Source organism: Natator depressus, chromosome 1, assembly GCF_965152275.1.
Source record: "Natator depressus isolate rNatDep1 chromosome 1, rNatDep2.hap1, whole genome shotgun sequence".
NCBI lineage: Eukaryota > Metazoa > Chordata > Testudines > Cheloniidae > Natator > Natator depressus.
The window spans coordinates 141,304,969-141,377,057 of NC_134234.1; the positions used below are offsets into that span (position 1 = coordinate 141,304,969).

At 41.1% G+C, this 72,089-nt stretch overlaps 1 protein-coding gene across 2 annotated transcripts; it reads left to right on the plus strand.

Annotated features, from left to right (window-relative positions):
• The first annotated feature begins 17,514 nt into the window (after positions 1-17,514).
• On the plus strand, positions 17,515-44,240 carry ZFX (zinc finger protein X-linked). Of its 2 annotated transcripts, XM_074968297.1 has the most exons (8): positions 17,515-17,580; positions 23,051-23,139; positions 23,670-24,236; positions 36,112-36,261; positions 36,474-36,614; positions 36,711-36,845; positions 40,471-40,611; positions 42,598-44,240. In XM_074968297.1, the coding sequence occupies exons 2-8, from the start codon at positions 23,079-23,081 to the stop codon at positions 43,782-43,784; spliced, it is 2,382 nt and encodes a 793-aa protein (XP_074824398.1). In that variant the 5' UTR covers positions 17,515-17,580; positions 23,051-23,078; the 3' UTR covers positions 43,785-44,240. The 2 variants fall into 2 exon arrangements, with proteins under 2 accessions (XP_074824398.1, XP_074824399.1); XM_074968298.1 differs by lacking the exon at positions 17,515-17,580 and having other exon boundaries at positions 22,918-23,139.
• Positions 44,241-72,089: the final 27,849 nt, after the last annotated feature.

Consider the following 72,089-nt stretch of genomic DNA (forward strand, 5'->3'; position numbering starts at 1 on the left):
GGGAGGTGGGTTAACTACGCCAACAGGATAGCTCTCTCCCGTTGGCATAAGAGCATCTTCACTTAAGCGCTACAGCGGTGCAGCTGCACCTATGCACCATTTTACGGGTAGACTTGCCTTCAGGAAACTTGCGTTCCTTTCCAGGCTCTGAAGGGGAGTGTTCTCCAGTTGGCACAGACTTTTCTGCCCATTCTCCCCAAGCTTGACCCCTTCTGTTCCATTCCCTCAAACCTGTTCCTGTCTCAGTCCTTTCTGTTCCCCACCCTGGCTCCTCCTCCCAGTCTAATTTTACTCACCTAGAAGACCCCATCTCCACTCCACAGACTTCTGACCATAGTCCCAGTCTCATTTCCCAGCAAGTCCGAGTCTTACCCCTCCAGATTTCCCACCCCAGTCCCAGTTTCCCACATAACTCCCAGGGCCAGTCTCCTTGCTCAGCCAGTTCCTATTCCTCCCCTCCCAGCTTCTCATCTGATCTCTCTCCCACACCCTGCCGTCCAGTCAACCACAGCCCATCTCCACTGGCTCCCACTTCCAATCTGCCTCCCAAGGCTTTTCGTCCAATCTCGGTGTGCCCTCCCCCACGCATCCCATGCTCCTTGTCCTAGTCTCTTTGCCCAGCTAGTGCCAGTTCCCACCTACACCCTGGATCTTCATCTCCTGGTCCTCCCTCTGCCCCACTCATTCTCAGTCCCAGTCTCTCCCAACCCTAACTCCCAGTCCCAGTTTCACTTTTCTCCACTGCAAGCCTCTAGTGCCAGCCTCCCACCCCAGACTCCTTGTTCCAATCTACTCCCCACCATCCCTCCCTCAAGTCTGGCACTTGTCCCCTTTCCATTTCAATCAGGCAGCTTGCTCCTCCACTCTGCCTGGGCCCAGCAGGGACATCACAAAGAGCACAGGAGAGAGAGTCTCCCTGCTCTGAGTTCAGGTGCCAGCATTAGGAGCTGAAAGGGTCACAGAAGCCTAGAGCTGCAATTGCAGGGAAAGTCCTGCTCAGTCCTCTGCTGTTCCAGGCTGGAGCATGCTGTATGGATGGAACCTTCAGAGATTTTAGCTACTAAAAACTAACCATTCTTACAGAGCCTGAGCAAACTACAATTTCTCAAAAGTCTTGTAATTTGGCCAAATTTGGGTGGAGTTCCATGGGAATGGTAAAGGTGTATCTCTGACACAATGGCCCCCCTGCCAAATTTTAAGTCCTCACTCTAAAGCATGGGGGCACTTGAGCTTTTCAAAGAAAAGGTTGCCAGTGTGTTTAAACGTTGGCAAAACAATTTATTTCCCCCAGGCTCATTCTCTGAAACATCTGAACCATTTTGGTTGAAATTTTCTAGAAAAGTTCAGTCTAAGGCAGACATCCAATATGGGAAATTTTAGCCCCAGCAGTTAAAATTTGGTAAAAATTATAAGCAACTGAAAAACAGAGTCTTATAATGGGAAGTGTCTGGCAACCTTAAATAGGTGGTGACTACCAACCATGCCAATAATAATTTTATACACAGAGAACAAGTGGCTTGTGCAAAGTCACAGAGGAAGCTTGTGACAGAGATTTATGTGACACTATGCCCCCATATTCTTCATAAAGATATTGTTATGATATGATTATGGCATAACTATGATGTATTTTATACAAGATAGGTCATGTGAGGTATCACTGAAAAGGTTATGATTTACTGAATATGATTATCCTACTTGAATGCATGTATCATTTTGGTATCTGAAATTAGGAAAATTGTCTATGCATCTATTACAAGTGTGTTTACCCTGGGGGAACACCCACTCGACAGAATGCAATCAGTCTAGATGGCTGGCTGGGAAGGACCATTAGGGAAAACAGTAGGACTTTGATGATGCTAATCTCCCACCAGAGAGTTGTGATGTTTAGATGTTGCTTGTAATTGTTAGAATTGGGAGCACTGGCTGTTAGGAGTCTGAAAGGGCAGGAAGGAGGGGGGAGGAGTTGAGAGCTGGGAGAAAGCTACAGAGGGTGCAGCAGCAGTTTGGTAAAGACGTTTCCACTTTGAAAATAAAGTCCTGTTGAAGCTTGTTAGTACCTTGCCTGGTTGATACAACATTTTGGCAATGAGGATGGATCTTCTGCCTCTGAACCCACCTCCAGCCTTTCTGCAAAGCCCAGGTGAGCCTCCAATTGCTTTTACTGCCTGGATCCATATGTTTGAGACTTATCTGCTTGCAATCAGTGCTACAGAGATTTCTGAAGTAAGAAAGCGTGCTCTGCTAATCCACTGCCTTGGAGCAGAAGGGTAGCGTATATTTTACACTTTTCCCCTTGCAGATGATAAATATGAGACTGCACTCACTGCATTAAATAATTTTTTTGTGCCAAAAGTGAATGTAGTAGCTAATCACTACAGATTTTGCCAGCGTAAGCAGAAACCAGGGGAAACTATAATACAGTATATTGCTTCCCTGAGGAGTCTGATTGTAATTTGTGACTTTGAGACTATGGCAGATGAGATGATTAGAGACCAGCTCATTGAGAAAACAAACATGCTTCATGTAAGAGAACGCTTACTTCTAGAACCACAACTTACACTAGAAAAAACAATAACCATTGCTACTCAGATTGAGTCAGCTACAGCTGAAGCCAAAATAATGAGCATGGATACAGGAGGCACAGTCCAGGCTGTGACTCCTTTGCAGAAAAGTTCACTACCACTGCAGACACACAATTGCAAGAGAAAAAGTAATGAAAAACCACTGAATCAGCAAATTCAAAATACAGTAAAAGCATGTTTTCACTGTGGATCCCCACAACACCTTGCAAGCTACACAGGATGTCCGGCAAAAGTAGCTCAGTGCAATCATTGCAAAAAGATTGGGCATTTTGCTAAAGTATGTTGCAGTAGCCAGTTCAATCAACAGGTGCATGCAGTTATAATACCAGATGTTACTGTGCTGAGCGTGGACAAAATCACTACTGCACATATTCCAGAACAGATAAAGTGTGCTGTAAACGTTTCCGCCATACCCTCAGGCAAACCACACTCTATTCAGTTAATGTTGGACACTGGCTCAGCAGTATCTATACTACCTGATTCCATCTATCTGCATTACTTTAAAGATGTGCCTCTTACTGAACCCAAACTTCACTTGGTGTGCTATTTGAAAAACCATATTCCAGTACATGGCTGACTGCCAGCAATAGTTACTTTTGGTGATTGCTGTGTAACTGCAGAGTTCTACATTGTCCACAAAGGCACTCCTATCCTTGGCAGAGATTTATTGACTGCTTTAAATCTCAGGGTAGTTAGTGGACGAATTGATCTTCCTCAGCAGAGCACTCTTGCGGTACACACGCTGGTTTCAGCTGGGACCCAACATCAAGTTGAGGAAAAACTTGGCTGTGCTTATGGGTTTCTGCATAAAGTTAAAATGCGGAATAATGTGATGCCTGTATGACAGAAGTTATGGCACTTACCATTTTCAATCAGGGAAGCTGTTTCAGAGGAACTGAGAAAACGTGTTCAAAAGGACATTATTGAAGAGATCGACTCCTCGGAATGGGTTTCACCTAAAGTAGTGATACAGAAGAAGGGTGGAGGCATCTGCCTTTGGGTGGACTTAAGGGAGCCAAATAAAGCTATTGTAATTGACAGCCATCCTCTTCCTCACAAAGAAGAAGTATTTGCAGAACTCCGTGGAGCAAAGATGTTTTCTACTCTTGATTTGCAGAGCGCATACCACCGGGTTATGTTGCATGAAGATAGCAGAGACCTCACAGCATTTATTACACATGAGGGACTATTTCGTTTTAAGTGTATTCCATACGGTCTTGCATCTGCCCCAAGTGCCTTCCAAAAAATGATGTAATTGATTCTGAAGAATCAACATGGAGTTCAGTGCTATCTGGATATTATCATGTTTGGAAATACTTCTGAGGAGCATGACAATAACGTGCAGTCTGTACTAAACTGCATCAGCAAAGCAGGCCTCTAGCTCAATAGGTCCAAATGCAAATTTAGACAAACTGAACTCACCTTTCTGCGGCATACAATTTCACAGGCTGGACTAAAACCTGATCCAGATCATATCCTGGCAATTTCAAATGCTCCTCCTCCAACAGATTTGCAAACCTTACGTTCCTTCTTGGGTCTTACCTCCTGGTATGCAAAATTCATTCCCAATTATGCTTCTGTCATTAAACCGTTACGAGAATTACTACAAAACTGTGAAAGACTTGATTGTACATAGTCCAGTACTTGCACTATTCAGTCCTGCATTGCCCACAATTGTAACTACTGATGCTTCTGATTATGGCCTTGGGGCTGTCCTCACACAACTTCATGAGGACAACACAGAGAGGACTGTTGCATTTGCTTCAAGGACACTAAGTAATGCTGAGAGAAAATATTCTGCAGTCAAAAAAGAAGCACTTGCTTGTGTCTGGGCTACTGAAAAATGGAGAACTTACCTGTGGGGCCGCACGTTCAAGTTGCGCACAGACCACAGCCCTTTGACGACGTTGCTCACCACGAAAGGACTGGGAAGAGCAGGATACCGTATTGCTCGATGGTCTGCAAGACGACTACTCTCTTTCAATTATGAACTGGAATATAAGCCTGGAAACCAAAATGTGGTCGCTGATTGCCTTTCTCGCCTGCCTTTGCCTTTGTCTTCACCAGATGGTCCACCGGAGGATGACGATGTAGTGGTTGCGCTAATTACAAGCACTCTCACTGAAGTTACAAGAGAACAATTTCAAGCTGCTTGTTCAGCGTGTCCAATTCAACAAAAACTACGGGAGTTTCTGACAAAGAGATGGCCCAGTAACCCTAAAAACCTTGACCCAGTTTTGCTGCCTTATTTTAGAGTTCGGGAGGAACTTTCTTTGTTTGATGGTTGTGTGCTACGAGATACACACCGGCTCCTTCTGCCAGAATAATTACAGTCAAAACTCATACACCTGGAACACGATACTCATCAAGGAATTGTCCGAACCAAACAACAACTATGGGATCTGTATTGGTGGCCAGGGATGGACTCTCAAAATGAAGTACTCAGAAAATCCTGTGTCACTTGCCAAATGCATGATAAGACAGCAGTGACACGTACCCCTCCATTACAGCCTGATCCTCTTCCTGAATCTGCATGGGAAAAAGTGGCAATTGACATTGTAGGACCCTTTTGATACTGCTCCAATTGACTGCCATTATGCCATTACTTTAATCGACTATTTCAGTAAATGGCCTGAGGTAGTGTTTACATCGCAAATCTCTTCTGCTACAGTAATTAAGTTCCTCTCTTCAATTTTTAGCAGGGAAGATAACCTCAAAGAACTGGTTTCAGATAATTGACTACCATTTACTTCCCTGGAGTTTGAAACTTTTCTAGCAGAGAGGAACATTTTACACAGAAGGTCATCCCTATATTACCCTCAAGCCAATGGGGAAATCGAACGGTTTAACAGAAGTTTGAAAGAGAGTTTGGAAACGGCTAAACTGGAAGGGCGATTGTGGATACCATTCACTACTGATTTCTTGGAAGCACACCGGGCTACACAACATGCCACAACACAAAGATTACCCGCAGAGTTACTGCATGGGAAACAGATGAATACTAAACTGAACATTGCTAGATTGTTAAAGGCACGACCTGATGCCCCAAACAAGGATGATGTGAGGAAAAACAGTTGAACAGAACCAAGCAAAGTCTCAGGCTTTCACAAACAGGCAGCGGGGTGCTAAGGAATCAAAGTTTGAGTGTGGTTCCTTCGTTAGAATACAAAAAGCTGGAATTTTACGCAAAGGGGACCGTAAATTCACAGCTCTTCTTAAATTCATAGAGAAGAAGGGACCTTACACCTATCGACTTTCTGATGGGCGGGTATGGAATGCTTCTTATCTTGCACCTGCCTATGCACCAAGAGGAGATTATGCCAACACCCAGTCTGCATTGGATGACTTCACTGTAGTACCAACACAACAAGACATTGCACTGGAACCGGGGCTTGAGATATGGCCTGTCTAGTCCAGACGGGTGGTCATCTGGGTCTGAGACTGTTATGTGGTATCCACAGTGTTTTCAGTGTAATATTTCTGCCAACAGTATAGTGTCTTGTTTCATATTTGTTCCTGTGGTTAGAACAATAATGTTTGTTTTAATTGGGAGAGTTTCTTAAAAGAGGAGGGAATGTGGTGTTTAGATGTTGCTTGTAATGATTTGAACTGGGAGCACTGGCTTTTGGGAGTCTGACAGGACAGGAAACAGGAAGGAGGGGGGAGGAGTTGAGAGGCTGGGAGAAAGCTACAGAGGGTGCAGCAGTAGCTTGGTAAAGAGGTTTCCACTTTGAAAATAAAGTCCTGTTGAAGCTTGTTAGTACCTTGCCTGATTGATACAACAAGAGCCTTCCTGGTAAGCCTTCCTGAGGACATTACAAACAGCCTCTGTCTCATGGCTGCTATGGCCTTACAGAGGCATGTGACCAAGTCACTTGGTACTGGACTCCATCATAATACTAGTGTTTTTCCATTGATCTGGTGTGAGAATCAAACAGTTGGACACAAAGTTCCTGCCATATGCTAAAGCTATTTGAGGCAGGGGAGTGACATCATTGTGGTTCGTTCTTCACTGACTCTGCACCCAAGATGACTGTTGTAAACACTGAAGAAACAAAGCATGAACTGGGGGAGAAGGGCTGAACCCAGGCTAGAGAGTTTGTGAAAGGAGTACCTGGAGTTTTAAGCTGCAAGCAAGTGTAGCTTGCCCTCAAGAATCTCTGCAAACTGCTTTAAGACAACATTTACGGTGATGATTACCTACTTATAACCAATTTCTTTAGTATATTAAACTTAGATTGCATTTTGTTTTATTTGCTAGGTAATCTGCTTTGGATCTGTTTGCTATTCCTTATAATCACTTAAAATCTATCTTTTGTCTTTAATAAACTTGTTTTGTTTTGTCTAAGACCAGTGTGTGGAAAACATTATTGGGAGGGCAGGGGAAAAGCTGTTGCATATCTTCCTCCACATTGAGGGAGGGGGCGAATTTAATGAACTTACACTGTACAGTTCCCTGTGTAGCACAAGACAGTATAATTTTGGGTTTGCCCTCCAAAGGGGCGGGGTGCACTTGAGTAACTGGGCAGTTCCTTAGCTGAGCCTTCCCATGCAGAGCTGATCTCAGCATCTGTGTGTGTAGCTGCAGCTGGGTGTGTCCCTACCAGTATGTGTGCTAGTAAAGTGCAGTCTGAAGCCTGGGAAAGGGCTTGGCAGACTGGCCTCAGCAGTACAGTGTAAAAGGAGTTGAGGCTGGTCGGTCAGGTGGACTCAGTGGTACCCCACTTTCCAAGTGGCACCCCGAGGGGGAGAAAACCTGTCACAACTTGAATAGTAAAAAAAACCGATAAGTACTTGTGGCACCTTAAAGACTAACAAATTTATTTGGGCATAAGCTTTTGTGGGCTAAAACCCACTTAATTGGATGCATGCAGTGGAATATACAGTAGGAAGATATATATATACACACAGAATACATGAAAAAATGGGTGTTGTCATACCAACTCTAACGAGACTAATCAATTAAGGTGGGCTACTATCAGCAGGAGAAAAAAAACATCCACTCCCAGTCTTTATTCAAGCCTAATTTAATGGTGTCCAGTTTGCAAATTAATTCAAATTCTGCAGTTTCTCACTGGAGTCTGTTTTTGAAGTTTTTTTTATTGGAGAATTGCCACTTTTAGGTCTGAAACTGAGTGACCAGGGAGACTGAAGTATTCTCCGACTGGTTTTTGAATGTTATAATTCTTGACGTCTGATTTGTGTCCATTTATTCTTTTGTGTAGAGATTGTCCTGTTTGGCCAATGTACATGGCAGAGGGGTATTGCTGGCACATGATGGCATATATCACATTGGTAGATGTTCAGGTGAACGAGCCTTTTATGGTGTGGCTGATGTGATTAGGTCCTATGATGGTGTCCCCTGAATAGATATGTGGACAGAGTTGGCAATGAGCTTTGTTGCAAGGATAGTTTGTTGTGTGGTGTGTGGTTGCTGGTGAGTACTTCCTTCAGGTTGGGGGGCTGTCTGTAAGTGAGGACTGGCCTGTCTCCCAACTTGAATAGTGTTTGTTTATATCTGACAGTGTGCTTGGTACTTTACAGTACACAACAATAAAGACCACAGTGAAGGACAGTGTCTTTGATCCCCTCTGAAATTAAAGCCACGTACCTGTCTTAAAGATTGTATAACTAAAAAATATACTTCTGATGGGGATTATTTTTGATATCTCATGATTTTATACACCATCTATCACCATAGTATTTAAGCAGATATGGCCCAGATCCACAAAGGCATTTAGGCGTCTAATTCTGATTGATTTTAATGGGAGTTAGATGCCTAAATACCTTGAGGATCTGTGCCAAGGTCTTTTTGCAGGGAACTCTGCGTGGGCACCATCTACTCCAGCTATCTCATGTAAGCAATCTGCAGAACATTGTGACAGGCTATTAAAAGGTGCAGTAGTATCAGGTAGTATTAGCACTGAGATGGGGCCTCCATCCATTGCCACTGCTGTATTTTCAGCCTCAACATTTCAAAAATCCTGAGTCAGGCCTAAAGAAGTAATGAGATTGGCTTAAAATCATAAGAATGACTAACAATAATGAAAATTGTGTTATCTTATGGTTTCTGAGCCTTTAGGGTTCATGCATTCAAGTTTTTCTGTACAACCATGAGGATTAGCAATTTACTTATACAAAAGGAAAGCTTAGATTCTCAAGTAATCACTGGATTCCAGGAGCTGGAACATTAAGAAAAACAACAAATATCAGGAGGCACGCAATAAAATTGCAAGAGTGGCAATGCAGCATTATTATTTTTTATTTCTGACTGTGATAAGGAAATTGGACAGTTTTTATTTTGACTACCTAAACTTTCTATATGAGGAAAGATCTCTATTCTATTTCTTCCAAAGGACCTAAAACCTTGTCAGGTCTTTTTTAAATATTCCAGTTATTAAAATCTCGTAAAGTCTCTAGCACTTACCTGGAATAATCTGTTACACAGTGAAAGTCCTGTAACCATAAGTACTTATTTAATATAGGGCTGTCAATTAATCGCAGCTAACTCATGCGATTAACTCAAAAAATTTAATCGTGATTAAAAAAAATTAATTGTGATTAATCGCACTTATAAAAATACAATACCATTTGAAATATATTAAAAATTTTTGGATGTTTTTCTACATTTTCAATATTGATTTCTATTACAACACAGAATACAAAGTGCACAGTGCTCACTTTATATTATTATTTTTTATTACAAATATATTTACTGTAAAAATGATAAACAAAAGAAATAGTATTTTTTTTAAATTCACCTCATACAAGTACTGAAGTGCAATCTCTTTATCGTGAAAGTGTAATTTACAAATGCATTTTTTTTTGGTTACATAACTGCGCTCAAAAACAAAACTGTAAAACTTTAGATCCTACAAGTCCACTCAGTCCTACTTCTTATTCTGCCAATCACTAAGACAAACAAGTTTGTTTACATAGGCTGCAGATACTGCTGCCTGCTTCTTATTTACAATGTCACATGAATGTGAGAACAGGCGTTCGCATGGCACTTTTGTAGCCGGCGTTGCAAGGTATTTACATGCCAGATATGTTAAACATTTGTATGTCCCTTCATGCTTCAGCTGCCTTTCCAGAGGACATGCTTCCATGCTGATGATGATTGTTAAAAAAATAATGCATCAATTAAATTTGTGACTGTACTACTTGAGGGGGGAATTGTATGTCTCCGGCTCTGTTTTACCCCCATTCTTCGTATAATTCATGTTATAGCAGTCTCGGATGATGACCCAGCACATGTTCATTTTACGAACACTTTCACAGCAGATTTGACAAAACGCAAAGAAGGTACTGATGTGAGCTACAGCACTTGACCCAAGGTTTAAGAATCTGAAGTGCCGTCCAAAATCTGAGAGGGATGAGGTGTGGAGCATGCTTTCAGAAGTCTTAAAAGAGCAAAACTCTGATGCAGAAACTATAGAACCCAAACCACTAAAAAAGAATATCAACCTTCTGCTGGTGGCATCTGACTCAGATGTTGAAAATGAATGTGCATCAGTCCGCACTGCTTTGGATCGTTATCGAGCAGAACCCATCATCAGCATGGAAGTATGTCTTCTGGAATGGTGGTTGAAGCATGAAGGGATATATGAATCTTTAGTGCATCTGGCAAATAAATATCTTGCAACGCCAGCTACAACAGTGCCATGTGTACACTTGTTCTCACTTTCAGGTGACACTGTAAACAAGAAGCAGGCAGCATTATCTGCTGCAAATTGTAACCAACCTTGTTTGTCTGAGTTATTGGCTGACCAAGAAGTAGGACCGAGTGGACTTGTAGGCTCTAAAGTTTTATATTGTTTTATTTTTGAATGCAGTTTTTTTGTACATAATTCTACATTTGTAAGTTCAACTTTCATGATAAAGAGATTGCACTACAGTACGTGTATGAGGTGAATTGAAAAATAATGTTTTTTGTGTTTTACAGTGCAAATATTTGTAATAAAAAATAAATATAAAGTGAGCACTGTACACTTTGTATTCTGTGTTGTAACTGAAATTAATATATTTGGATGTAGAAAGCATCCAAAAAGATTTAAATAAATGGTATGCTATTGTTAACAGTGCGATTAATCACGATTAATTTTTTTAATCGCTTGACAGCCCTAATTTAATACACAGTGAAAATCATTCTACTATTACAAAGTACAGTTACTTCATATTCATTGTAGCTGTCGCGTGTGTGTGTGTGTGTGTGTGCATGCGTGTGTGTATTTGGCATTTGAGGGGAAGAGGAGTTTTAGGGAGAGCCAGCCTTCAATTATTTGCCTGGAGTTTTTTAAGTATATTAGGAACAAAAGCAATCCTAGGAATGGTATAGGTTCATTACTAAATGGCAATGGAAACATTGTGAATAATGATGCAGAAAAAGGAGTAGTGTTCAATAAATATTTGTTCTGTATTTTGGAAAGAAGCAAGCTGAGGTACTCGTATCACATGAGGATGATGAAGAACTTGCCAGTCCATTAGTACCTGAGGCTTTTGCTGGCATAGCTATGTCAGTGTGAACCCTGGTTGACAGAGCTGTGCTGGCAAAAGCCCCTAGTGTAGATGCAATTACACCAGCCAAATTGTCCTTTTGTCAGTGTAGCTTATTTCGCTCTGGGGAGGCTGGAATACACTGTAACAGCAAAAGTGCAGTTTTGCTGGTATAAACTACATCCTCACCAGGAGCACTTTGCTAGTAAAGTATACTGATGTAGTTATACCAGCAAAATGCTCCTAGCGTGGACCTAGCACAAGAGGACATTAAACAACATCAGCTAAGGACAACTATTTTAAAATCAGCAGGCCTAAGTAACTTGCATCCAAGAGTCCTAAAAGGATGCCATAAACGATTTCCATGGCAAGTGATAATGTGGACATCACTTGGAATGAGAAAAAGAGGGCTATCTAGAGAAGCATAGCAATACAGAAAGAAGTAAAATACATCAACATGACACTCGGAAGCCTGAACAGACCAACCCAAGACTGAAATAAATGGCAGAAACTCGTGGATGCCCTGTGCACTTGAGGATGCAGGAGGATGAAGAAAGAAAAAGAATCCTAAAAGAGATAGCTGAAGAGATCTTGGCCCCCTGGGATTGTTAATTTTTAATAAATCTTGGAATACTGGGGAAATTTCAGACTATTAGAAGAATGCTAACGTGCCAATATTCAAAAAGGGCAAGTAATGTGACCTGGGTAACTGTAGGCAATGTTAGCTGACATCAATCCCAGACCAAATTATGGAAAAGCTGATACAACATTCAATTTATAAAGAATTAAAGGATAGGAATAAAATTAATGCCAGTCAACATGGTGTTATTGAAATAAGTCTTGCATTCATTGATGAGATTACAAGTTTGGTTGATAAAGGTAACTCCGTAGATATAATATACTTAATCTTTCTGACTAAAAAATTATCAGTATACAGTATCAATAAATCAGGTCAAATGGATTAAGAACGGGCTGACAGATCTCAAAAAACAGTTGTCAATGTAGAATCATTATTGAATGGGGGTATTTCTAGTGGGGTTCTGCAGGGATTGGTAATAGGCTTGATGCTATTCAACATTTTCATCAGTGATTAGGAAGTAAATATAAAATCATGGCTGACAAAATTTGTGGATTACACAAATACTAATGGAGTGGTGAATGAGAAAGGGCAGTCATACTGAGTAATCTGGATCACTTGGTAGACTACATTTTAATACAACCAAACACAGGCGCAAACTTCCTCTCTACCCACGGGGTGCTCGACCCCTGCCCCCCAGACCTGCCCCCATTCCACCCCTTCTCCCAAGGCCCCACCCCACCTCTTCCCACCCCTGCTCCACCTCTTCCCAACCCCTCCCCCAAGTGCACCCACTTCTCCCTCTCCCTCCCAGTGCCTCCTGCTGTTCCACAGTATGCAGGGGGTGCTGGGAGGGAGGGGAGGAGCTGGCTGCCGGTGGGTGCTAAGCACCCGCTAATTTTTTTCCCCCGTGGGTGCTCCGGCCTATGCAACCAAATGCAAAGTTATACATCTAGGAACAAGGAATGCAGGCCACACCTACAGAATGGAGAACTGTATCCTGGAAAGTAGTGACTCTGAAAAGGATTTAGAAGTCATGGTGGACAAGCAACCCAACATGAGCTCCCTGTGTGACGTTGTGACAAAAAGGACTAATGTGATCCTTGGATGCATAAACAGACGAATAGTGAGTACGAGTAGGGAGATGATTTTACTTCTGTATATGGCATTGGTAAGACCATACAATTTTGATGTCCTTTTTTTCAGAATGTTAAAAATCTGTGTGTGTGCAGCCACAAAAATTATTTGAGGGCTGGAGAAAATGCCTTACAGTTAGAGACTGAAAGAGCTCGATCTGTTTAATTTATCAAAAAGAATATTGAGAGGTGACTTGACTATAGTGTATAAATACCTTAACGGGGAGAAAATAGTGAGTACTAAAGGACTTTTTAATCTAGTGGAAAATGGCATAACAAGAATTAGACTTTGCAGGTTGAATTGCCATCTCACCAGTTTACACAGGGTTACAGTATTAAGTAATATCTAACATCCATCTGGCACTGATTACTTGGCAACTTGGGTAAATATAATACTGTGCAATGTCTGAAGCCCCTTGAAAGTCTCAAATTTACAACAGTGACCATCAGTACACCACCAGTGTAATCACTAGAACCAACTACCAAGGGAAGGCGTGGATGCTCTCCATCTCTTGAGGTTTTCAACCAAGTTTGGATACCCTTTTAGAAGATATGCTTAACCAAATACAGGCTTTGGTTTAGTCAAACACAAGTTACCGGTTCAATACAGGGGTAAGTGTGTGAAATTTAATGGCCTATGCTATATAGGTCAGACTAGGTCTCATATTGGTCCCTTTGAGCCTTAAACTCTATGAATCTACTGTGGGAAGGAATCTGTTTATATGGTAAAGTCCCCACCCTCTGTTGTAACCATAGCTTGCCGCAGGCAGGTTTGCAAATATAGCTACCATAGGTCAGTACATAAACCCTTACATCACTTAGGGCAGTAGTTCTCAAACTTTTGTACTGGTGACCCCTTTCACATAGCAAGCCTCTGAGTGTGATCCCCCTCATAAATTAAAAACTTTTAAATATATTTAATCCCATTATAAATGCTGTATGCAAAGCGGGATTTGGGGTAGAGGCTGACAGCTCACAACCCCCCATGTAATAACCTTGCAACCCCCTGCGGGGTCCAGACCCCCAGTTTGAGAACCCCTAAGGCGGACATGAAGACATGTTCTGGGTGATGCCAACAGAAGAGGGGATGGAATTCTGGAATCAGAAGGTTCCATGGTAGTTAGTGATGACAGTTGGGGGGTACCCCAACCCCACCAGAAGAGCTCCAGTGGGAGGGAGGGAGCAGATTCCTCTGCAGGAAACAAGCTGCTGCTGCTTGTGGGTTGCTGTGTAGAAGCTAGTGCCAGTGTTCTGTAACCAGGGGGGTTCCAGTGCCAGAGTTCTGTTACCAGGGCTGGGGGTTTCACTTGGTTTTTCTTCATTTCTGTGAGAAAGTTCAGGAAGGGGAAAGGGGCTTATTTCAGAACAGCCAATCTCTCCATGGCATGCAGAATAAATGCAGCAAAAGGGTTACAGGAAAATACCCACAGGTGAACAGGGACCTGGATTCGGGTTCCCACCACACTTCTGGCATTCAAGGTTCTGCATGGCACCCATGTATCCAGCATAAGGGTAGGTTGCTCGCTAAGTGTCTATCCCTGCCATGACCCAAACATTTGTGCCTCCTGCCTCTGTGAGGGTATAACCCTGATCTGCATCTTGGACACTTACATGGAAATGGTGAATGGCAGGGCAACTTAAACATCCTCATTAGACTGCAGACTTTATAACCTAAACACTGGGAAGGGGCGGGGGGGGGGTGTCATATTGCTGTTCATTGTTATAAAGCTTTTGATACCAGAGCCACATATAGCGTCTGTAAGAAAATGGAAAATATTTTTTGGGGAAAAAAAAAATGTTTGCAAATTTTCCCCACTTCCTGTCATTTTGTTTCAGTAGGCATTTTCTGACCAGCTTTATTGTACATGGTTCATTTCAGAGGGAGTTGCTTTAGTGGACTATCCAGTTAACAATCGGTTACCAATTTAAGGTAGAGCAATACCAAATCCACTTAGCGGTAGATTAGTAAATCTAAGATCATCTCTTTCAAAAATTGTCCTGGTATTCTGACCTCTCCGATCCCAACAATACTTACCTGTGTGGAAAGCAGGATTAGTTTACATGAACACATTATCCTTCACCACCTATTGCCAAAATAGGCTTTTAAAAAAAACCCAATTAGCTTAGGCCCCAGTACTACAATTTATTGTAAGCAGGTGCAGCAGTCCAGCTACATGCAACAAGCAGAATCGGTACCTTAATGCAATTTAAAGGAATTATTTCTATGAAGTAGTGTGCTTTCGCCTCCATTTTTTAACTTGCGACTTTCACACATTTGGATCTTATACAGTTCAAAGTACATATCCACTGTATACTAAACTGAGAAATTAATTTGCAAGTGTTATTTAAACTGTTTTTGTAGTTTGCATGTTGATATGTGAAAGACTAGTGCACAAAGTTAAATTGCAACAAACTGGAAAAAGCCAAAAATATCGAAGTTAAGGGCAGCATCAACTCTGTCTTTATTGTGGCAAGCATATTGCCTAATAGTGTCTCTGGTATTTACTGGTTTGTAGCACTTGCATCTCCACCAACATAAACTTGCACTCGTTTGCATTTTTTAAACTACTGTTAAAAGTTGCATTTATAGTACTTGATTACTGTAAGAAACAAATATATTTGCATAATTGTCCTACCAGTTTCTTTACTTTGTGCATGGTCCATTTCAGTTAGTCAAGCCCTTTACATATGTGAATACTCCCCCTGAGTTCAGTGGGCCTACTCATGGGTATAGAGTATGTCTATACTATAAACAAAAGACTCGTGGCAGTGCTTTTCAGAGCCTGGGTCAGGGATCTCAAACTCAAATCACCACGAGGGCCACATGAGGACTTGTACATTGGCCCAAAGGCCGCATCACTGAAATCTTTTCATACAACGATACAAAAGTATAGTAAAAAATGAAGAGCAATATAGTATGCTATTAAAAGTCAATGTATTAACTTTTTAAAAATTGTAATGTGAAGAGGAGTTTTAATAAAAAATAAACACCTGTGACTATTCCTTAGGTGGTCAGAAGGGAGCGTGGCTCCTATGGCGGGCTGCAGGAAATAACTCTGTGGGCAGCGTGGTTGAGACCCTTGGCCTGGGTTAACTGACTTGGGTTGTGGGGTTAGCACTGTAATACAAAAATAGCAGTATATACATTTTGGCTTGTGTGGGAGACTGGGCTCTCTGAAAAACCAGGGCAGTGGGGCTCAGACCAGGACTGTCCTGAATGTCTACATTGCTAGTTTTAGCCCTGTAGCAGCCCAAGTTAGTGACCAGGCTCTGAGACTTGCTATCCCAGTTCTTTTTTGCAGTGTAGAGGTACCCAAAGTTATTCATATGGGTAAATATTTACAGGGTTGGGGTCTTTGCTTACTCATCTTTGACATAGCAACAGTGCATTTTTTAAATCAGAACAAGCATTTTAATAAATATGATTGTAAAACTTTAAAATTGGCAGTACTCAAAATTACATTTAACTCGTTTTTGCTGTGTTAACATTTTTCTCCCCATACAAGTTTATACAAATGCACAATATAGGGTGACTAGATGTCCCGATTTTATAGAAAAAAAAAAAAAGTACTTGTGGCACCTTAGAGACTAACATATTTATTTGGGCATAAGCTTTCGTGGGCTAAAACCCATGTCATCGGACGCATGCAGTGGAAAATACAGTAGGAAGATATATATAAACACACAGAGAACATGAAAAAATGGGTGTTGCCATACCAACTCTAATGAGACTAATCAATTAAGATGGGCTATTATCAGCAGGAGAAAAAAAACTTTTATAGGGATAGTGTTTTTAGATTTTTTTTCTTCTGTTCTTATATGGGAAACCACCACCTATGCCAGTTCTTTACAGGAAGATACAGGACACATACCATGTGTATTAAAAATCCTCAGGGAAAGTAATTACTCCTACGTGTGCAAGAAGCCACTTTCAATATGTAAAGGTCGGGGTTCGGTTTCAGTCCTATTTACAAGACACCACATCACACCAATCCCATTGTAGAAGCGAACGGATCGATTTGTTTTCCACTAGGGCTCGCTTAGAATTATTCCGGGCCAGCCTCTCTCGGCCCGAGCTCCGCTACTCAATCCGATTTTATTTCCACATGCAAAAAAATACAGAACCACCCCTCCCTCCAAAATAGTAAAAAAAAAAAAAAGAAAGAAAAAAAAACACCCCCAAACCAACCCCTTTAATTTCCCCTCAAACGGGGGGGGGGGGGGGGCAAAGTTTCCAGGATGGGCTGAAAATATATTTTGGGGGACGGGGGAGCCAGGCCAGCCCCGTGGGTCAGTGCCAGAGACTGGAGTGGGGGTGCCCAGGCCCCGCCAGGCAGGGGGCCCGGGCCACCAGCAGCTCCCCTCTCCCCGGACCGCGCTGAGCGGCTCTGAGCCCCGAGCGAAATTTTACGGCCGAGCTGGAGCGGAGGAGGCGGCGGCAGCAGCAGCAGGAGGAGCCGCCGCCCTCCTGTTCGTCCTCCCCGGCAACGGCGCCGCCGACTCCCGGGCCCGCTCCGCTGCCCGCGGCCCCGGGCGCTTGGCCTGAGGAGCGGCGCAGGCAGCGGCGGCGGCGTCTCCCTTCCGCATTTTCCTGGGTCTCTCTCGGGCAGTGACGTGACGTGCTGACGGCGGGCCCGGCCCGGGGAGCTTGGCCGCTTCCACTCAGCTCCGAGCTCGGCCCCTCCCTCCCCTCCCGCCCGCCCCGCCGCAGCCACCGCCGCCGAGCTCGGCCCAGTCGCGCTGTGAGAGGCCGCCCCGAGCCGAGCGCCGCCGCCCGCCACCCCGCACGGTAAGCAGCGCGGGCCCGGCCTTCTCCTCCCCGTGCCCGCACCAGGCCGCGGCGCGGCGCCGCAGTGCAGGCCCGGAGGAGGCCGCAGCTAGGCCGCGCCAGGGCTCCGGCAGGAGCGGGCCGTAGGGCCGCGAGCCGAGCTCTCGCCGCGCGACTGGGTGCGGCGCAGCCGGGGCCGGGCCGTGTGGGGAGCAGGGTCTGGGCTGGGCCGGGCCGGGGGGCGGCGGGGCCAGGCCGCGGACTCGGCCGTGGGGGGCTCTCGGAGCCTGTGGAGGAGGAGACAAGATGGCGGCGGGGCACAGAGGCTGCGAGAGGCGGGGGCAGGGCGCCGGCCGCCATCTTGAATTAATCGCTCGTCCCAGCAGCCAGGCTTCCCCGCGTGCGGGCCGGGACAGCAAGGGCGGCCCCAGCCCCCCATCCCGGGGCTGGCGCTGGCGCTGTCCGCCCCCGGCGGCTTCCTGGGCCGCTGCAGCGCCAGGGCCACCAGCAATGGCCCCCGCACTGCGGAGGGAGGAGGGCGCCCGCCCTGCCGCCGCCGCCGCCACCCTCGGGAGGGCGCAGGGCAGGGCAGGGCAGGGCGCGCCGCTCTGCAGCCCGACACGCACCCCTCCCCCCTGGCGGTGCCTGGAGCGCGGCAACGCTGCCTTGTTGCGAGCGCCGAGCGGGGGCCCCTCGGCACGGCTCCCTGCCCAGGCAGCGGGCTCTGCGGGCGAGGGGGAGCCCGGGAAAGGCTCCTTTCCCTGGGAAGAATGGCTGCCTGCCTAGCGGGGGCAGTGAGTTCTCCCCCAGCCCCGGCTGTAGAACCCCCTTCAGTGAAGAGTTTCAAAGAGATACTCGGGGCTAAATGTTTTCCCGATTTTAGGCTTTATTAAAATCAGCACAGACATTGTCTGACCCAAAACATCCCCCGTGACCCTCTTTTCTTAATCCAGAGGAAACAGCCTTTTGCCCAGTGTCTGCGAATCCAACATCCAGCACTGAGTTAGTGCAGGAGAGTGAAAATGAGTTTGGAGCCTGGCTGTAGGCCACAGGGAAACTATGCTGGTTTTGCTGCCCAAACTGAGGGAGATGCAGAAAAAGAAACAAGCAGCTAACGATATTTGGAACATTTGTCATGGTTTTAGGACTTACTTGTGAAGTTGAGCCCTTGCTTTATAAAGGTGTAGTTTTGAACATGGTTCTTCCTTTGTGTATGTGTTACATTCTCAGTGATCAAGTCAGGCAGAGGAACCCGGTTTCAACACAGTAATAAGTTGCTGGTAGGCTAAGGCATTGGACTGCTCAGGGCTTTAACCCAATTATGGGGACACAATTAGATCCTGTCTACACTACATTTACTACACTACTTTTAAAACTGGGATGTGACCAGATCAGGGAAAATCTTGTAATTGGTTCTCCTGACTCAATTATACTTCTGATGTAGATGGGGGTCTTTCACTGGGGATGGGAGGTAAGAGATTTTGCTGATTGCTCTTCACCACTGGAAGTGGGGTCAGGATTTTGTTGTGCTTTTAAGAAATTCTCTACAGGGATGAGGGAGATTTTGCTATGTGTATTGGTATTTTTATGGGAATGGAGGTGGGTGAAGGATTTTTGTGTATTACTCTCATCCGTAAGGATGGAGAAATGATTTTGCTGTATCTTAGGGTTTGTCTACACTTAATACACTAGTGGCATTCTTGCGACTGCACTGCTGTAGTACTTCAGTGTAGACGCTACTTATGCTGACAGGACATAGTCTCCCATCCACGTAGGTAATCCACCTCCCTGAGGGGCAGTAGCTAGGTTGACGGAAGAATTTTACATGTGAATTTAAGGTTAACTTAGCTACACTGCTCCGGCATGTGGATTTTTCACACCCCTGAACAAAGTAGTTATGTTGACGTAATTTTGTAATGTACACCAGGCCTTAGTCTTCCCCCTCTTGCTTCTTTTGGAAGTGGATTGGGTAGTGGAATATGTGTGTTTCAGTGGCATATTATAATCTCATTCTCTCCTGCACATGTTCTTTCTCCGTTCATGGCTTTCTTGAATGATTGTATTTAAGGTCAGAGTTATGAGGAAAGATGTAAATAACATCTGGGGAAATGAAGGGTTTTGTAGGGTTTTTTTATTGAATTGCAGCCTTTTAATATAATTTGTATTCCAAGTATATTTTTTCTTACCTGTTCTCATATCAGAAATTTGCCTTGATTTTCATTTGCCCAAATAAAGCTATATTGCTTATATAAGCAGATATAATAAGCATCCTGTTAGCGCTGTCTTTATAATTTAGCTTTACAGACTAAACTATATAATATTTAAGATAATACTTATTCTAGATCCACATGAAACTGACTTAGTCCCTGATCCTGCAGTTGGATTTGACTGTGCAGGCGGATCTGTATACCTGCAAAGAGGCTCTTTGAAGCCGTTGAGGTTCCACATGTGTGCAGAAGTCTCTGGATGGATCTAGTTGTAGGATCGGGGTCTTAAAATGTATTAAGGCAAATCTTATTTATTCCAGTAGAGGCTAGTTTAAAAAAAAATCATAAAACTTCTATGTTGTACAAGTTACAAGTGGCAGAAAGTCTCTCCTTGATTCACCCCACTAAATCTTAAAAATCCACTTGCTTGGAAAGCTTTCTCAGATGACTGAAATCAACATTTGCAGAATGTAAGGTAACATTTGCAGAATTTCTGATCTCAATGGTTGAGCATGAACAGAGTGCAAACAAATATAATGCTGTCTTCCTGAATTTGCAGATGGACAGCTCTAGCACCTCTAGTGTTGTTGGTATCTTTACTAAGTTGCATCAGGGTGAGCACTGACCAGAGACTTGTCAGTTTTTACTGTTACTATTCAGAATCTATGGGCAGCCTTGAGTAGTTATGAGAATCAGGTCAATTTCACTCTTTTGGAACTTAGAACAGTAGTAGAGAAAAGCAATGGAGTTATTCCTAGGGGAGAAGGACCCAAAAGGAGAAGCTGAGTAATGGAGACCTCCCTGTGCAGTAGCCAGAAATTTGAGGGAAGGATAGGATAACAGATGGATAAAACCCATCGCAGGAGCAAGGAGGCTGTGGCGTGGGAGTGGGGAATAGAAAGTGTGAATGCTCCTTCCAGCAGCCAGTGGGAATTGGGGCTTCAAAGTCATCAGACTTTGACTTATCAAAGGTTAATATGTATGACAAGATGGAGTCATTAAGTAGGGTCCATAAAAAGTACTTCTACTTGGCATTGCTTGGGGACAGAGCAGGTCACTCCATCTTCTTTGTCAGTTTTTGGCTACCAGGTTTAGTTCTTGCTACTAGGTATCTGATAAATTTACAAGTTCTGTGTGGGTGCATTAATGAGGGGGATGCATAGGGGGGTATCTTAGAGAGGGTAAGTTAGAAAAGAGCAATAAATGACTGGGGGTGTAGTATGATAAAATGTAGGTAAGACAGTAGAGAACATAATGTAGGGAAAGATTGAGAGATCCAAATGGGTGGAGAAAGAGAGAAGGAAAAGAAGCAACCATAAGAAGGCATCACAGGAAAACATACTATTGTAGGAAAGAAATTCTTAATAGACTTAATAGACCTGAACTTGTTTATTACTAAAGCTGAACAAATTTGGGACTGGTGATTAATACTTGTATAAATGTTTATCTTAGAATACCTGGGGTGCTAGAGTTCTTGCTTTTCTGTGATAACAGAAGTTGACAAATCTGATGTTTCCCAGATCCAAAGTTAAAAAAGTTTCTTCCTAATGAGTATTTGGGGTCCTAGATCTGTGGAGGGATCTGCTTGGGCAGAGTGCCATTGACATAATATCTTAACATTCAAAGTGGCCTGATTGATCTCAACAGAACTCGATAACAATCTGTCAATGCAGATCCCTTTTCTTCGACTAGAGTCCTCCACAGTCCATTCAGTGTAGATCTCTTTTCAAAATCTAGGGTCGTTCAGCTGGACTTTTCCAAGTAACAAAGGAGTCCATGAACAAAGTATCATTTTTACCTCAGACTGCAACTGCTGTTCTCATAGTTTAATTTCTGGCTTCACCCCCTCCACCCCCAACTTGTTTACATTATTTTTCTTAACAGGAGGATTTGTTAGCTGGGAGTAGCAGAGGATTAGGTTGTGCAAGGATGGGGTTGGAATATATTTGCTGCTGGGTGTGTGTGTTTGGAAATGTTTGTTTGTTTATATTTCAGATAAACTCCCCCATGCAAAAACTTAATATAAAGGAAAGATGGAGAATGAAAACAAATTGTTGACGTTTTCAGTTAAGGTTTCCACAAAAATCTTAACTCTTTATATTGGGCTCATGCATTGTAATAAGGCATTATGGTGATAGTGGGGGGTTCCTGCCCATTATTGGCAAAAGTGTTTGGAGGGAGGAAAACCACATGCCTTCCTCCTACTCACATAATTCTTCCTATTGGAAGAAGTCTTCAAGGAGATTCTGTGGCCTCTCCCTAGTCTTACACTTCAAATCCCCCTAGCTTGGGATTTGTACTGGCTCTTATTTTGGCCAGACTGGTTTGCTCAACCCTAATTCTAAAGCATATATGCAAGGGGGCAGAGTTAAGGTTAGAGTGGTAAATTGTACTGAGAATTTCTTAACCTTTTAGTATTTAGATTTTTGGGGGGATAGAGTGATTTAAGATCTAATCAGTTACTATTCATCAAAGAAGTTTTGACGCTGTATCAAACTATAGAGAGTTGATAGAATTCTAAATTTGATAGTGTTTGAGACCAGATGGTATTTTTAGTCTAAAAGCAAATGGGTGACGCTTCTCCGGGGAGCCTCTGCGTAATCTCACTCATGAGATTCAAAGTGCCTGTGACATGGGGGTCTGGAACCTTGTGGCAGTAACCATATGGGACCCTGAGGGAGGTATGAAATGCAAGCCCTAGCTACCTTAGTTCCTTTCTGACTGCCAAAGGCTGTGAACATAAGGGACCCCAGAGCAGTGTCCATTTCTGATTCTATTAGACATCTACCTTTACTCACCTTGAGTAATTTTGTAATCATTATTAATTTGAGAACTCCTCAGCCCATCATCCATCTGGGTTGTACTGCTTATCAGTCTCTCGTGAGTGGAAATTTGCAGAGGTTTCCCTCTTTGGGGAATATCTGTATGTATTCGCTTTCTCTGCCCTTCTTCCTCAGAGTTTTCTATACCTCCTTGAAGTATGAGGTTCAGGAAAAAATGAACTGAGGTGTGTAGGGGTCATCTACGCTTTGTTCAAGCTCTGAACGTTCAGTCACATGAGATGCTTTTGGGAGCCCCAAAGGGCATGGCTTTCCAGAGATTTAGGAACCGCACAGGCACCTTGGGTGAAATCTTGGCCATACTGAAGTCCAGGGGCATTTTGCTTTTGACCTCAGTGGGGCTAGGATTTCACTTCTTGAATAAGAGTGTGAGATATGCCTAGGGAACTCTCTGAGAACTACAGTTACTGGGCAAGTAACCTTTCTCTTCTTTATTTTTTTCAGGCACTGTGACTGATGAGAATTAAAGGCCATGGATGAAGATGGACTTGAACTGCAGCCACATGAGCCAAACGCGTTTTTTGACCCAACAGGTCTGACAGGAGATAAAGCATCTGAGGCCCTTCATGTTAAACATAAAATAGATTATAACCAGTCCGTTGTCGTTACTGAATGGTGCTGGGCTGTTTTGTTATTATTTTTGGACTGAATGCTGTACTTGTGATTTTATTTTTAGTTCAGAACAATGTAACTAAAATGTACTGGCTACAGGATACTCTGAAAGGAGAAGTGTTTGGGGGTTATGGCAGAGGCTCAAAAATGGCTGACCTTACCCATAACAAAATTTATGGTCTCTTTTAGTTGAATGCTAGAAAACTGGTCTATGTTAATTTGTCAAAGAAATGCCAGTGGCTAATAAGAAAGTAACAGTTTTTTAGTGCTTTTTCCACTACCATGTCTCTCTGTAAATAGATATGGTCAAAGATACCAGAATGCTTGTGGTAGATAGATATGTTGTTTATAAGCTGAAGACAAATTGTAATAATTTGCAGCTGATAAATATCAGCCATGTTCCTTGAATTACTGTGGATGTTTTAAACATTGGTTTAATTATATTTTTCAGGGTCTGATGCAGCACATATGGATGGAGATCAGATTGTTGTCGAAGTGCAAGAAACAGTATTTGTTTCAGATGTGGTGGACTCAGACATAACTGTGCATAACTTTGTTCCTGACGATCCAGATTCTGTAGTCATCCAAGATGTCATTGAGGATGTTGTTATTGAGGATGTTCAGTGTTCAGATATCATGGAGGAGGCAGATGTGTCTGAAACTGTCATTATTCCTGAACAAGTGCTGGGCACAGAGGTAGCAGATGAAGTTTCTTTAGCACACTGCACTGTTCCAGATGATGTTTTAGCTTCTGACATAGCAGCAGCAGCATTGTCTATACCAGAACATGTACTGGCAAGTGAATCAATGCATGTACCTGAAGTTGGGCATGTGGAACATGTGGTTCATGATAATGTTGTAGAAGCAGAAATTGTCACCGATAGTCTGGGAGAAGATGTAGTTTCTGAAGAAGTGTTGGTAGCAGACTGTGCCTCAGAAGCAGTGATTGATGCCAATGGAATCCCTGTGCAGCACCAAGATGATAAGGGCAACTGTGAAGATTACCTTATGATTTCCTGTAAGTTTATGGGGAAAGCAGTAAAAGATAGAGTGAATGACATTGACTGGGGTGCTGTTTGAAAATTTTTGTTCCTTTTAAATAATGCCAGAGAGAAAGAGAGCTTTCTGAAATGTTTATAAAAACGAAGTCTCATAAATATGCATGAATATTTTCTGTTATAATTGTGTTCCTGCTGAGGTGGTTTATTTATGAAGCTAATATAGATAAAGTAATTTTTCCAGCTATCTGATTATTAAAATAAGCCTTTTAAAATGAAATACTCATGTATTAGTTTACAGAACAATATTTTATGTGAATACTTTCTGTAACGAAGATGTAAAATGCCACTTAGTTAATAACAACTATAGGAAATAAACCTGGCATTGCTCCAGCATATACATTTAGACAAATGTATATGTTGCAAAATCACTAAGAAAGCAAAAGAATGGTTTCACATAAGTGGAAGAGGGACAGCCACAGAACTGTTCTATTTTTCTGCAGTTTGAAAAATGTCTTGCATCTGAAATACTATCCTTAGTGTTTTTGCTAAGCTCCTCTTTTAGATATATAAATACAGGTAGCAATAACTTTTTTTTTTCTTTTCTATTATAACATGTTTCTTCTCTTGAATAAACTGAACATGTGAAGGTACACTATTAGCAAAAAGGACAGCCACTATTGCACATATTTGGGAAGCTCCCTTGAACTCAAGATTTTGGTTTTTGAATATTTTTAAGCCCCTTTGTACCAGTAGAATGGTCTATTAGAGTTGCAATATTGAAACAGGTGTGTGGGTGTGGGAGGGACACCACCAAATCATAAAGTTAATTCCTCTGTGGGAAATAAGCCTTTGCTCAAACTAACACTGATTTTAATGGTGTTATCTGATTAACATTCTTGGGTCCTATATCATTTATGAAAGATATTAAACAAGTTTTTGTCGTAGAATCATTGAACTAGAACAGACATATTGTATCATTTAGCCCATATACGTTGACCCTTGCAGGATTATTTGTTTTGTCTAGATTTTAATGACTCAAATAATGGAACTTAACTGACGTCATATATTGATTGATTCTTGCTTCGTTTCCAGTACAGGTTCTTTGACTAGTTCTTCATTGTCTGCATGTTGTTCTTTGAATATTTCTTTTTTTAATGGAATTGTAGTTTGTTTTGGCTTAACTATAATATCATCTTCTGCACTCATAGATTTGAATATTTCTTCTCCTTGCCTCCATGATCACTTGATTTCTTAATTCCCTAACATTTGACTTCCTAGTGTCGAATACCCTTGTGTAGCTGTGTTTTAAAGTAATATGGAGATCGACTTAATGGTCCCTAACTAAGAAACCATCCTTTTGTACTTCTTAACTGTAGAGAGACTGAAAACATGAGATAACCTCATCATGTTTAACAGAACCAAGATTTTTTATTCTTAGTCAGTTACTTCCACTTGGTGAGAAGTAGATCCAGGGTGGTTCCTTCACTGACTTGATTCTTTACTTTCATTGCTATTAAATGCCAGTGTGTTTTTAAATATTTTTGTAATATATTTGGCTCTTCTAGCTCAGGTACTTAAGTAAATTTAAAATTTTATATTCACCCTTTGTTGCAAAGCGTATCTATTGTTTTTCTTTATATTTTGAATTGAACGTACATTCTAGAATTTGAGTTAAATGAAAGTTTCCTCCATTACCTTCTACTGTATTTAAAGCCTGCCTAACAAGTTCTACTGGTTTTGAAGTCAGGAGGTTAGTAATCCCTCTTAAGTGGAGATTGTCTAATCTAAATAGTCACTTCATTATAGAAAAAAAATCAAATGATCTTTAAATTCAAAACCCTCCTCTTTACGTCTACAGTGTATGTCTGTCTTGGTCTTCAGGCTCAATCTTCTCCATTCTTCAGTTGCACTTGGTACCAGATGGCTCTCAGAGAAGATCATCACCAACATCAATCTCACCTTTAAATCCCCCCCATATCCCCCCCCCCCCCAGTCCCAGAGATCATCCTTGATTCTATCACAACTTTTTTCACTTATATTTATCTAAATTACGCATCCTGGGCAAATGGGTGAGTAGAATTTTGTGAGGTTGACTTAATCTAAGGTACCTGCATCATAGTATCTAAATGCTGCCGGTTTCCATGTGTACTACAATACATGAACATTTGCCTGTTTTCCTCAGAATACTTTTGCCCATCACTTGAGAGGCAGAATATTACTCTGTTCACTTTATATGGGTCACAAGTTACCTGTCCCATATTCTTCATTGGAATTCCTAGGTAAGATCACTTGCCACCTTCTTTCTGTCGGTTGGTTCCCTTTCATTGTTTTCCCTTTGCTGGATAGGCTACTCTTTGTACCTGGCTTCTTCTTAATCTGATCATCATCTCATTTTTCAAGATTGGTTTAGCTGTTGCTCAGGTGAGAATGGTTGAATGAGTGTCTAACAATTGAATAAAGAAAGGAGTACTTGTGGCACCTAAGAGACTAACAAATTTATTTGAGCATAAGCTTTCGTGAGCTACAGCTAAGTGAGCTGTAGCTCACGAAAGCTTATGCTCAAATAAATTTGTTACTCTAAGGTGCCACAAGTACTCCTTTTCTTTTTGTGGATACAGACTAACACGGCTGCTACTCTGACAATTGAATGGCTCCACACATGCTTTTCTTATTCCTTCTTCCTCTCTTCTCATTTATGGATTGAACTGCATTTTCTTTTCTGATAGTACCTGTCTTAGTGATCTACATTCTGTGAGACTTTCCTTCAGCAAATTTATCTACTGTTTGAATCATCCTTTTCCCATTACAAATGGAATCTAGCATGTAAATGAGACTGCCTTGATTTCCTTGGATATTGCTTCCAAGATAATGCTTCTTACCACTAGCGATGCTCTCTTTTTGTGTAGATACTCTGTCTTTGCCCTCAGAAACTCAGTTGTTTGTTCTGAACTGGGTCCTGGCTATTTATACCTAACTCAGCTCTGCCTTTGGATCCCTAAGCAGAGAATGAAAACCACTACCAGCTGTTAAGCAGCATGGGAAAGGATTCCAAGAGTTTTGATAAACCACACTTTTCCTTTTATCCATGCCAGAAAAAGTCATTTAAGGAGGACTCTTGAGATATCTTGGCCAAAAGGGGACAGATTATGGACAGACACACATCAGTCCAACTCCTCTAGCCATAGACCGAAATTATGATTTGGAAAGCCATTTCTCCCTAAATGGAAATGTAGCATTTTAATAAAATGTTAAAAAATGGCCATAGACAGAAAGATGTTGGAGTTTATCATGGAGGACAGTACCTTAGAGCTGGACATCCAAGTGACAGTAAGGTTTCTACATTCCGGATTTTACTCAGTTCGTCAAAGCAGGAGACATGCAACTAGCTTTTTGTTGCTGAACAGGGGCAATAGAAACAGCTCCATCAGAAGAGAAGTTGTGCTGGATGTTCTCAGTATATTTTGTACAATAAGAATGGTAAAATATAAATAATCAATATGGGAAATCTGAAGAGATGAAGGCTAATCTAGGAAACTCTGTATTGGTCCAGTATTCCGCAAATCTAGGAAATTGTATGATGTCAACAGGTATAGCAGGCACATTACGTTCACATCCTAATCAGGCCTAGAGTAAGAAATATTTGATTCATGTACCAGAACCAACATTTTCAGTACAGGACCTTTTCAGAACCAAGGGTATTCACAAAGATGGTAACAGTGATTGTATAATTACTTAGGTTTAGAAGGGGCACATTCTCCCCCACCCCACTGGATGATATTTTTATAAAGTCAAGAGCAATGGACCTAGTCAACAGAACCATAATCCATATGGCTTCAGTAGTGAAGAATCATGGTTTTGTAGCAGATATAAAAAATGTTTTTGTTTTACAGGCTGTCTTCATCAACAACCTGGGAGTACAGAGCTATTTTCTCTTGAGGAGATTCTTAAAGGTGCAAGACATAATAATAGTTTTTTCCCTCAAAGTAACATTTGCTGTCAGACCCTATCTAACCATTATAATGGTACTGTGCATAACTGTCCTGCCCAAGAATGTTTGAGATCACTGTGTGTTGATCATAAGGTGGAAGACATTAGGATACATTGGTAAGAGTTATATTCAAGAGCTTAGTTTTTACTGTGCTGGGTAGACAGGAGCCAAATTATGGGAATTGGAGCTACTTTGCTGCAGAGCCCACCAAGACAGACTAATGACAGATATCAGCCTTGAGTCTTGGGAAACTTATCTATGATAGAGTTCTGTTTCTTGGGATTGTAGGAAGTTCGCAGTGCCCTCTTACCATTAAAGAAATATCAGGATGGCCTGGCATTGTGTTGGACACCATCATAACTGTGTTCTGTGTGGAAAAGAAAGTGGGCACAAGATATACTAGTCTACATCAGGAAGTAAAATTGCCACTTTCAGTGAACAGAAAGTCTGGCCTTTCAAATACAAATAAACAGTGTAAATGTTCAGATTGAGCAGAAGGTCAGTTTGGGAAATACAGCCTGTATAGGAACCTACTTGAGTATAAACATTATGGAAGACTGCAACAACCTTTTGCATTAAGGAAATACTAAACTAAGCAAGTTGTTCTAGAAGCTGGCAAACAACTTATCCTAAGTATTTTGTCTGTTACCTGTGATACTGAGAATTTTTGGCAACGTAAGGACAGAACTCACATTGTTCTTATTGTTCCAGACTGACTTGGGGCCAGATTCTTATCTTAGTGAAATTGATGTAAATGTGGAGTAGTTTTTTTTGGATTCAGGGGCTGGATTGATGGTGCATTTATTGATGAATATGTACATGTAAAAGGATGGCACCTGAATTGTGCCCACTTTGTATATTTTTGGAATAGAGAAATGTAAGAAGATTATACCATTTGGTCTTTCCAGGGTCACATTTTGACATAGTTTGTAGTGCAATTCGTTCATATATAAGAATTTTTCATTTTAGATTTAATGTTTGGTGGGAAGCAAATGCTGTAGTAGTATGATGATGATGGGCGATCATTTGTTACTGAGTATGATCATCTTCCATGGGAGTTATGGGTCCTCAGGTGGCTAATAAGGCCAATCCTTGAATCACATGTTCTATTACAATGAGGACAGATGTTTTCAGGCTCAGCAGGAGGCTGTTGACCATGACTGGAGACCTGTCTCTCCTTCCTCCTGTGCCTCTTGTCCTCTTCGGCTTGTCGGTGAGCAAGTTCAAAATGCAGGGGACCATCACATAGGACTTCACTCCATTTTAAACAATCCTGGGCAAGTGTCTCCCAAGTATCAATGTCAATATTAAATTTTTTTAGGTTGTCCTTCAGCAAGTCCTTATAACGCTTCCATTGTCCACCCACATTACGGTAGTAGTATAGTAGACAATTACATATTAATAACATTGAATTAATCTGTTAAGCTATATTTTGTTTTTCCTTGTACTGCTCTTAGTCATTCCTTTATTATCTCTTTGTCTTACTGTTATTCTTCCAGATGGAGACTATCTAGATATGCTTTAGATTAGGGGTTCTCAAGATTTTTCATTTTGTGGACTACATTAACAGACTATTTTATGGACCACTTCTACGTTTGTGCACAATTGTGCAGTCCACCTTCCTCGTCATTTGTGATCACATAAAATCACTGTAGCAACTATAGCAATTGCATACAAAGAAAAGTAACATTAGGAAAGTGTATTTTTTGCCATTTTTTAAAGTAAATTTAGCAACTGGAAATGAGAAAAGAGCCAGCGTCATGTGATCGGTGAGCTCTCTGAAGACCACCAGCAGGTGCCTTGTGGACCACAGTTTGGAGACTTCTGTTTTAGAAAAAGTATCTAGTTTCTTAGGTTATCTGTTTTGTTTTGCTTTTATTTATTTTCTTAGAGAAGCAATCTCCACCCAGAAGTAAAATTCTGGTATAGAGGAATCAAAACATAGCCAGTTCATTTACTAAGTTTTTATAAAGTTTATCAGATTTTAGTTAATATTTATAAAAGTTACATCTTACAGCTTTGGAGTAAAGTAGTTCTGGCTCTTCTTTTCAGTAACATGGGTTGTGATCAGTTTAACAAGGGCCCAGTGTACCTACTGGGAAGGCCACAATCCTTTAGTAAAAACTGGTGAGCGTGCATTCTTTGAGAAATTAAATTAACAGATAGGAACACATTTTCCTTTTTTACTTCCAGGAGGGAGAATATAAGAAAATGGCAGCATCCTGTGTTTGGCGCATTCATGGGTAAGACAGGTATGGGGTAGTACCCATAGATAGGTCCTGTATTTGAATTAAAAATTCAAGCATCTAAGAGGTTTCACATTTTAAACATTGACCAGGTTGATGTTTGTAAACCTCATTTTCTCTAACTGAGATTGAGAAGATGGAAAAATACAGAAAAATGCGTGGAAAGTGTTCATTTAAAAAAAAATTCACTATGTAACCAAAATAACATTTTTAGACTGCACCCTAAAATAAGTAATTACAAGGACGATACCAAAGCCCAAATAAACCAGTGTAGATAGATGCTTCAGTGTGGCAGGCACACTACATGTCTTGATCGCTAATCAACCACCCAGCTACACTGTGGATTGCAGACAATGGCCAGCAGCTGCAGCCAAACTATATTTCAGTGCAAACATGCTTTATACTTAGAGCCAATTGGAGAGGAAAATGGTGTTATTCCTGCTGGGATATATTTCTGTTTCCCCCTTGTTTCCATCTCACCTTCTGATTTCCTTTTCCTTTTTTCCTTGTTATCTCTGATCTTGTCTTCTGTTTTACTCTTTTCTCATCCTTTCTTCCCCATTTTTCTCCTATTGAACTTAGTGCACTGTCTGTCATATTTTCTACTCTTTTCCTCTAATCTGCCAAGCACTGCTAGCATGTTAATGCTGCGGACTCTCCCAGAAATGTGTGGGAATTTTTCCTCCAAGGGGAAAATTTGGTCTTATATTTCTACATGTACTCGCATTTAAAAAGTTTGGCATGTTTTTGTTTTGTTTGTTAAATAGGATTATTAAAGGATACTTACATTAAATAGGAATCATATCTGAGGTTTTTATATAATGTAAAGGGGAGTCAGGAAACAAACAGATTATAATTTTGTATGTTGAAATATGCACCAATTGCCTTAAAATTACATCTTTCACAAAGATTACTCTCCAGCGTAGGAAGACCTTATCCATTGTCTGGAGGAGAAGCAACTGAGTTTCTGATTCATAAGCCAGAAACCTTCTCTACTACAAATATTATTTAAAAAACAAACAAACAAACCACCAGACTCTACAATTAGAAGTTTATTGTTTTAAAACAAAAACCAGAAACAATCCCTGCCCAACATAGTATTCTGGGCTTTAGAACTTTCAGTTATTTTTTTCCTTGTTAAGGACTTGTCCCTGCATCTGTTTAAGTCAGTGGCAAATTTCCCATTGACTTCAGTGGTGCAGTATCAAGCCCTATTGATGAGAAAGCACAATATAGACATGATGGACAGTGCTGATAGCCAATCCAGAAGGGAGTAATTAAATCCAACAGAAGGAACAAAACAAAAAGTATACTTGAGGAATGATAGCAAAACATTTCCCCCCCATGCCAGAATTTTATTTATGGTTGGGGGTCTCATGTATGTTCCAAGGAATTTTTTATAAAAGTGCATCCAGGTAGCAGAGAACATCTACTGTAAGGTTGCATTTTCAAAGTGATCTGTAATAACATATCACCATAATGTCTTACCTTTTTTCTCCATTTAAAAGGTTCTGAGTTTCATTACAGCTATGTTAACAAGGACATTGTCTCTTGATCTAGGATCTTGTTCCTAAAGGCATTTCAGATAGTACTCTTGGTTTTCTGGGACTTTGGAAGCTATATATTGTGCAATGTTCATTCATCATTCACTTGAAAAAATAGTGTTTGGTGCATTCCTGCTGCCAGTTCTAGTGATGGGACTAGTAGATTAAAGAACATTTTGTAATGTAATATAATGCATAATATTCTCTGCAAATAGTGATAGCTACTAATTTACATTCCTTGTTGAGAAATTTTATGCATATGTAAACATATGTATAGTACAGATGAGAGACAGAATACATAGATTGTATGTGGTATAAAGGTTTTATGTTGACATAATTGCACAATAATAATAATAATACCTAGTCTTGTATAGTGCTTTGCATCAGTATATCTCAAAGCACTTTACAAAGGAGGTCAGCATGATGCTCAGGATGGCTGCATTGTTCATGAGTGGCAAAACCATAATTGACAAATGAAGATCATTCCAGATGAGCCAATAAGACTTTTATACCGTGTCATCATGTACTCTGTATATGCCACATGTTACAGAAAGCTATTAGAAAATTTTTAGCATTTTAAAAGATTTTATTGGTACTGTTTTGCATTTCTTTTCCTCTAAACTTTGTGCCTTTTGTTACCATGATTCCAAACTATACATGACTTTAAAGGAGCCACAAAAACCTCAAAAAGAGACTTAAAGTATTTATTGTAGATAACGTAATATATTTTAAGTCCAGTGCTTTGGACTCTGCCAGTGCTAGAAGAAAATGTCGGATCCTGTAGGAAAGGGGAAGTCCCTGTAGGGTTGTGAGATAGTGGCCTTTGTAAGCCTGTGGAAATTAATATTTTTGGATAAAAGTCCACATTTGGGCAAAGAAACATTTTGTTATGATATGTGTTTTTAAAAGATGTCAGATTTCTGAAGCTGCTTATGAGGTTGCAAGTGTTAGAAGTGTACCAGTACTAGTGGCTTAGTGGGCAGAGAGCAGGTGAGCCAGTTAAAATCTGCATGAAAAATAAATTTATCACATGAATGTGGGTATGTGTGTGTGAACTATATTTTCATTCTGGTGCTTGGAGGAAGTCCGTTGAGGAGCAGCCATGGAACAGGCACAGTCTTCCTTTAAGAGATTGTTGTGTAGTGAATACAAAATAATATTGGGGAATGGATATAGGACTGTAATACTACATACAATTTAAATTCCTTTCTGTAGGGAAGTTAACAGGAATTGATGGAATCAGAATTTGTCAGTGTTAGAGTGGCAATTCATTAGTTTGAAACTGAACTTGGTCCCTTCTTTTATTAGCAAGCAGGGTCTGGGATTGCTTAAAATACTTCTTCTTGGTCAGTGGGAAAAGACAGATCTAGTGTTTTTGTGTTGTTAACCCCCTTTCTAACCAACTAAAGGAGCAGTATTAACAGACTTAGAAGGGAGGTAGGCCAAGTTCTCAACTGAAGGGACATCTGTAATGTGTGGCCTTATGGGAGAGGACTAAAGGACAGCTCTTGATGGGAAGGGAGTTAATAGCTTGTTGGATGTGTGTGTAGAGGGGAGAACGTCATTAAAGATTGAAGTGTATGAAACCTGGGCTGTAGAATAAGTATTAGTATGCTGTTTTTCCCCCTCTTCTTACTGCAGTTTGACAACCATCAGGAAATATCCCAAAATAACATTCATCTTCTCTTTGCTCCAAATTGTGGTACTGGTTCTCTATATTAGTGGTCATGGAAGGGCAACCTAGAGAAGTTGTGAAGCAGTTTTGTGTTCTTCACTGTGGCTGTTTCCTATCTCTTACTGCCTTCATCACCAGTATATTTTGGCTAGCTTGGGTCGAAATAGGGCATAAGAGCTGCCCTTGTTTCATCAAGTAGTGCAAGAACTCAAAAAGTAATAACAGAATGTTTAAGTACATCAGAAGCAGGAAGCCTGTAAACAACCAGTGGGGCCCCTGGACGATGGAGATACAAAAGGAGCACTTAAAGATGATAAAGTCATTGTGGAGAAACTAAATGAATTCTTTGCTTCAGTCTTCACGGCTGAGGATATTAGGGAGATTCCCAAACCTGAGCCGTCTTTTGTAGGTGACAAATCTGAGGAATTGTCACAAATTGAAGTGTCACTAGAGGAGGTTTTGGAATTAATTGAGAAACTTAAAACAAGTCACTGGGACCAGATGGCATTCACCCAAGAGTTCTGAAAGAACTCAAATGTGAAATTGTGGCACTATTAACTATGGCTTGTAACCTGTCCTTTAAATCTCCTTCTGTACCCAGTGACTGGAAGATAGCTAATGTAACGCCAATATTTAAAAAGGGCTCTAGAGGTAATCCAGGCAATTACAGACCAGTAGGTCTAACGTCAGTACCGGGCAAATTAGCTGAAACAATAGTAAAGAATAAAATTGTCAGACACATAAATTGTTGTGCAAAAGTCAACATGGTTTCTGTAAAGGGAAATCATGTCTTACTAATCTATTAGAATTCTTTGAAGGGGTCAACAGACATATGGACAAGGGGGATCCAGTGGACATAGTATACTTAGATTTCCAGAAAGCCTTTAACAAGGTCCCTCATCAAAGGCTCTTACATAAATTAAGTTGTCATGGGATAAGAGGGAAGATCCTTTCATGGATTGAGAACTGTTTAAAAGACAGGGAACAAAGGGTAGGAATAAATGGTAAATTTTCCGAATGGAGGGGGGTAACTAATGGTGTTCCCCAAGGGTCAATCCTAGGACCAATCCTATTCAACTTATTCATAAATGATCTGGAGAAAGGGGTAAACAGTGAGGTGGCAAAGTTTTCAGATGATACTAAACTGCTCAAGACAGTTAAGACCAAAGCAGACTGTGAAGAACTTCAAAAAGATCTCACAAAACTAAGTGATTGGGCAACAAAATGGCAAATGAAATTTAATGTGGATAAATGTAAAGTAATGCACATTGGAAAAAATAACCCCAACTATGCATACAATATGATGGGGGCTAATTTAGCTACAACTAATCAGGAGAAAGATCTTGGAGTCATCATGGATAGTTTTCTGAAGACGTCCACTCGGTGTGCAGCGGCAATCAAAAAAGCAAACAGGATGTTAGGAATCGTTAAAGGGATAGAGAATAAGATGGAGTATATCTTATTGCCCTTATATAAATCCATGGACGCCCACATCCTGAATACTGCGTACAGGTGTGGTCCCCTCATCTCAAAAAAGATATATTGGCATTAGAAAAGGTTCAGAAAAGGGCAACTAAAATGATTAGGGGTTTCGAACAGGTCCCATATGAGGAGAGATTAAAGAGGCTAGGACTTCTCAGCTTGAAAATGAGGAGACCAAGGGGGGATATGATAGAGGTATATAAAATCATGAGTGGTGTGGAGAAAGTGAATAAGGAAAAGTTATTTACTTGTTCCCATAATATAAGAACTAGGGGCCATCAGATGAAATTAATGGGCAGCAGATTTAAAACAAATAAAAGGTTCTTCTTCACACAGCGCACAGTCAACCTGTGGAACTCCTTGCCTGAGGAGGTTGTGAAGGCTAGGACTATAACAGGGTTTAAAAGAGAACTGGATAAATTCATGGAGGTTAAGTCCATTAATGGCTATGAGCCAGGATGGGTAAGGAATGGTGTCCCTAGCCTCTGTTTGTCAGAGGGTGGAGACGGATGGCAGGAGAGAGGTCACTTGATCATTACCTGTTAGGTTTACTCCCTCTGGGGCACCTGGCATTGGCCACTCCTCGGTAGACAGGATACTGGGCTGGATGGACCTTTGGTCTCACCCAAAGTATGGCCATTCTTATGTTCTTACGTAAGAATGCTGCTGCTATTTTTTCTAATAGGGTGATGCAGATTATCACTTTTACCTTATCTAGATGATGAAAATCTTGCGTCTTGGATTTGCTTCTGTCGCTCGCGCTCTCTCTCTCTCTCTCTTTTTTTTTTTTTAAGGAATCTTAAGCAATTCTTTGTGTGGCTTCTTCCACTACAGCGTCAAACCAGTAAATTTATTTTCATTTTTAACCATTTTCAAACTGAAATGATAAAGTGAATCCTCTCTCATCTGCAGCTGTTTGTATAGATTGTGTGATCATAACATAATTTGTCTTTGTAGTGGATGATACTGGAAAGATAGAACATGAAGGTTCTGCTGAAATTACCATGGAAGCAGAGTCAGAAAGTGATCCGTGTAAAGTGGACAGCATTTGTCCAGAAGTCATCAAAGTATATATCTTCAAAGCTGATCCTGGAGAAGATGATTTAGGTAAATCAGCATAGTCATTTTAGAATATTCTAACTTCGCTTCTGAAATCCTGTATACTCTGAGACTATGGCTTTTCTCAAGTCATTTGTGAAGAGCCATGGATTCTAAATGTTAAAGAATATAAACATTTTTTATATTATTTTTCAGTTTAGAATGTAATTTGATAGAAATGTACTTTAAAAAAACACTTTTATTCTGGTCGTCTTAATTAGGAGGCACAGTAGACATTGTGGAGAGTGAATCTGAGAATGATCATGGAGTGGGACTACTTGATCAAAACAGTGTTCGTATTCCAAGAGAAAAAATGGTTTACATGACTGTAAATGATTCTCAGCATGAAGATGAAGATTTAAGTAAGTAGGTGGCCTTTTTTTGCGGACAGGGTTTTTATTTTCAATTATGTGAAATTATTATTAATGCTGTTTATTCTTAATTTCTTTTTCTCTTAGATGTTGCAGAAATTGCTGATGAAGTTTACATGGAAGTGATTGTAGGGGAGGAAGATGCAGCAGTGGCCCATGAACAGCAAATTGATGACACTGAAATTAAAACTTTTATGCCCATAGCTTGGGCAGCAGCTTATGGTATGTCATGTACAAGCACTTCTTCAAGGGTGGGATTGTGGTAGCAAAATATCTGAAAAAGCATTTACAATCAGAATGTCATAGAATCATAGAATATCAGGGTTGGAAGGGACCTCAGGAGGTCATCTAGTCCAACCCCCTCCTCAAAGCAGGACCAATCCCCAACTAAATCACCCCAGCCAGGGCTTTGTCAGGCCTAACCTTAAAAACTTCTAAGGAAGGAGATTCCACGGCATTGTGTGTCGTACAGTTCCAAAATGCTGTCACCCATAAATCTCTAAACAGATTCCTGAAAAGGAAGATGAAAATTTTAAAGCAAGCCTCTCTGTTTCCATTTTAACAGGCATTTCCTTCATATAAATAATGTAGAAGGAGGTACAGCAAGAAGTACACAGGCTTCCAGCTGAAAAATTGTATCTTGAGTACCTCTGGCCTTCACAGTTTTGGTGTACAATAAAGGCTGGCTTGGAAATAGAGAAATGAATATTTTTGTCAAAAGTGACAACCAGGAGAATGTCGGATTCATGTAAATCTTAGCTGAGAAGCAGTGTTAACATGTGACTTTATTTTGGGGTGCCTGGATGAGTACATAAATATATAGTCTGGTACTTGGAAAATGAAATACCTTTAAAAAGCAAGCAGGAAGCGGACACTGTTACTGTACTTTCCATTTAAATAATTCTTGGGTAGAACTCAGAGTTGTTCTCCAATTTTTCAGGATTGTTGTTCTTGCTTATTGGTATATGGGCACTAGTTGAGATCTGAACTGAGTTTTCTCCTTGTTGGAGTAGATCATTTATGTATTTAGGTTATAGAAGTACCCAGGTACCTCATCAAGATCGGGACCCTGTATGCTAGGTGCTGTCCAAACACATAGTAAGAGACAGTCCTTGCCCCAAAGTGTTTACAATATAATTTTAAATAAATTGCTACAAGTGGTGTAACAAACTAAAAAATGAAGGATAAAGGCAACGGTGATAGGAACACATGGCTAAGTAGCTGTGTGAGTCATTTTAAAAAAAAAAAATCCCTTCTGTATACCTACTTGTCCTTTATTAATTGGACGTTTCATATAGTTCTCACAGTTGAAGTGAATGTTGAGGAGGGATTTGAAGAACAACAGGATAATGATTATACAAATTAATTTAGAGATGACAATCGAGGCTGGCATTATTAGCGACCTGGAAGAGATGAGGTGAGGGATAACACAGTAAGATAGAAGAATGGATGTGTGGTTCGGGACAGCGTACTGAAGGGCCTTAAAAGATGAGAAGAAAATTGAATTTCTGATGGGAAAGGGATGCCAGTGGATGTACTCAAAAGAGGAGGAGCAATATGGGCAGAATCTTAACCCCTGTGTGGATGGACTTGAGTGGATTTTCCAGGATAGAAAAGGAGGAGATTGCATTAGTAAAGACAGGAGATGATTAGGGCTTGGGTGAGAGTATTAGTTGTTCAGACAGAAAAAATTCTAGATCTTAAAAATGTTTTTGAAGAAGAAGCAGCAAGATTTGAACATATTTTGGATGCGTGGAGCTAGAGAGAGAGTGGAATAAAAGATGACATCTCGATTACAGATCTAAGTGACATGGAACATGGTGATGATGTCAGTAGTGTCAGAGAAAGGGGGCAATGAAATGCTGAGGAAATGATTGGAAAAGATGAAGAGAACCAGGAGAAGATGGTGACATAAAAGGCAAGGAGAACAAATATGTCAAGAAGGAGAATGTTTGTTAAAAAGTGCTGAGAGATCAGTGAGTGTAGAGTTGAGACCTTTGATTTAGCCATGAAGAATTCATGCGAGACCTCAGTGAGTGCAGTTTCAATGGGGATCCATAATGGAGTTTGAAGAACTTAAGTCAACAGTTGTAGACAGCATATTCAATGAGTTTTAAAGATGAAGGAAAAAAGGGAGGACAGTAGTCAGAAAGAGAGGTGAGACGTCTAAAGTGGAGATTTTTGAGGACGTGGGAAACAGTAGTGTGCTTGTATTGTCAGGATGTGGGATCTGATGGGAGAGGTGAGAAAAGGGGAGCGGAAGGCCTGGGTGTCACTGGGACAGGTTGAAGGGGGCTTAGAGGAGATCAGATGAGAAACCTCAAAGTCAATGACAGGTTCAAAGGAGGAGAGCGTGATGGAGATAATGTTACTGGGGAGGTTTAAAAAATAATCACATTTTATTATTTTTTTGCTGCAATGTGGCAGAATCCAGTGGCTCTACTACTTTCCATTCTAGAAAGTAGGGAAAACAGTTTCCTGTATTTGAGAACATTTAGATCCAATTTTGTCGTGTCATAATCTGTAAGGACTCTTGTGTACATACTTCAGTTATGTTTTATTGTCAGATGTGAAATTGGTTCTCCCTTCCCAAAGCATTTGTCACCTGCCACACAGACTCTTCAGCCCTTTCTCTGGCTTTCCTCAGCTGATACATGAAGTTCAGAACCCTCAGGTTATGCATGAGTCTGTTCCTGTCTACATTTTTTTCTCTCATTCATTCCTAAACACCCACTTCAACTCTTTACTTTTATCTAGCTGCTTCCTTTGTCCTCTTCCCATTCTTGTCTTCACGCCTTCTTATATGCTACCTCTTCCATCTTGAACTGCCTCCCTCTCCTGGAGCATAAAGAGACCACTCTTTGTGAGACCGCTTCTTAAAGCTTACATATTCCACAAAATCTTATCAATGTTAAACAACCAACAAAAGATGTGTTGTTAAATAAAAACAAACCTTGATGATTTCACTTGTAGTTAAACCCATTATCTGGTGCGTTATGTGTCATTCTGTTTATATGTACTGTTTGTATATTTAGAATGTAAGCTCCTTGGGGCATGGGTGGTATCCTCCTCTTTTTTTTTTATACAGTGTTGAGCACACTGTTCATGCTCACTAAAATTAATGTGTACAAGGTTAAATCTCCGGATTTGTGTAGTGTGTGAGTTATGTATATTCATGTTGTTCTAATTCTTATTAAAGTCTCTGGCACATTCAGCAATGACTCCCAAATTAAAGGTCCAATCCTGCAAATCCTCTGCATATGGAACTTTCATTATCTTCAGGTCAAGTCAGTTGGCTTGAACAGGATGAGCATTCACACACACAGGTCTTACAGGATTGAACCCTAATGGAATACTGGATATCAGGTATAAATTGTGTGACTTGCACATGTTTCCTGAGATTATAAATCGTGTGATTTGCATGTTTCCTGAGATTAGAAATTCTTTGTACAGAATTACTAACCAGAAATGTATGGGAAAATCTTTTCTTAAAATGCAATATTGAGATTAGAAAGAGAGAAACCTTTGTGAAATGGACTTCTGTTTTCTTCTGTAAACTACATTGGATTTGAATCCAGATCCTTCCCCATACAAATCCAGTACCTGCACCATTCAGTTTATACTCAGTTACACAGTTGTTTTAGTCCTAGATTTTGTCGTATACTGAGAAGAGTGCTTGTGGATCAATTAATTTGAATGGCCTTTTGGTTTAACAACATTACCATAGTTTAGATAAGTTATCGAGTTAAAATATTCTCTTGTCTATTTTTCATTTATCATTATATTTTCTATAGTCCAAATAAATTTTAGAGTAACTATGGTAGATCATTTTAATCTATTTTATTAGGTGGTAATACTGATGGGATTGAAAGCCGGAATGGCACCGCAAGTGCTCTCTTGCACATAGATGAGTCTACTGGACTTGGGAGACTAGCTAAACAAAAACCAAAGAAAAGGAGGAGACCTGAATCCAGGCAGTACCAAACAGGTGAGTACTTAGATGCTCAGGTAATTTAGTGATAGGGCTATAAAAGTACCTTGATAGAGACATATGGATACTCATAAACAAATGTGCATTGCCACTGAGGACTTGAAGACACAACATTCTGTAGAGAGAATATGGTTACTTTGCTTCTCAGCTTTGTTGGCAAGATGTTCAGCTCACATACCCAACTTGTATTTTCTTTTTAAAATTCTGAAATAAAAATGTTAGGAAAACTTAACTTCACAGCTTCAAATGGAAGTGAATCCTTCTCAGGCAAAACAAAAGCAGTTTTGTGGCAAAAAGTTAAATTCTTATACATTTAACTTGTTAAACAAATTTGAATTGACTAGCATATACAACCTTTTTCAAAAACTGATCTTGGCCAAATAAAATATTGCTGTAAATGGTACTTTTTTAAAAATCTGGTTGTCCTTTTTGTATACACAATAAACTGAATAAAGTTAGTTATGGCAGTTAATTTAACAAGTAACTAAAGAAGTTTGAGTATCATAAGTTACTTTATCTATAAAGTAAGTATAAATTCTATACGTGTTCTCTCATGTCTCTTAAACTTACTATAATTATGAAATAAGTTGCCCTAATGGTCTTTTCAGAATCTTTACTTGAAACCACAAGAGCAGCTGCATGGTGTTGACATTAGTAGGCTTCTACCTTCACTGAATTATTTATTTTTCCAATGAAGTAAAAAGAGTACCTCTCCATTTATTTAGGTGTTCTTGACTTAAAATACAAATATCAAAAATTCCTTTCCATTGTAACTAAACTGCAGCAGTTCCATTTCGTGTAGCCCCCAAGTAGCAGACCAGGCGAATTAACGGTTGAAACAATCCTTCCTTTTGCACCACCAACTACCCTGTTAATCCTCCCTTATTTGGGGGAAAATGTGCTTCACAGAGTTCCCAAAAGGTAATCAAATGCAGGCTAATTTGGACAGAGCTGAGGGAATGAGTTCCAAAGCTGAGGAGCCCTTACATAAAATGTTGACCCATCGACCCACTCTCATTCATACCAAGAGGAGTCCAGCTTGAACATCTCTCCTACTTGTAACCATGACATATGGCATGAGGAGGGAGGTAGTCTCTCAGATATGTAGGTTTTAGCCCTGTTTAGTGCAGGTCATGTGGCACCAATGTAATATGCTCACAGTGCGATGTTCTGCTTAACAAGTGAGCTGATGAGTTTTGTACCAACTGCAGTCTGAGGGTGGTTTTATGTGTAAACCTATGTAGATTTCATTATAATAGTATAATCTTGAGAAGAAAGACACGGATGACACATGTAAGTTCTGTTTCCGAAAGAAATGATTGCTAACTCCTTGCCATTTGTATATGGAAAAAAATCTATCCTGTCCACTGCTGCTATCTGATCTCACAGCAAACAGAATGTACAGTATATTACAGAAATTATATTGTATAGGAGTGTTTGTGGTATGAATGGACTTTATTCATTTTGTTAAAAAGTATAACTTTGAAATCTGGAATGTTATGGGGATCATAAATAGTTTGCTGTGTGAGATTGTGTCATTGGTTCATAGTTGTCCTTTAACATAAATTTTCCATTTTTGATTAAAATGTATCAGTTCTGATTAAAAGACAATTTTGAGAGAATGTTGAAGGATCTGTAATCACTGACATGTTAACTTATTCCTTATTGAGTTTCTACAAATTTCTTTCATGTAGTCTGTGTGACATTGATTCATTGGTTGTAAAGATACCCTTCTCTCTGTATGTTTCATACTTGACAGCAATGCCAAATGCTGAAGTTTTGAGTCTGCACTTGTTAGTGTTGGGAAATTCCGATTATCAGTGCTATAGAATTAGTGCAGAATAGTGGTTAAAGTGAACTTAATAATAATAATGGAAGTAACTAATTTGGATTTATTTAACAGTACTACTTATTGTTACGTAATTAAGTGATTTGAAGTAGAATGTTTGATGGTCAATTTTATGATACTTTGTTTATTTTCAGCAATAATCATTGGCCCTGATGGTCATCCTTTGACTGTCTACCCTTGCATGATTTGCGGAAAGAAGTTTAAATCCAGAGGTTTCTTGAAAAGGCACATGAAAAACCATCCAGAGCACCTTCTTACAAAGAAGAAATACAGATGCACGGACTGTGATTACACTACCAATAAAAAAATAAGTTTACATAACCACCTGGAGAGTCACAAGCTGACTAACAAAACAGAAAAGCTTATTGAATGTGATGAGTGTGGGAAAAGCTTCTCTCATGCAGGAGCTTTATTTACTCACAAGATGGTTCATAGGGACAAAGGAGCCAACAAAATGCATAAGTGCAAATTCTGTGATTATGAGACAGCAGAACAAGGGTTACTGAGTCGTCATCTTCTGGCTGTCCACAGCAAGAACTTTCCTCATATTTGTGTAGAGTGTGGCAAGGGATTTCGTCATCCATCAGAGCTCAAGAAGCACATGCGAATCCATACTGGTGAAAAGCCATATGAGTGCCAGTATTGTGATTATAGGTCTGCTGACTCTTCTAATTTGAAAACTCATGTAAAGACTAAACATAGTAAGGAAATGCCATTCAAGTGTGATATTTGTTTTCAGACTTTTTCAGATACCAAAGAACTGCAGCAGCATATACTTATACATCAAGAAAGCAAAACACATCAGTGTTTGCATTGTGACCACAAGAGCTCAAACTCAAGTGATTTGAAGCGGCATATAATTTCAGTACACACAAAGGATTACCCTCACAAGTGTGATATGTGTGATAAAGGCTTTCATAGGCCCTCAGAACTGAAAAAACATGTGGCAGCCCACAAGGGTAAAAAATTGCACCAGTGCAGACATTGTGACTTTAAGATTGCGGATCCGTTTATTCTAAGTCGCCACATTCTCTCAGTTCACACAAAGGATCTTCCATTCAGGTGTAAGAGATGTAGAAAGGGGTTTAGGCAACAAAATGAGCTAAAAAAACACATGAAAACACACAGTGGCAGGAAAGTTTATCAATGTGAGTACTGTGAGTATAGCACTACAGATGCCTCAGGCTTCAAACGGCATGTTATTTCTATTCATACAAAAGACTACCCTCACCGTTGTGAATACTGCAAGAAAGGTTTCCGAAGGCCTTCAGAGAAAAACCAGCACATTATGCGGCATCATAAAGATATTGGGTTGCCTTAAAGTCTCTTTTACAGACTTATGGCTTGGAGTTGTAAAGGATATTGCTTTTCAGGCAGTCAGCTTATTTTAAAGCCAATCACCTGCGATCACAAAAAAATAAAAAAATAAAAAATACCGTGCATTTGATTTATTGCTGTATACAAATAGGATTATTGCTTCTAGTTGACTTTTATACATTTTGTTCAATAGCGTGTTCTAAATTCTATTCAGTTTGTTTAATAAATGAGGAAAAGATGGCAACAATAAAGTTGCATTTAATAAAGTAAACCCTGTCTCATACTGAATTTTTCAACCGTAATAGCTTATTTAAACATTTATCTTACTGACTTTGTTGGTACTCACATTGTCCATGTTAATGCAGTTTTGTTGTGAATTTTAAAAATATTTTAAATTTTCTCTTGCTAAAATTGTCAGTCATGTACAAAATAACATGGAGAATTTTAATGTCAAGAATAATGTTATTAGGGCCAACCTATTTGTCTTATTTAGTGTATACATAACTTGTGGCAAATTAAACTTTACATTTGAACAGTTATATTTAATATTACTGAACAAAAAATACATTTTGCATTTTTATTCAGGTTTCCTTTACAAAGGATCTCATTCCTCCCTTTATAAAAAGTAAAAATTATGGTTGGGGGCATTTTTTCAATACTTACACTTTTTGGAGTAGAAATTTATTCATAAGTATTATGTTTATTCTCTGTGCTTCTTTGTCTTTGAATGGTTATGTATAACAAAAGAGTTTTGGTTTTCTCAACTTCCTGCTGACTACCATTGGAAACATAAAATATAGCTCTTCCACTTACCTGGATAGGCTGCAACTTCTTGTGTACACAGTTAAGTGTACCCCAATTGAATATGATTTTATGTATAACAACATGAAACAGCAGTATTTGGGTTAAATCACATTTTTGCTGGGAATTATTTTAGTTTTATCCTAAAGTCCAACAGATGTCTCAGACAGTTTTGCAAATGTATTATTTAGAGAGAGAACTTCAAGTAGGAAATAGTAGGAGCAGATGATTTTTAAGGAACAGAGATCCAATTTTCATGCAGATATCCTTAATAAAAAATAAATTATGACAGAGGCAGAACTGTTTCTAAATAAAACATTTTTCATGAACCATCAGCAGCTGTGCTAAGCTGTTATTAAATAATTAGTATCCAGAATTAACCTAGTTTTTCTAGTCTGTTTATAAACAAATGGAAGAGCATTACAATTGTATGTAATCTTACCACCTGAAGTCTGTTACTAAGATAAAGCTGCAATGCAATATTGGTTACTAATTGCTGTGTAAATGTGTAAGATACAAAGTCATGTATCTTGAGACGACAAAAGGTAAAACAAAACTGAATTGCTTAAATACAAGTCATGTATTAGGGCCTGATCCTGGAGTCCTTATTCAAATTCCCACTGAAGTAAGAGGTTGATTGAGTAAGGATTGTAGGATGTGGCCCCAAATGACTATAGGATTAGACAGATTCTGCAAGCATTAATCCCACCAAGTAGCACTTACTGATAATAGTTCCGTTATCTTTAATAGGTCTACTCACTGGGAGCAAGGGATGCAGAAGCTGGCTCTCAGTCCTTAATCAGACCCATAGTGAATGAGTTTTCCTCTTTCAGATGCTTATGTCCTAAATCTTTACTATTTTGTTTTCTTATTGAGAACTGCAACTATCGCTCAGCCAGTCCATATGTTTTATTGTAAGTGTAAACACTTGAGTTTAACTTGGACTTGTCTTTTCAGGCAAGGCTAATGCTTTCTAATGCTGTTTTTCCCCACACTTTTTTGTGATGTCTGATTAATAGTGCCAGACGTACTGATCCAGTCCTACATTGGCTAATGTTGCTAATAATAAAGAGATCCTGATCATTTCACGTGTAACTGGTGAGCAGACTCCTGTGCCTGACTTCAGTGGGAATCTATGTGGTCACAGCAGTCTGCCTGCAAGCTGTATATTACAGGATCAGGTCCATAGTGTGTGAAAACTTGGTGCACGTTTTCCATTGAAATCTTGCAAAATGTTTTTGTTCAGATTGATTTTTCTGTGGAAGTGTTTTGCAAGTGGAAAGCTGAAAACTATAAATTCCACATAAATTCCCACCATATTATTGAGAAGTTCTAGCCATTTTGAACTATATATTTTTTAAATAAGCTGAAAGACAAAGAACACAAACACTTTTACACACTTTATTTCTCTTATGTAGTCTGGAATCATACATACTTTTTTTAAAGCACAATACTGAAACTTTTTTTTAAAAAGAGTAATTAAAGGTTTGGTCAAGTGGATTTTGTAAAATGTATTTGTCTGTATAAAGAGAAAATGAAATTGTAGTTATTGTTAATGTACTGACATTAGTTACAGCTAGTTTTAATTCTTAAATAATTTGATTAGCATATGCTATAAAATGGATGTTTCAGTTAAATGTTTTTAAAAGGTACCGATTTTTACAAGGACACAATATAAATTATTGTTCTGTAGAAATGCCCTGTTACATATTGTATGTCCCTCCCTCTGTACACTTTGTAAAAAAGAAAGAAAAAACAAAATACATAGAATCATATAGGGATGTGTGACATTATTGTAATTGTGTACTTGATAATAACGTGAAAAAATAAAAATCAGAATATTTTCTTGTTAACGAACGTTTAGTTTACTTGGTTCCAGTACTAAGTTATTACTTAATGATACACACTTAAAAAAAAAAACCTAATAATTTAGCATAAATGTTTATTTTTATCCCCCCATTTCTCAACTTGTGTGCAGTACTGGATACAAAGTGTTTAAACGGTTTACATTTGTGAAGCAAATAGAATGATTGATGATCCTTCATTCTTGGGCATTGATCATTTCTTATGCTTAGGTTACAGGTACTTTGAGACCCTAAGAGGGCAGGTCCTCTGAGTTCACTTAACTTCTATTTCCATTTAGTTAAAATGATTAATTTCTATAAAATTGTTTGTTTTTAAAATGTCAGTCTCCTCCAATGAAGTGATTGAGTACTAAGTGAAGTTCTACTACAATATCCAGACAATGGATAATTTTTATTTTGTTATTTTCCAGAAGGAACAGCATATGCAGCTATCATAATTAAACTAAATGGACCACACACAAACAACATCTAGATTACAGAGAAGGTAAGAAACACTTATCCACTGGGGGATTAGAGAGAACATGTCTAATAATCAAAATGCCAAACACTTCAAACTAGTACCCTTTAACAGGACTCTTACTGATGGATGACTTTGTGTATGGATGGAGATCTAATCAATTGTCCTGGCCATCGCAGGAAGAAAAACCAAGACACCAGGGTTTAACTAGGCTGCAACCAGACATGACAAACCCGTGGGTGTAGTCACTCCAATCCTGAAGGGATGGGATTCTAATTTACTAGGAGAACCTCAACAATATGTGGTCTTCTACATCATGAACTGGTTTTCTTTTCTAAGGTAAACTTCCTGTGAAGAAAGAATGGCCTGACACACACAGGTTTCTGCACTATGCTAGTCTGTAGCTTTGACTAGGCCAATCCTCGCTTCCTTACACTCTGGTAGTAGTATAATTCACTGTGGTCTTTTGATACTCAAGATCCACAAACAAGACGTAGGCATTGCAACATCTTTCTTTTAGGTTCCCGGCTGCCTAGTAGAATCCAAAACCCTGAGTTAGGTGCCCAGGCTCCCCATACAAGGCATGGGGATAATTGGATGCCTAAGAATGGCATTCACAAAAGCCAATAAACTGAACAGCTAATAAGCTAGCCAAAAACAAATCCTGAGGAAAGGAGTGTGACCTAATCTCCAACCCTCAAAGAGAGTTAAGTGGACACTTTCTCCCACTTGTGATTCGTAGCCATATGCCCTCTCCTGAAGTTTCTGTCCTAATCGGTGGGCTATGGAGAATTCTTAGGTGGGGCTCCCTCAGTTTCTCCTGTTGAAGCTGTTCCACTTTCTATAAATAATTAAATAGTGGAACAGGTTGGAACTTTGGTCTCCCACCTCCATGGGGAATGCCCCAACCACTGGGCTATAGTCATTCTCATGCATGGTCTGGTCCAATGACTATGTAGTTCATACAAATTGGAACAGGTTCCCACAGGTGAGCAATAGGAGCCCAGTATGGCCTAGTGGTAGGGACATAGAAAACCTAGGTTCAAGTCCCTGCTTCACATCAAGCCAAGGGGGATTTGAACCTGAGTTTCTCATCACCTGCATGAGAGCTCTAAGCGTTGGGTGATCATACATAAAGGGAGCAGTGACGCCACCACCATTTTGTGTGGGGGCTCAATCTGGTGAGCATGCCTACCACATCAGCCAAGATAGGTGGGGCAAATGCCTACTTAGGCAGAAGTGAGGTGCTGGGCATCAGGACTGAGTTGGCTTGCATGCTCACCAGCAGAAATTTAGGCATTAATGGGACTTGGAAACTGATGCACTTAGGTGCCTGTGGGGTTAGCAGCTAAAGGGTGGTTTTGAGGATCTAAATTTTGGATTTAGGTGCCTAAATCCTTCATGGGTCTAGCCCTCGGAGTCAGGGTTTCAGATCTCTTTCGCCCATACAACCTCTTTGTAGACTCCTAAACTTCCAAAATCTATCTGAATCCTCCCTTGCTGACCTTTAATTGCTGTGATGGAGACCATCCCTCCAATAGCCTAATTAAAACCCACTGCCAGGCTTCTGGTAATTGGTATCCTTCTGTAAGGTGTGCTGCTCAATAAACAACCCAAAATAGCATGTGATGCCAGCTGTACCACAGCATATGGTATGCAGTTGGGAAATAAGTCAAAATATGAGAGGTCGCACACGTGCTCTCAATTGGAGTTGAGTCAATTCCTCAGCATACATCAGAATGTTCATGGAGCTAGTTGCTTTGCAGTGAGGTAAAACTGGTCACGTGCCAAGGTTCTAGTGGCCTAGCTGGACCTGAATAGGCTCCTTGCTGGCTTCCAGCTGCAAATCTCACCCTCTGCCTACCTCACTAAGTGACTTGAAGAACTAGCGGTTATCAACATGGGCCACTGCCTGGTATTTTACTTCAGAATTGCCTCTCTTGCTCCTGACCTTGTCCCTGAAGATAGTGACTGACACTAGGACAAGAAAGCCCTTCAGAGAAGTATGTCTTTTACTAGCTTCTCTGATACAATCAGCACCATGTGCCCTGGTGGACACCCGAGACCCAAGGCCAGCGCCCCCCCCCCCCCTTCCACATCTGAATTAGGTTTCAGGTTCACTTCTGGCATCCAATCTTCTTGGCAGAAGAAATCCTACTGCACTGATTCACAACTGTCCAGCATTCAATAAATTCTCCATTCCTTGATTTGCCCTTAATAGTAAATTGGGTCTGGCCATGGTAAGCCACTGTAAAGAACAGCTTGGATTCTTTAGGACAGATCATATTTTGGGCATAGAGAAATACTAGGACAGAATTATCTATTGCTTCCAGTATCCTCTCTGACAGTGATCAACAGTAGACACCTCAATGGAAAGCATGAAACTCCTACAATATATCGAACTGCACAATACTCCACCCTAAGCAAAAATTTCCACTATGTTGCCATTCAGCAGCTGCTATCTATATCACAGCATGTACCTTTTGAAGAAGCAGCGTCTAGTGATTTATAGGGATGTTGATGTTGAAGATGGCTTTTCACAGCTCTTGAACCAAAAGTACCCCTCCCCTACTCCTGACATACGTTCTTCAGTATGTTCCTGTTTTGTAGGCTTGTCTCATTTACTGGTGCTGAGGTAAATGTATCTGATCAAGATCTGTGGACATCTAGTGGGAGGAACCGACCATTATGACATGGTAAGTAGTATCTGCTCACAGGACAACTGAATTTGGATTTCTCTAAAAAGAAAACTGTCTGGCAGGAATAATGCAGTGGGGGAAGCAGTGGTGTTGAATTGCTAAGTTAGGCAGTATTCATTGGAAAAGGTGAGCCTAAAGCTTCTCTAGAAATGAGCTGCTGCAGTTCTGTTACAAAGCAGGCTTATTCAGATTGCCTAACTTCCTGGTGGCTGTTGCACCTGTGACGTCTTAAAGTAACTACAGCTGAGTTTGTGAGAGCCTAATGACATAATTCGAGGGAAACAGCTGACAGATTGTCTTCCTTCCTCTCGATCAAGTTGGAGAGAAGGAACACCTGCCTGCTTGGCAGGTATGAGAGTTTCTATCACCATGAGTGAAAGAAGAAAAAGGCTAAAGTAAGGCTCCCCTTTTTAACTAAAAACCTCTTCTTCCAACTGAGAGCTCTTAACTGAGCTGCAGATGTGACACACTATACAGTCCACTGCTTTAGCCCTTAATTAGGGCTAAGTTTGAGCTGCAGAGAGGCACGTATCTCTGCAAACAATCCACAACCTGAGAGAAGATGGATGCTTGGCTATCCAAGTCATGTGAGGGGGGTTTGAGTGGGTAGGTGTTCTGGAAGAGAACGAGAAGGAAGACCTCCCTATAGCCTTCAGACTAGTGGATAGGTACTCAGGTACAGGATGAGTGAGACCCCTTGTTTGAGGCCCTCTTCCTCCTGAGTAGGAGAAGGGATTTGAACAGGTTTTGGTCACTGTGATGGAATTCAGTTCATGCAATCCAAACCGGTAAGAGGTTGTGTCATCTCTTGCCCTGCAGCCCTGGCTGCCTCACAATGCTTTCGTGTTGTAGTTCCCAGGCTGGGATGCTCACAACCAGCCACCAAGCATGTAGGTCACACACTGAAGCAGAGGCGGATTAAGGATTTCTGGGGCTCTGGGTCAGAGCAAGTGGGGGAAGGGGGGCCCTTCCTATCCCTTCCACCTGTGGTTCTGCATCTTCCATATGTGACTATGCCCACTGCCCTACCCCTTTCTGCCCCTTCCCCTGGCCCTGACCCTGTTCCACCTAGGGTCCCCCCCATTCTGTCCCCCACTGCAGCCCCAAGACTGGAGAAGCTCTGTCCCCCCGCCGTGGCCCCAGGCCACAGCAGGGAGTGAGAGATCCCCCAGCCCTGATGCTGCAGCGATAACGAGAGCTTCTTCAGTCCCGGGGCTGCAGTGGGGATTCTAGTGCTGGGGCTTCCCCTACTGCCCCCCAGCTTCTGCCAGAGATGAGCTTGGGGAGGGGGCTGAGGGCTTTCCCTGCCCCACGCCTGGCACTGCTGCTGCAGAGCAGGGTCTGGGATTGTGGGGGTTCCCCCACCGCTGTACCTGGCATGGCCACCAGGGAATGGGGTTGGGGCAATGGGGGGGCTTCCCCCACTGCTTCACCCGACAGGGGTGCTGGGGTTCCCCTGCTGCTGCTGTGCCAGGCTGCTATGCCCACCCGGCTCTGTTGCCCAGGAACAGGGTTGGGGCGTGGGGGCTTTTACTGCCTGCCCAGGGCTCCGGGCCTCCCCCTTGGCATGGGTCCTGTAGGCCCAGTGGCTAATCCGCCACTGCTCTGAAGCATGTGTATGCTTAGCCTTGATTCAGCAGCTCTGACCCTAGTAGCCTGTCTATAGCCCCAAAGCCCCACTCTGGCTTCCACCAGCCTTCGTTACAACCAGCAAGGTGCCCCCAACACACTCCCCATCCCGAAATATCCCCAAATAGTGTACTCTGCAATGTCCAGCCCTCTCCTGCACAGTCCAGAGAAACGCTAAAGTCTGTTTGTTCCTCTAAAGACACAAAACCCAAGAGCTTGTCACATTAACTGGAGTTAACATTTACTTTAATTGAAACACAGCACTGGTGGTTTAGATTACTAGTAAACAAATGTATTAGCGATAGGCCATAGGTTAAGTGATGCCAAGTAAAAGGAATAAAGTTAGCAAGGGTTACAAGCAAATAAAAGTGAAAATGTGCATCTAAAAGTCTAAAACTTAATCTAGCAAGGTACAGGCTTCATTCAAATTGGTTTCGCTCACCAATATTCTTTCTTCCCAGCCATGGCTGACTTTCCCTCTGTCAGGACCTTCCACAGAAGTACAAGGTGCTTGCTTAATTTTTCTTTCTAGGTGGAAGATCTCTACCTACGTAGGTTTCTCACCTATATTCAGCTCCCAGAAACTTCAACCCCCCTTTTTGGTTGAAGGACCCACCTTTCTCAGCTCGCAAGTACTCTATTCCCTTGGGTCTGTCTAGGGATGGATGCCAAAGATGTCTTCTGTCCTTGCTTATATCTTCCAAAGTTTAGTGACTTTGTTTCAAGAGGCAGGATGACTTCATGCTGTTCTTCCCTTCCTGGGGCTTCCATTGTTTTAATTCTATGATCCTTAATTTACATAGGGAGACAGCTGTGACATTCCCTTTCTGTCTGGGCAGATTGAACAGCCTAATATCAATGAGTATTCATAATTCCTTTTAGAGGTTTAATATATACCATTCACAATTACGTTAATCTCCAGCATCATAGGCTTTCAGAAAAGACGGCACTCTGCACACTTTGATAGTACAGCAATGTTATATACAATCAGTTGATTCAGTTGCTTATCACTTGTGGTTCATCCCCCTGTCTTTATAGACTAGTAAACCTTTGCAATGGATTCTTCTGCAAAGTAAATCCCAAACCAAGCCTCTCTCCCCAGCTACATGTAGATGCCATGCTGTCTCTTCCCACACTATTAGTGAGAGGTTTGCCTCCACCCCTTGTGACTTGATGGGTGTGTTTACGCTACATGTATATAGATTTTCATTGTCTTTCAACGTACGTTGGAAGTAACTCCCAGGTGGGCAAAACACATTCCTTTGTTTAGGGCAGACCTGTTTAAAACTCCCCCTGACATACCTGGTTTACACATATTTTAGTTATAACATATATAACATAGTTTTAACATTTTAGTGTAACATATTTCCATAACTCTTAATACCCATTGCGTACATACTTCATGCAAGAATATTAACAATCAATGAGTTGTTAGTTTTCAAATGACACCTGACAAGGCACATTTTGTAAAAGATGGTTCCAAGCTTGTGTAGGGTGTGACTACAGGGAGCTTAGTGTCCTGGTCACCTATCTTCTGAGTGCCCTAACCGCTAGGCTATGGAGTATTCTGTGTCTCCCTCAGTCTCTCCTATTTAACTAGGTCCACTTTCATTAAATATAAATTGGGCCAGAGTTAGAGTTAGAATGACTATAGCCTAGTGATTCAGGCACTTACCTGAGAGGTGGTAGATCCCTGTTCAGATACCAAGTCCTTATCAGGCAGGGGGGACTTGAACTGGGGAGAGGTGGTGGTCCTGTATCCTGGGTTATTGTCCTAACCACTAGCCTAAAGGTTACAAGGGAACACATCCTCCTCCAGTTGTCTTGTGTGAACTAGCCTGAGGGGTCTGATCGGGTAGGCATCCTTTGAGCATGCCCACAGGATCCAGCCCCCGCACATGACTTAGGCAGCTAAACACCTATGAATCGCTCAGGGGCTTAGGTGGGATGTAGGTGTCCAGGCAGCAGTGAGCAGAGGCAAGAACTTAGGCACCAGGTGAGTTGAGGAGCCAACAGCATTAGGAGCAGCGGAGTGGGAGTTTTGTGGATTGCAGTGGTGCCCAAAAATGGAAGTTAGGCACCTAAGCGGATTGCACTCCTAGAATATAAAATTATTTCAGTTTACCCAGAAGGTCTCTTGCAGTACAGAGCCCTGTGACACTATGGGGGTCAGAAAGTTGATTAAGTACTGATGCAATGAGAAGAGTGCCATAAAGTAGCACAATTTCTAGTAGCCGGTCCCCTGATCCTAGGGCAGAGGAAAATCGCTTATCTAACTCCTGACCAGGCCTGATCCTTTTTCATTCATGAAATATAACCAGCTCACAATCCAGTGATTGGAGTTAGTGTTAACAGGATCAGCAGCAATAAATCCTAACTTTACTTCTTTTAATGGGACAGTTTCTGTAGAGGAGGAGCTTGTGCTTAATGTTAAATATTTTTTCTCCTCAGAAATATATCAAAATGTTTCCAGTAAACACTTGTTTCAGAGGAAGGGCTCTCTTTAAAAACAAAGGATCTTAAACTCCATTAGCCAAAATCTTATGCATGGCTTGTGCGGTTTTGCCAAAAGCTGAATTATGAAATTCTGATCTCAGACAGGCTGATGTGGATTGTTTCTTAAAATAAATTAATGTGCTCAAGTATGTTGTGATACAGCATGGCCAGAAGGCAGCAGGAGAGTGATATAGGAGAGATATGTAAGTCCCAGGATGAGGAGAAGCCTTATTTCCTGTAGAGGGAAGAAAGGTTTCTGTAGATTAATTAAAAGCACCTGATGCCAATTAGAGCACCTGAAGCTAGTCACCTGATAAAAACCACCTGCTTCAATCAGCCAGGGGAAGGAGTTGGAGCAGGAGTGCAGTATGGAGGAGTTGAAGTAGAGGAGAGTTTGGAGAAGTGCCATGGCTGGCTAGAAGACCAAGACCCTAGGTAAAGAGACACCCAGCTTGTGCAGAGAGAGAGGACAGGAAGCCCCACAAGCTGAAGAACAGGAGAGGGAAGTAGCCCAGGGGAAGGAAGCACTAGTTCAAGTGGTTTACCACTAGTCCTAGGGCCCCTGGCCTGGGACCTGGACTAGAGGGTGGGCCCGGATCCCTCCCTCTCCACTACCCTTCTCTGGGTTACTAGTGGGACAGTAGATACCCTAGTTCAGGGGCAGGAAACTGTTCCCTGAACCCCCCGCAAGAAGAGGAAACGCGGGACCCATCATAATCATACCGGCAATTTGCCACAATGTGTAAACAATAATTATTTTATTAAGTAAGGTGGAGGATGAAAGACCAAGTAAGGATCCTTAATTTAATCTGGTAGACTGCAGAAATCTGAAAGTCTTTCCCACTAGGTGGCAATACAGTATAAAACTACACACAAACAGTTATATAGTAGTTTTGTTTCTTAATAGGTAGATGGCATTAGTTTACCAGCTGGCCCAGCCAAAAATACAGGAAGCGGATGATTTAATCTCTTTATTTAGAGGATCCAATGGAGCTGGTATCTGATACGCTGTTTGCTCAAGGATACTTATTTTTTTGTGGTGTACTTCCTAGAGAGGCAGAAATTGCCGGAAGACTAATTTCAAATATTTTCTACTTCCCAACAAATGCTTTTAAATTTTGGCTTTCTCTCTTTCTTGTCAGTGGACACGATGCAGTGATTGGTATATTGAACTGTGACTCGGGAGACATCTAATCTTGTGTCTGCCGCAAACGTGCTGTGTGACCTTGAGGAAATCATCTAAGTGCCCTGTGCCTCAGTTTCCCCATCTCTCTAAAAAATGACAATAATAGGGCTGTCAAGCGATAAATTAATCATGATTAATAAAGTAGATTGATTAATCGTGCTGTTAAACAATAATAGAATACCATTTATTTAAATATTTGTGGATGTTTTCTACACTTTCAAATATATTGATTTCAATTACAACACAGAATACAACATGTACCACACACACTGTGAGTAGTGCTGGCTGCAATCCCATGGTTTTCAAGAAATCCCCGTGGGGTAGAAGCCCCATTCAGTGTTCTCTGAGCCCTGCCTCTTCCTCAGCAGGATAGCTGTCTCTAGGCTACCTTATTCTCCAGTGACAGTGGCTCTATGCTATCTGCCTCCAAAGGGGAGAGAAGGATGGAGCAATCTTCAGCTGCCAGAACAGCCTGTCAGGCTGCTCTAAAGTACTCCAGGTCCCAGACTGGCACAGAACTGGCTCTAGGATCTGAGGACATGCAAGGCTCTTTTGTATCCTCTCTCTTTGTTGTGCCCAGCACTTACTGGGTGCGGATGAGAATTTTGTCCCATGTGTCTTGCACTAAGAGCCAAATTCTGCTCCCCTCGCTCCCCTGAATAGTCTTATTAAAGCCAATCAGACTACTTGCATAAGGCAAATGTGATTTTTGGCTCAAAATGTGTAATGTGCTGTGTGAATTTGGGGCATCATGTATTATTTTTATTAAGATTTGGACAGCTGTACAGATCGTAGTACAATGACAGTTACCCTACACAAATGTCTCATAGTACCTGGTCTGTTTAGGAAGTGATGATTGCAAGGTTACCTTGAAACCTCATATGACCTTGTTGGCAGATTGCTTAGCTTGTAGGAAACGTGGCAGTGTCATTCCCTAGATGACCTAGTTATACTAGTGCTCAGAAAGAAGTAAATGAACACAAGGAACATAAAATGCATCCAGAGTAGTAGTGAAGTATGATGCAGTGATGGAACCTTGGGCAAATCCCCCTAGACCAAGTTCCAAGAGATTAGCACCTCAGAAATATCATTCATAATTCAGGGGGAAGCTCAGAAGTATCAAAGATGGTATTTAACTGAGCTCAGGTAAGCACACTGGGTAAAATCTGCTGACTCCATGGAAGTGAAAGATGACAGCAGAATATCAATCTGTGGAAAAACAAGTGCATGTCAATGCTCCCAGTTCACTGGCAATGAATGTTAACAGGTGCAAAGCTAGAATGGAATTGCACATTGCATCCATCGTACAGCCAACTGAGTTCATCACAGCTAATGTTATTACAGTGAATACCAAATGAATTAATAATGATTCACCGCTTAATTTCCTTTTCACACCCCCTCCACCTTTTTCTTTAGCTTTAACAAACTGGGCTGGAGCCAACTGCAATGACAGTTTAGTAGTGACTTTAAGCACCATGTATGCTGCTATTGTGGCAATTTAAATTGTCACTTTCTATTAAAAGGTCTAACTCCAAATGGTTTTATCTGAAAGCGTGCTTCACTGACAGTGCAATTAAACAAAGAAATTCTTTTCTTGGGATGTCAGTGCAACCACATTTTAAATAAGGGTTCGGCAGCACCTCACTAATTTAAACTACAGTATAGCTTTCGACTGAAGAATAATACCTGATCTGGGTCTTTTTTTTCCCCCCATACTGTGCGACAGTTTCAATTATCACTGTAACAGACTTCAAGCAGGGAGCGTGCCAAGGGGATCTAGCAGTCTTTGAAAGCCCCCTTTTCTTCAGGACAAATGTAAATAGTGAAAATTCATTATCTCAAGATGTACCTGTAAAAAGATATTTTCCCTATTCGTAAAGAGCTCTTCTTAATTGTAGTCTCCCCTGCCCGCAGAACAGTTCGTAATAGCAATTTTTTATTTGGCATATATTTTATTTTGTATCTGTAGTTATATCTATTGCCTTTTAAATTTTAGAAATATGCCACATATGATACATACTATGTATTTTAATAATAATTTTCATGTATTAAATACTTTTGATCTAAGGATCTTAAAGTGCTTTACAATGAGTATTATTTTATAGGTGGCAGCATAGAGATTAAGCAACAATTCCAGGGTCACACACCAAACCAGTGGCAAAGTGGAGAACAGAATCCAGGATTCTTAACTCCCACTCCCCTGCTCTAACAAATTTACTGTGCTTTGCCTTTTGGGGTAGGTGTATTTTAAGTTCTTCTGGTACAATCAGGGAAGAAATTTTAGAGGTGTTTGTGTGTAAAGAATACATTTAACAGCTTAAATGGTATACAAAATATTAAAACAATAATATTAATAACATGTTTTATCAGCCTGGTTTATTTCCCTTACTCCTAGAGCACAAATAGTGTGGAAAATATCGACACTTTTCTTAGATAGATACTACATATCCGAGAGAATCACACAATTGCAATCTTTGGTGTTTGTGCCTTAAATTAGAAGTTGAAGAATATTTGAACAGCAGCAATGGGGGTATTTTATTTTAATGGCCTTTAAGCTTTGTCAGTATATCTTGAGTCCCTTGTGTCATGTCCAATATGCTTTCTCTGCAGTGTATTAGACTTGCTAGAGAAAAATGAGTCATAACATTTAAGCTCCCTCTGTTACATTCTCAGTTGTTACAGTTATTGCTCTGAAGGACACAGATCGTCATCTCGAGATGACTCTCTCTTTATGATGGTTATGGATGGGATTTTTACGTCTACACAATTACATTTCTAATCTCAGAGCACTCCACATTTGATCACTTTACTGCTATGAACAAATGCAGCAATGGAGATTGATTCATATCTCACCCTTACAAGAATAATATGCAATATAAAATTCATTTTCTTTACAGAAATATGAACATTTTCTGTTTGCTATTTTCCCCTTTCTGGAGAACCGACCAACCAAACACACCTCTCCAGGAAACAAATAAGTCAAAGGAGGACTAACTGCATGGCCAAGTGGCCTACAATAGAACAAAGGGGTCATTTTGGTTATGCCTGAAAATAAAGATATTGGCAATGAGATTTAGACTGAAGGTTTCTCCAAGGACAAAGAGTGTGTGTGTGTGTGTGAGAGAGAGAGAGAGGACACATGCCTGAACACAGGGCAAGATCCTGAGGGAGGATGAAAGGAGCTTGAAAAAAAAATTATCTATCTATATATGTGGTGGCATTTCTAACGCATGGTGCAATAGTATCTAGCGTCCCAGATCCTCAGGTGTATTTAGTAGCCTAACTCCCATTGAAATCAATGTGCATTACATTACACAATGCATTACCCAGTTAGGTGCCTAAATATTTTTGAGGATCTGGGCCAAGGTGCTAATAACAATACTTGCCCTTCTGTAGGCCCTGAAGATCGCAAGACAGCATTAGTGCAAGCAGTCTCCCACCACTTTGTAGGGCACCTGAATATGCCCATTTTACAGATGAGGAGACTGTGGCAAACAAATGTTGTAACTTGGCCCGGGCTCCAGAGAGAGGAGTTCTATATGTAACTTGTTACAGACTTCCTGGACACTACAGTGCTAATAAACGATGATCACATAAACACCACCCTATACCGGAAACCTACTGACCGCTTTTCCTACCTACATGCCTCCAGCTTTCACCCTGACCACACCACACGATCCATTATCTACAGCCAAGCTCTGCGATACAACCGCATTCGCTCCAACCCCTCAGACAGAGACAAACACCTACAAGATCTCTATCAAGCATTCTTAGAACTACAATACCCACCTGTGGAAGTGAAGAAACGGATTGATAGAGCCAGAAGAGTTCCCAGAAGTCACCTACTACAGGACAGGCCTAACAAAGAAAATAACAGAACGCCACTAGCCGTCACCTTCAGCCCCCAACTAAAACCCCTCCAACGCATTATTAAGGATCTACAACCTATCCTGAAGGATGACCCAACACTCTCACAAATCTTGGGAGACAGGCCAGTCCTTGCCTACAGACAGCCCCCCAGCCTGAAGCAAATACTCACCAGCAACCACATACCACACAACAGAACCACTAACCCAGGAACCTATCCTTGCAACAAAGCCCGTTGCCAACTGTGCCCACATATCTATTCAGGGGACACCATCACAGGGCCTAATCACATCAGCCACACTATCAGAGGCTCGTTCACCTGCACATCTACCAATGTGATATATGCCATCATGTGCCAGCAATGCCCCTCTGCCATGTACATTGGTCAAACTGGATAGTCTCTACGTAAAAGAATAAATGGACACAAATCAGATGTCAAGAATTATAACATTCATAAACCAGTTGGAGAACACTTCAATCTCTCTGGTCACACGATTACAGACATGAAAGTTGTGATATTACAACAGAAAAACTTCAAAACCAGACTCCAGGGAGAGACTGAGGAATTGGAATTCATTTGCAAATTGGATACAATTAACTTAGGCTTGAATAGAGACTGGGAGTGGCTAAGTCATTATGCAAGGTAACCTATTTCCCCTTGTTTTTTCCTACCCCTCCCCCCCAGCTGTTCTTGTTAAACCCTGGATTTGTGCTGGAAATGGCCCACCTTGATTATCATATACAGTGTAAGGAGAGCGATCACTTTAGATAAGCTATTACCAGCAGGAGAGTGGGGTGGGGGGAGAGAAAACCTTTTGTAGTGGTAAACACCCATTTTTTCATTGTTTGTGTGTATAAAAAGATCTTCTGTACTTTCCACAGTATGCATCCGATGAAGTGAGCTGTAGCTCACGAAAGCTTATGCTCAAATAAATTGGTTAGTCTCTAAGGTGCCACAAGTACTCCTTTTCTTTTTGTTACAGACGATAGCCCTGATTTTGCAATTCCATGTTCACAGATGGATCTGTGTGCTCACGCAGTGCCCCACTGAAATCGGCAGGTGTCTCTTTCTGACCTATGGGCTCCTCGGTACTTGTGAGAATCTCTTCCCCCTCCCGCCCCCCAGTTATTTAATAGATATTCCTTACCTTAGCCCACTAACAACTAACTGAGCAGCCTACTCGGCTTAATGCCACACAGTCCTAACTCCCTGGCGCTCACTGCCACTGTCTTTCATGCTCCCTCTGTCTGGATCCCCTCTCTGCTCTAGAATTACATGCAGTTAGCAAATGGATAGGTTTGATTTGGGATCTCTCCAGCCTGTCAGTGTCTCTTTAATGCCGTGTCTCAGATGCCGTCTCTTTGTCTGGATTTTACAACTGACAGGTGATGCTTGTGCCTGTGTTTTTATGGCAATTGAATACTATTCCTGAAGGAGTATAGGGTTGGACTGCACAATGTGTGAGTTTGACAATTTTGCCATAACAAATTAAATTTAGTTGCAAGGATCAGTTCTGAGCTGTAACATTTAAAGAACTTGCCAATGTTAAACTAAGTTAGCATCCACAGCTGCACAATCCAACCAGGACTGAGCTATCCTCATGATTTTTTCTAGTCGCAGGTAGAAATCTGCTAGTATATTTGGGCTATAAGGAATAGCCAGTGAGGATCTGTCAAGAACAAATCATGCCAAACCAACCGAATTTTTTTCTTTGAGAGGGTTACTGACCTGGTGGATGGGGGGAAACAGTAGATGTGATACTCTTGATTTAGTCCTAAGTGGTGCACAGGATCTGGTCCAAGAGGTGATAATAGCTGAACGGTTTGGCAATAGTGACCATAATGTCACAGGTGCTGATTTTCCAAAGTGCCGGGGCGTGCACCACCCCTGGATCTGCCCCAGGCCCTGTCCCCTACTCCATCCCTTCCCCCAAGGTCCCACCCCCTCCCCTGAGCACACTGTGACCTCCCTCCCAGCCTCCTGCACTCTGCAAAACAGCTGTTCACAGCGGGCGGGAGGCGCTGATCCACAGGGCTCTCCAGCAGGCAGGAGGCACTTGGGGGGCGGCGGGATGGAAGCTGATAGAGGGGCTGCAAGTAGGTGCTCAGCTTACACCCACAGAATCGGTGCCTATGCATAATGTAATTGAATTTAACACCCTTGTGTGGGATGAAGCCTACCACAATAGCATTTAAGTTCAACAAGGAGAACTACACAAAAATGAGGCAGCTAGTTAAATGGAAATTAAAAGGAACAGTCACAAGAGTGAAATGCCTGCAAGCTGCATGGAAACTTTTAAAAATCACCAAAATAATAGAGGCTCAAATTAAAGGTATACCCCAAATAAAAATAAACAATAAGAGGACCAAAAAATACCACCATGGCTAAACAGTAGAATAAAAGAGGTGGCGGGAGGTAAAAAGGCATACTTTAAAACCTGGAAGTCAAATCCTACTGAGGAAAATAGAAAGGAGCATAAACTCTGGCATGTCAAGTGTAAAAGTATAATTAGCCAGGCCAAAAAGGATTTGAAGAGTAACTAACAAAAGACACACAAACTAACAGCATAATATTTTTTTAAGTACATCAGAAGCAGGAAGCCTGCTAAACAACCAGTGTGGCCACTGGACATTAAGGTGCTAAATGAGCACTCAAGAAAGACAAGGCCATTGAGGAGAAGCTAAATGAATTCTTTGCATCAGTCTTCATTGCAGAAGATGTGAGGGAGATTCCAACACCTGATCCATTCTTTTCAGGTAACAAATCTGAGGAACTGTCCCAGATTGAGGTGTCTGTTTCAAAACCTTCTCTACCAATTGATAAATTAAATGGTAATAAGTCACCAGGACCAGATGGTATTCACCCAAGAGTTCTGAAGGAACTCAAATATGAAAGAACAGAACTACTAAGTTTTGTGGGTAACCTATCACTTAAATCAACCCCTATACCAAATGACTTGAGGATAGCTATTATGACAACAATTTTTTTTTAAAATGGCTCCAGAGGCAATTCTGCCAATTACAGGAACATAAGACTAACTTCAGTACCAGGCAAATTGGTTGAAACTATAGTAAAGAAAAGAATTACCAGACACGTATACGAACATGACGTGTTGGGGAAGAGTCTACATGTTTTCTGTAAAGGGAAATCATGTCTCAGAAATCTAACAGAAATTTTGAAGAGGTTAACAAACATGATATGATGGGATAGCCTAATTTTGGCAATTAATTGATCTTCAACTATTAGCAGTAGATATACCCAGTGGCTTGTGATGGGATGTTAAATGGGGTAGGATCTGAGTTACTACAGAGAATTCTTTCCTGGGTGGCTGGCTGGTGAGTCTTGCCCACATGCTCAGGATTTAGCTGACTGCCATATTTGGGGTCAGGAAGGAATTTTCCTCTAGGGCAGATTGGCAGAGGTCCTGAGGGTTTTTCACCTTCCTCTGCAGCATGGGGCATGGGCCACTTGCTGGAGAATTCTCTGCACCTTGAAGTCTTTAAACCATGATCTGAGGACTTCAATAGCTCAGACATAGGTTAGGCGTTTGTTACAGGAGTGGGTGGGTGAGATTCTGTAGCCTGCATTGTGCAGGAGGTCAGATTAGACGATCATAATGGACCCTGCTGACCTTAAAGTCTATGATTCTATGTGGATGGGGTGATCCAATGGATATAGCATACTTGGACTTTCAGAAAGCCTTTGACAAGGTCCTTCACCAAAGGAAGTGAAGCAAAGTAAGCAGTCATGGGATAAGAGGGGAAGGTCCTCTATGGCTCAGTAACTGGTTGAAAGACAGGAAACAAAGGGTAAGAATAAATGGTCAGTCACAGTGGCCATAATGGAGAGAGATAAAAAGCATGGTCCCCCAAGGATCTGGACTAGGATTAGTGCTGTTCAACATACTCATAAATCATTTGGGAAAAGGGGTAAACAGTGAGGGGGCAAAGTCTGCAGATGATACAAAATTACTCAAGATAGTTAAATCCAAAGCGGACTGTGAGAAGTTACAAAGGGATCGCACAAAATGGCAGATGAAATTCAATATTGATAGATGCAAAGTAATGCACATTGGAAAACATAATCCCAACTAGACATATAAAATTAGCTGTTACTGCTTAAGAAAGAGATCTTGGAGTCATTGTGGATAGTTCTCCAACAACATCTGCTCAATGTGCAGTGGCAGTCAAAAAAGCAAAGAGAATGTTAGGAACCATTACGCAAGGGATAGAGAATAAGACAGTAAATATCAGCAATGCCACTATATAAATCCATGGTCCGCCCACACCTTGAATACTGCGTGCTGGTCTGGTTGTCCCATCTCAAAAAGATAAATTAGAATTGGAAAAGTACAGTGAAGGGAAACAAAAATGATGAGGGATATGGAACAGCTTCCACATGAGGAGAGATTAAAAATATGGGGACTGTTCCACTTAGAAAAGAGATGACGAAAAGGGGATGTAATAGAGGGGTATAAAATCATGAATGGTGTGGACAAAGGGAACAAAGGAAGTGTTATCTACTCCTTCACAAGAACCAGGGGTTACCCAATGAAATTAATAGTCACCAGGTTTAAAAGAAACATAAGGAAGTACTTCTTCCCACAGTGCACAGTCAACCTGTAAAACTCATTGCCAGGTAGGGTGACCAGACAGAAAGTGTGAAAAATCGGGACTGGGGCGGCGGTAATAGGAGTCTATATAAGAAAAAGACCCCAAAATTGGACTGTCCCTATAAAATCAGGACATCTGGTCACCCTATTGCCAGGGGTGCTGTGAAGGTCAAAAGTATAACTGGGTTCAAAAAAGAATTAGGTAAGTTCATAGAGGATAGCTCCATCAATGACTATGAGCCAAGATGACCAGGGATACAACCACATGTTCTGGGTGTTCCTAAACCTTGACTGCTAGAAGCTGGCACTGGATGACAGAGGATGGATCATTCAGTAATTGCCCTGTTCTGTTCATTTCCTCTGAAGCATCTGGCTCCAGCCACTGTCAGAAGACAGGGTATTGGGCTAGATGGACCATTGGTCTGACCCAATATGGCCATTCTTATAATATATCTTGATTTTAGTAATGCTTTTGGCAGAGTCCCACAGGACATTCTCATAAACAAACTAGGGAAACGTGATCAAGATTGGTGCTATAAGGTGGGTGCACAACCTACTGAAAGAGTAGGTATCAATGGTTCACTGTCAAACTGGGAGGGTGTGTCTAGTGGTGTCCCACAGGGGTGAGTCCTGGGTCTAGTATTATTCAATATTTTCATTACTGACTTGCATAGTGGAGTGGAGAGAATGATTATAAAATTTGCAGATGACACCAAGATGGGAGGGGTTGCTAGTACTTTGGCGGACACTATTAGAATTCAAAATCACGTTGACAAATTGGAGAATTGGTCTGAATCCAACAAAATGAAATTCTATAACAGACAAGTGCGAAGTACTTCACTTAGGAAGGAAAAAAATCAAATGCACAACTAGAAAATAGGGAACAACAGGCAAGGTGGTAGTACTGCTGAAAAGGATCTGGGGTTAGAGTGGATCAAAATTGAATAGGAGTTAACAATGTGATATAGCTGCAAAAAAGGCTAATATCATTCTGGGGTGTATTAACAGGAATGTCGTATGTAAACACAGGAGGTAATTGTCCTGCTCTACTTGGCACTGGTGAAGCTTCAGCTGGAGTTCTGTGTGCAGTTCTGAGTGCCGCACTGTAGGAAAGATGTGGACAAATTGGAAAGAGGCCAGAGGAGAGCAACAAAAATGATAAAAGATTTAGAAAACCTGACCCGTGAGGAAAGGTTAAAAAACTGGGTATGTTTAGTCTTGAGAAAATAAGACTGAAGGGGCCCTGATAACAATCTTCAAATATGGTAAGGGCGGCTATAACGAAGATGGTGATCAATTTTTCTCCACCTCCACTGAAGGTAGGACAAGAAGGAATGGGCATAATCTGCTGCAAGGGAGATTTAGGTTAGATATTAGGAAAAATGTTCCAACTATAAGGGTAGCTAAGCTTTGGAGTAGGCTTCCAAGGGGAGTTGTGGATTCCACATCACTGGACGTTTTTAAAAACAGGTTGGATAAACACAACAGGGATTGTCTAGGTTTTCTTGGTCCTCCCACAGTGCAGCGGGCTGGACTTGACTTCTCAAGGTCCCTTCAAGCCCTACATTTCTATTATTCTGTATTTTTATTCTTATTGATTAGTATATATCTGAATATGGTTATATTTATATGCACATGTGCCTGTAGGCATATGGATGGTTATTTGAATGATTGTGTATATACAATATACATGGATACACAGGCATGCAAAAAACTATACTGAGGCACTGTCAAGGTTCATAGATTCATAACTTCCAAGGCCAAAAGGGACCATTGTGATAATCTAATCTGACCTTCTGTATAGCCCAGGCCACAGAACTTCCCCAAAATAATCCCGAAAAGATGATTCAGAAAAACACTCAACCTTGATTGAAGAATGGTCAGTGATAGGGAATCCACCATGATTCTTGGTAAATTGTTCCAATGGTTGATTACTCTCATGTTAATGTAGACCTTATTTCCAATTTATATAGCTTCACTTTCCAGCCACTGGATTATGTTCTACCTTTCTCTGGTAGGCTGAAAAATAAGTATTAAATATTATTAAATATTTATTTCTTATAGACTGTGATCTAGTCATCCCTTAATCCTCTCTTCATTAAGATCAATAGTTAGACTCAAGGAGTTCAGTCACTGTAAGGCAGGTTCTCTAATCCTTTAATCATTCTTGTGGCTCTTTGCTGAACCCTCTCCAATTTATCAATGTCCTTCTTGAATTTTGAACACCAGAACTGGAGACAGTATTCCAGCAGCGATCTTACCAGTGCTAAATACAGAGGTCTCTCTCCTACTGGAGATTCCCCTGTTTGTGCATCCCAGGATCGTATTAGCCCTTGGGGCCACAGCTCATGTTCAGCTGGTTATCCACCATGACAGGTAAGCATTCAAAAGTCAAGATATTCCAATTTTATGGTTTAACATGCAAAATTATTTTTGTCTCCTTGTATATTACACCGTATGTGGTATGATAGTCTTCAACTATGTGATCATGTATTACTTCTCTAATACAATACAATACAAGTGTTTGTGCTGGGAGCACTGCGGGGGGAGAGAGGAGAACAGGTGTTGGAACTCCACCTTCACCTTAGCAGATGCTGCCTGTGCTCACTATAGCCCCAGGTCAGCAAGGCACTTAAGCATGTGCCTAACTTCAGATGTGTCAGTAGAGCATCCCACTGACTTCCTTACAGAATCATGGGCTATAATAGAATCTCACGGGATCCCAAATCGCTCTGTGACCTTTGTATATAGAAATAATTTTATTCTGCACTGAAATGCAGCCACTTCTGGGGTGAAAAGCAACCTGGATATAGAATGCCCTACCCAATGTGAACTGCAGACAGCATGCAAATAACTGCATCAAAACATCCCTGTTTTGGATTCAATCCCTCCCAGACCTAGAGGGGAAATCAGAGCAAGTTAATACAGGCTGAGGCTGTAATAAATTAATAATCATATTAATAAGGCCTGATGCTGTGTTTTGGGACAATATAACCCCAAGCTTTTTAAACAGGGGATGCATTATACAATTTTTTTAAAAAAGAACAGATTGAATAAATAATGCAAAAATATTCCAACACTTTAAAAAAAATTTTGCTTCTAGGGCATTTTTTTCTCAGTATTGCCAGCTCCAAGTGTTCAAAAATCATGACTCAGCACCCACAACCAAATGATTTAAAAAAAAATTGGGTTCTTTTTATTTGCCCTCTGATTTTTGAATCTTTAAACTTCAGGAACTGGGGCTTTAAGAAAAACACTAAGCATCACGAGACTTCTGATAAGATCGTGAGAGCTCGTAATATGGTTTTCTGTAATTATTCTACTCAATGGGTTTTATGGTCAGGAATATTTTTAGCAACAGTAACTTCAAAGCAAATATTGAATAATATTTGTGGAAAGAAACTTTAGAATTTGTGAGAGTATTCACATTGGAAATCTGGCTATGAGAACTGCACTCATCCAGTGAGAAAACCAAAACATATCATGTAACCTGTATGTTCAATAAAAGTACCATGTGATTCAAAATTTGCATCCCTGCAACTAATTGCTCACAATCTGCAAAGTGAGAATTAAATGCCAGTAAGTAAATATGAGAAAATTGTAAACTGCTTGCGGACAATTTGAGGACACAAAAAAGAAGCAAATACCATTCAGTAAATTATTGTCTCTAAATTATTCCCTTGGGTCTACATTTTTGAAGGCTAGATGTATAGCATATTATCCAACCATCAGGAAGAAGTGAGGCATGCTGGAAGAGCTGCGAGATTGGTGTGGACAGCTATGTGAAGCTGCCAGATGGCTTGTCAAATGCAAGGAGAGAGGAAATTGGTGGCAGGAGGAGATAACATAAGTGGCTAGTGGAGGTAAATGAAAAATAAGGTGTTTGAGTAGTTGAGAGCTAATAGATGCTACCATGGGAACTAACAGACAAACAGCATACTTGGGTCTGAGCTGTATCTCATCAGGTGCAAGTTAAACATTAAAACAATCGTTGATCCCACAGAATGAAAAGATTTTAATAAAATAAAGGATTAGGGAGCAATGACATTGGGAATATGAATGATGTATGAAAATACACAATGAATGCCTAAGACTCAAGAGAAGAACTGCACAAAGGAAGTATATGTAGCTACTGGCTTATGGTAAAAATCACTTTTATCTGTGACAGGTTTCAGAGTAGCAGCCGTGTTGGTCTGTATCTGCAAAAAGAAAAGGAGTACTTGTGGCACCTTAGAGACTAACAAATTTATTTGAGCATAAGCTTTTGTGAGCTACAGCTCACTTCATTGGATGCATTCAGTGGAAAATACAGTGGGGAGATTTATATACATAGAGAACATGAAACAATGGGCATTACCATACACAATGTAACGAGAGTGATTACCAGCAGGAGAGCAGGGGTGGGGGAGAACATTTTGTAGTGATAATCAAGGTGGGCCATTTCCAGCAGTTGACAAGAACGTCTGAGGAACAGCAGGGGGGGAGGGGGAATAAACATGGGGAAATACTTTTACTTTTACTTGTGTAATGACCCATCCACTCCCAGTCTCTATTCAAGCCTAAGTTAATTGTATCCTGTTTGCAAATTAATTCCAATTCAGCAGTCTCTCGTTGGAGTCTGTTTCTGAAGTTTTTTTGTTGAAGAATTGCCACTTTTAGGTCTGTAATCGAGTGACCAAAGAGATTGAAGTGTTCTCCGACTGATTTTTGAATGTTATAATTCTTATGTTTTTGAATGTTATAATTCAGATTGACAGAGCCAGAAGAGTACCCAGAAGTTACCTACTACAGGACAGGCCCAACAAACTAAATAACAGAACGCCACTAGCCATCACCTTCAGCCCCCAACTAAAACCTCTCCAACGCATCATCAAGGATCTACAACCTATCCTGAAGGACGACCCATCACTCTCACAGATCTTGGGAGACAGGCCAGTCCTTGCTTACAGACAGCCCCCCAACCTGAAGCAAATACTCACCAGCAACGACACACCACACAACAGAGCCACTATCCCAGGAACCTATCCTTGCAACAAAGCCCATTGCCAACTGTGTCCACAGATCTATTCAGGGGACACCATCGTAGGACCTAATCACATCAGCCACACTATCAGAGGCTCGTTCACCTGCACATCTAACAATGTGATATATGCCATCATATGCCAGCAATGCTCCTCTGCCATGTACATTGGCCAAACTGGACAGTCTCTACGTAAAAGAATAAATGGACACAAATCAGACGTCAAGAATTATAACATTCAAAAACCAGTCGGAGAACACTTCAATCTCTTTGGTCACTACTTTGCTGAATCTGAGATGCAAGCTTTCTTGGGAAAAGAAATGTAACCGTTAAATGTCACTAACACACAATACATCTGTTGTGGGGGTTTTTACTTTCTTTTTTTTTTTTTTAAAGCATTTATTTTCTCAGGAATTCTAGTAGCAACAGAGGAAGATGCTGCTGCTATAAATTTCACTGAAATTAGATGATGAGATGTAGGAGGAATGCCTAACAGTTATTTTGAAAATGATTCATGAAAATCAAAGCTGCCAATAGTACATTTTATAGCAGCTGAAAAGTATAATGAATGTAGGCCATACTTACACAATGGGAAACCCTACCCCGGGAAGCAGTGACTCTGGAAAAGAGTTGGGGGTTGTCAAGGTTCCTCCCCCACTCTGAACTCTAAGGTACAGATGTGGGGACCTGCATGAAAACCTCCTAAGCTTACTTTTACCAGCTTAGGTTAAAACTTCCCCAAGGTACAAATTAATTTTATCCTTTGTCCTTGGAATAACCACTGCCACCACCAAACTCTAACTGGGTTTACTGGGAAACGTAGTTTGGACATGTCTTTCCCCCCAAAATCCTCCCAACCCTTGCACCCCACTTCCTGGGAAAGGTTTGGTAAAAATCCTCACCAATTTGCATAGGTGACCACAGACCCAAACCCTTGGATCTGAGAACAATGAAAAAGCATTCAGTTTTCTTACAAGAAGACTTTTAATAGAAATAGAAGTAAATAGGAGTAAAGGAATCACCCCTGTAAAATCAGGATGGTAGGTACCTTACAGGATAATTAGATTCAAAACATAGAGAATCCCTCTAGGCAAAACCTTAAGTTACAAAAAAGACACACAAATAAATTGGTTAGTCTCTAAGGTGCCACAAGTACTCCTTTTCTTTTTGCGAATACAGACTAACACGGCTGTTACTCTGAACACAGAGAAATAGTCATTCTATTCAGCACAATTCTTTTCTCAGCCATTTAAAGAAATCATAATCTAACGCATACCTAGCTAGATTACTTACTAAAAGTTCTAAGTCTCCATTCCTGTTCTATCCCTGGCAAAGCAGCATACAGACAGACCCTTTGTTTCTCTCCCTCCTCCCAGCTTTTGAAAGTATCTTGTCTCCTCATTGGTCATTTTGGTCAGGTGCCAGCAAGGTTACCTTTAGCTTCTTAACCCTTTACAGGTGAGAGGATTTTTCCTCTGACCAGGAGGGATTTTAAAGGGTTTACCCTTCCCTTTATATTTATGACACGCCCCCCAAATCTCAGCTCGGGTGAAACACTGGCTGGGATTTCTTTCTGGAGCTCCAGGAAAAACAGAGTTAATAAGACACATGCATCTCTAAATATACTACCAAGTACATAAAGACTAACAATATTTTCCACATCTCAAGGACGATTTTAACCAGTTGATGCTGGGAAACTTTCACGGGAGAGTGCATCAGCCACTTTGTTAGAAGCTCCTGAGATGTGTTGGATGTCGAAATCAAAATCTTGGAGAGCTAAACTCCACCGAAGAAGTTTTTTGTTATTTCCCATGGTGGTATGAAGCCACTGTGGTGCAGCATGGTCGGTTTGCAGGTGGAAACGCCGTCCCCAAACCTATGGGCGTAGCTTTTCCAGGGCGTAGACAATGGCATAACATCCTTTTTCACTGACTGACCAATTGCTTTCCCTCTCAGACAGTTTTTTGCTGAGAAACACTACAGGGTGGAATTTTTGATCAGGTCCTTTCTGCATTAAAACTGCTCCCACACCACGCTCGGATGCATCTGTGGTTACTAGGAACGGTTTGTCAAAGTCTGGGGCCCTTAGTACAGGGTCAGACATGAGTGTCGCTTTAAGCTGGTTAAAGGCCTTCTGACACTTTTCGGTCCACTGAACGGCATTTGGCTGTTTCTTTTTGGTTAGGTCTGTCAGTGGGGCGGCGATTTGGCTGTATTGCGGTACAAATCGTCTCTAATAACCGGCCAAGCCTAAGAAGGATTGAACCTGTTTCTTTGACTTTGGGACAGGCCACTTTTGGATAGCATCCACTTTGGCCTGTAGGGGGCTGATAGTTCCTTGACCCACCTGGTGTCCAAGGTAAGTCACTCTGTTTAGGCCTATTTGACACTTCTTAGCCTTAACAGTTAGCCCTGCCTCCCTTATGCGCTCAAGGACTTTTTGTAGATGTTCCAGGTGGTCTGCCCAAGAATCCGAAAATATGACCACATCGTCAAGGTAGGCGACTGCATATTCTCCTAATCCCGCTAGGAGACCATCTACAAGTCTTTGGAAGGTGGCGGGTGCATTTTGCAGCCCGAAAGGGAGTACATTAAATTCATACAGCCCGAGATGTGTGGTGAAGGCTGACTTTTCCTTGGCAGATTCATCTAGCGGTACCTGCCAGTACCCCTTGGTTAAGTCCAAGGTAGAGATGAACTGGGCCCGTCCCAGTTTCTCTAATAGTTCATTTGTGCGTGGCATGGGATAGTTGTCTGGGCGAGTTACAGCATTTAGCTTACGGTAGTCCATGCAAAAACGTATTTCCCCATCTGGTTTGGGAACTAGAACCACAGGAGATGCCCATGCACTTCCAGAGGGGCGGATTACACCCATCTGTAGCATGTCCTGGATCTCCCATTCTATAGCAGTTTTAGCTTGAGGAGACACCCGGTAAGGTTGGACTTTAATTGGGTGAGCATTACCTGTGTCAATGGAGTGGTATGCCCGTTCAGTCAGTCCTGGGGTGGCTGAGAACGTTGGCGCGTACCTAGTGCACAGCTCCTTGATCTGCTGTCGCTGCATATGCCCAAGGGTCATGGAGAGGTTCACCTCTTCCACACCACCAGCACTTTTCCCTTCGTAGTAGATACCTTCAGGCCACTCAGCGTCGTCTCCTCCCTGGGCTGTAAACTGACAAACCTGTAATTCGCTGGAATAAAAGGGCTTTAGAGAATTAATATGGTACACCTTAGGCTTTTGGTTGGAGGTGGGGAATGCTATGAGATAATTAACAGCTCCCAGGCGCTCCTGGACCGTGAATGGCCCTTCCCACGATCCTTCCATTTTATGGGCCTGGAGCGCCTTTAAGACCATGACCTGGTTCCCTACTTTGAAGGAACGCTCTCTGGCATGTTTATCATACCAGGTTTTTTGCTCTTTTTGAGCATCCTGTAAGTTTTCTTTAGCAAGGGCTAAAGAGGTTCGGAGGGTGTTTTGTAGGTTGGTTACAAAGTCCAGAATGTTAGTTCCTGAGAAGGTGTAAATCCCTCCCATTGCTGCTTCACCAACTGTAATGGCCCCTTAACCTCACGGCCATATACAAGTTCAAATGAGGAAAACCCTAAACTGGGATGTGGTACAGCTCTGTAGGCAAAGAGCAACTCCTGCAATACTAGGTCCCAATCATTGGAGTGC

What these genes read in the sequence shown, in the direction of transcription:
- ZFX (XM_074968297.1), top strand. Translation starts at nt 23,079, where the DNA reads ATGGATGAAGATGGACTTGAACTGCAGCCACATGAGCCAAACGCGTTT. An exon ending in CGCGTTTTTTGACCCAACAG is followed by an intron (nt 23,140 to 23,669) that starts GTCTGACAGGAG and finishes TATATTTTTCAG; the next exon opens with GGTCTGATGCAGCACATATG. An exon ending in TCCTGGAGAAGATGATTTAG is followed by an intron (nt 36,262 to 36,473) that starts GTAAATCAGCAT and finishes CGTCTTAATTAG; the next exon opens with GAGGCACAGTAGACATTGTG.